This window comes from Lytechinus pictus, chromosome 1, assembly GCF_037042905.1.
Source record: "Lytechinus pictus isolate F3 Inbred chromosome 1, Lp3.0, whole genome shotgun sequence".
In the NCBI taxonomy this organism is placed as follows: domain Eukaryota; kingdom Metazoa; phylum Echinodermata; class Echinoidea; order Temnopleuroida; family Toxopneustidae; genus Lytechinus; species Lytechinus pictus.
Window position 1 is genome coordinate 22,421,840 of NC_087245.1, and position 72,089 is coordinate 22,493,928.

The 72,089-nt window shown below is 35.4% G+C and overlaps 1 protein-coding gene across 1 annotated transcript; it reads left to right on the plus strand.

The window, feature by feature from the left end:
• The first annotated feature begins 28,272 nt into the window (after positions 1-28,272).
• LOC129259426 (exocyst complex component 3-like) lies at positions 28,273-59,262 on the plus strand. The gene is made up of 24 exons (XM_054897721.2): positions 28,273-28,480; positions 31,815-31,984; positions 32,408-32,498; positions 39,244-39,350; positions 39,517-39,598; positions 40,414-40,452; positions 40,878-40,987; positions 42,949-43,062; positions 43,514-43,619; positions 45,234-45,317; positions 45,982-46,055; positions 46,552-46,647; positions 47,131-47,197; positions 47,847-47,939; positions 48,309-48,402; positions 49,347-49,417; positions 50,195-50,248; positions 50,575-50,666; positions 53,748-53,819; positions 54,219-54,377; positions 54,874-54,991; positions 55,390-55,473; positions 56,003-56,095; positions 57,191-59,262. The coding sequence occupies exons 1-24, from the start codon at positions 28,403-28,405 to the stop codon at positions 57,269-57,271; spliced, it is 2,229 nt and encodes a 742-aa protein (XP_054753696.2). The 5' UTR covers positions 28,273-28,402; the 3' UTR covers positions 57,272-59,262.
• The last annotated feature ends 12,827 nt before the right edge of the window (positions 59,263-72,089 follow it).

Below are 72,089 nucleotides of genomic sequence, written 5' to 3' on the forward strand. Positions count from 1 at the left end.
AAGTTTGTGGTGTGTCATAAAATATAAATTGTGTAAAATTGATACTGGTTGCGGTTCTATACAGAGATATTGATATAGTTCATCAGGGACATGTACAGTGGGGGTACATCCATGGTTCCAGGTTTACAGCACCAAAAAAGGTCCAGAGTCCTGCTTCATAAAGACTAGTTACAATAACTAATGCTCAATTTTAACCAATCAGATTTCAAGGATTTCAGTAGCTTTCGACTGTTATTGCAAATTTGTTATTTGTAATGTTTATGAAATGGGCTCCTGTATTACAAAATTTTATACACCATTACTTTAGCCAACTTTTCAATGTGCATGCTAATTCCCCAACCCCTCTTCGTTTAATATCATTTCATATAACCAAATCAATCATCTGAATCTTCATGTATCTATATCTTCCTACATGTATCTTTCCTAAATACATTAATGAAAATCTCTGTTGATCATCTATCTATCAAATACTTGAATTATATCCTAAATTTAGTTTCGGGAACTATTTTTGGAACTCACCCCTTGCTAAACTATACCATAAAGTTGGACCTATCATATCACCCAACAACCACCATGGACATCTAACCCCCTACAAATGAGAAGTCACTGTCCAAATTAAGACCAGTAAATTGTTTTGAAAGCAGAAGTAAACAATCTAAGTTAAATATAGTCCTTTGCTATAGCAATGACCTCCAGGGTGGACAGACGTGAAAGTCACAGGATGCAAGACGTGACTTTGATCTCTGATGATGTCTTGATTCTCCGATCCATAATTGGCAAAATCACCTAGGAATCTGATTGGGGGTAGCAAGTACATAAACTCGGAAGCCACAATTTCCCTGCCAAGATTCTTAATACGTGGGACTGATGTTGGTGATTTACCCCGAGGAAGTGTCCATTTAAGGTTGTATATTTGGCCAAAGAACATGCAGAAGATTAAAGAAAAGTTAATTTCTTGGAGGAAAGATATATTTTGGCAAATCTTGAATGGACAGGATAGAGAGTAGTCTTGGAAGAGTGTAAGATTTTCTAGGTTCATTGAGAATTGCTGATTGTAGTATGTCTTTAACCTGTTGGTGACAATTTGTACAGGGACCAATTGATTTCAGCAAATAAAAGATTGATAAAGATCTGAGTATAACAATCATTTTGCTTGATTTGTACAATTATGTAAATGCTAATGTAAATATTTTAGGGTGAATATGTTAATATAAAATGTAGAATTGAATATAAATATGCTGCTTTATTTCAAATAATCTAGATCCAATAATCTTTAACAAATATGTCCCATGCGGTGAAAATTTATGACAACATTGAGTTGATTATGGACTCTACATTCTAGATCAAGCTAAACATTATTAAAGCCTTTCTTGATTTTTCAATTTGCAAATATTAAGCAACCATTATGCAAAGTTCATGTACATAAAAAGAAATTACTATAGTGTATATTGATTTCAGTCAAATACATTTGTTATAAAGTGATTCCAACATGAATCAATTGTTTATTGAATAGATGGTGACTTGAAAATATTGGAAATACAAAAATAGTAGCTTGTTTTTCAAAAAGTATTATGCCATAAATCTTCATTTCTTTAACGGTGCATTAAATTAATGCAGTAGGATCAATGTATCAGATGACCGCAGGATGTTTGTCTCAATTTGACCTATGACACATTTCAATTGCTGACCAAAGCCTTAACTAACCACTATAGCATCCACACATCATACTGCAGAAACCAATTTCTGAAGTTCACATACACTTTTGTCCGACCACACTCATTACGCTGTGACGTGCCATTCCACCCCTCAGATCAAAATTGATATGACATTCAATAATTTTATGATGGCATTTACCCTCTGATTTCATGGAATATTAGTTTATCCCCCGGTCTCCCAAACTTGGACCCAAGAGGGATTTTGCAGCCAATATTTACATCTAGTCACGCCTACACATTAATTTGTGAAAATATTATGACGCAAAAGAAAAAATATATTGACGAGGTGCTTAAATGCAGTGTAGATAGTCTATTGCACTTTTTGAATTGTAAAAAAAAGTGTAGGATCATTTGGAAAATGAAAATTCAAATTTGGATTTCAAATCATTTGCTTTCGAAATTTCCAGAATTCCTCCTGTTTATTCCCTTCTATTTCTAAGAGAATGAATTTCTCTAAACTGCATTCACATGAACAATTTCACAGTCACACTATGAGTTCATGATATACTAGTAGTATAATTACAGAAAATCATAAAAAATAAATAAAAATTGTGATGATATAATATGGATTACATTGTCCAATATCAAGGCATTGTTTAAATCATTGTTTAAATGTTTACATTCACTTACTGAAATAATAGCATTATATCATTTACAAAGCCACTTTTAAATAAATCTTTTTAAAAATTACTTAAAAATTGATATGATGCTGTTTAAATTTTTTTTTTACACAATTCCCCCTTTTTAATAGCTCCCATGGGATTAGTCATTTAAAACTGCCTGAAGATTAACACCCCTATACCCTGAGCCATATTTGAAATAAGTGAAACTTTTTTGTCATTTTTTCTTTTTAAATGCAATTATATATTCATCATTGTTTAACAAATCAATATTTAATCTTAATCATTTCCATAAATCCTTTCAAATCTTACAACTCAAAAAGGACAAATATGAAGAAGGCAAATAATAAGGAATACATGGAGCATTAATTTAAAAAAAAATCAACAAACTGCTCTTCTAAAATATAATGAAAATTCAATGCATTTTTTAATAGAAGATGATAACATCCATTAAAATGAAATTCAGACTGTTCCATTGCTATCCACACACTCCACAATTACTTTTTTTCTAGCATTTTAATCTTTAATTTCATTTTTAATTTAGGAAATGTGCCATCTTCACAATTCTATTTTTCTGATAAGTTTGCAAAACAAAAACATCAAAGATTGAACAATAGACAGATAACTGCTATTTTTACATGTAGACTGCCCATATATGGCAAACTTCTTCATAACTCAGGAAAAGTGACCCAGCGGAACACAATTCTGTGTCTCGGTGTGAAAAATTTGTTTAAAAAGAAGTTGGGACTGCTAACAGTTTCCGACCATTAATTCTGTCCTGTCGGGATATAACCCTTGTCCCTGACGTCTAAACCAATCAAGATCACCCAGCTGCAATTTTTACATGGTCATGGTGAGATTGAATTGTGATGTCAAATGTGTTTGATGGCTATATTTGAAGCATTTTGACATTCCGAATCGCTTGGTAATGATTATGCACTTTTCCTGTCACCTGAGATCGGGCATGTAATTACAAAATAGCAATTTTTCTTTTAAATTATTACAACTTCAAAAAGACACCTCCCCTCTCACTCTATCTCTCTCTCTCTTTATCTCTCCTCCAGTAATGACATTTTTCAGAATTTCTGAATTTTACGCCCAGCTATAGATTGTGCCCTACAGGTACAAGGAAATGAGAGTTACAGTCAAAATATATATAATTTTTCATCTATGTTTACTGAACTTTAATAAGAAAATAATCCAATGAACTAGATAAAACCAATGACTACATTTACTACTTTGGACAGTTTTCAAATGTGTTTTGAAGTCTCATGCTAACCAAAGTAAGCATGACCTAAAATTTAAACTGGCAACTTACTTTTTTATGAAATAATTTTCCCTGATCATACAGAAGTTTTTGAAATTTGCCTTTTTCATATTCTCCAAGAATGGAATCTTGCATAGTAAACTAATTCTAATAAGGTTTAAATGGTTTGTTTCTAACTTCTTACTCTACATGTTAAATATAATTCTAAAATTCTCAATTAAATTCTTTCAACAATTATTGTTTAGAGTTTAGAGTGAATCTGAAAAGTTTATTATAAATTAATCTAAATCTTACCTACATGTACTGTGCTACCACCAGAAATCAGGTTCAATCTCCTTATGTTCTCTTCCCTTCATGTGACCTCACTGTGGCATGCTTGAGATTGGACCTTGATTTGCTATTCTGTCTCAACTCAAAACACACTTCCCCTTTCCCCTCAAAGAAAGTCATCCTCCTCTATATGCAAACGTTCCAATTTACTCTGCAAATGATCAGTGTGAGTCTACTCTTAATGGATTGAAAGGGCTTCACAGATTGGTTGCTACAACATCCTTCTTGCAAATAATCAACTCAAGGGTACCTCAAGTATTTAATCTAGTAAAACAAACTCAATACTTCAAAATGCAACAATGGTGCCTCTCCAGCTGGTAAAGAGTAGTGCACTCTACTTGTAAATGTAGGTTGAGGTTGGGCAACATAATAAGGATAGTTGGCTTCATATCTACCCAATCAAAAAATAGGTTTTTTTGCCAGGTAGTACTAATATCTCAAAAAGAAAGTAAATTGTAAAATTTGTTTGAATTTTCAATATTATTAGAACTTTTGCAGGTCACTTGTCACTGGGATATAGAAGGTAAAATTATGAGATCTTTTGATGCAAGGCAGAAAGAATGTACATCATTTGCTATAGAATATAAAAGATTAGTCTTGTTGCAGGCTCATGGCTTTATCCTGTTCAGGTAGAAATGAATGCACAGAATAAGGTCTTTTAATATTTTTAGGTATTTTTGATCAAGTAGGTGTTAAAACCCCTTACCAGTTAGAAGGTCACTCTACTTGTATGTTTTTGTTGATATCGTGCAGCACTTCAGAAATACAGTCAATTGATTCTGGCTATACTTGAAAATACAATTTGGTTAAAATTTTATTTATCTGAGGCAAACTGACTGTCATTTTATTTCATAAAATGACATATAAAATAGACAAGGCAAAAGCGATTTTGTGTCTCGCCCACTTATGAAAATAACCAGAAATATCGTGATTTGCAAGGGCACGCAACGGAATTGTAATGGAAACTTCATTGTAAAATGATTGGGATGAAATAACACTTGTCATAAGAGTCTTGCACATAAACTTCAATGTTGACCTCAAAATGAACTTTGACCATACCATGTGACCTCCCAACACAATAGTATGCAGGTCCCCTAAGTACCATCTACCATCCACGTTTGGTTGAAAAGTGATTTACGGTTGCAGAGTTATGTGTCATAAGAGAGTCTTGCACGGAAACTTTAACGTTGACCTGAAAATGACCTTTGACCTTATCATGTGACCTCCGACTGCAGCATAACATGCAGGTCTCCTACATGTAAGTACATGTACATCTAACATCAAATTTTGGTTGAAAAGTGACTTACAGTTGCGGAGTTAGGTGTCAGAGAGTCTTGCATGTAAACTCTAACATTGACCTGAAAATGACCTTTGACCTTACCATGTGACCTCCGACTGCAGCATAGCATGCAGGTCCCCCAAGTCCATCTACCATTCAAGTTTAATTGAAAAGTGACTTACGGTTGCGGAGTTAGGTGTCATAAGACAGTCTTGCATGTGAACTTTAACGTTGACCTGAAAATTACCTTTGACCTTTAATACCATGTGACCTCCGACTGCAGCATAACATGCAGGTCCCCCAAGTCCATCTACCATCCAAGTTTGGTTGAAAAGTGACTTACGGTGGTGGAGTTATGTGTCATAAGGTTTGTGACGGACGGACGACATTTGGAACCCTAAGTCTCGCCTTCACCTCTGGTGGGCGAGACAAAAATGGGACATGACACAATCAGCTCACTCACTGATTGCTTTTTCATTTTTTTTAATAAAGCAAAACATATTAGAGATTGACTTTGTCCTTTTTTCATTGGATATATATCTGATTCCATCATTTTGCTTGTTTTAATTCTTTTTATCAATTTGAGACAAGAGTATTACCTTTACGAAACTAGTGTTTTGATATACTATTATTTCTTACATGATCATTATTGATGGTGACATTTTGCTATCTACTTGAGATTACAAAAAGTTTTTCCAATGCTTACATGAGCTTATTTGATTTAATAGAATCTTAGGATAGCTTATAAAGTTAAAGGATTTGAATAATATGTAAATGCATGGAAACTGTTACAGTTCTCATATAATAATTCAAAGTTGGAAAATACAGAGAGTAGAAGATAGGTGATACTTTACTCTTCAGATAATTTGCAACTTCAAATTACCTTTAAATCCCATAAAAAAATACTACATAAAGATCAACCATTACACAATGAATTGATTCACAATATACAGCCTGATTTTGAATACAATGCTAATGGTACAATTACCAGACAATTGCATCCGCGACTGTCATTTATCGGCAAATTTGGTGGTAATTTAGAGCACAATGGTTCAATATTTTAAAGTACAGTCTACCTTTGCAATGCAAGAATTCACTCTCCAATAAAATCATTCTAGTTTTCATGTATAATTGGGTAGATTTTGTTTGGCAAGACCAAGTAGTTTGATTGTAATATCTAGTCACTCATCCTCAATTTCTTAATTTCCTTATACAGATATTATAATATTGTACTTACTGAAAGATGAACACTGTCTCTTTTCTAGAAAAAAAATTGTTAGATAGCTTGACAATGAATGATGGGATATATGATTAGATTTAAACTTTAAACTTAAATTTATACTTTTATAATTAAAAAAATTATTATTAAAAAAATACATAATCTCCAAATTCTTGTAAGCTCCTTTTCTCTCTCCCCCTCTCTCTAAAAAAGAGAAGAAAAAAAGTAAAAGTGAAATGTAACATTTCTCAAACCAAGTAAGCAATCTCCTTAAAATGTTTGATAAATCAACAGTCATTACAGCCCATAAAGATGATAACCCTAGGGATAATTCTTGAAAAGAGTATTGAGTTTTAAATGGATTAGGGTACTTGATTGCAGTAATTACGGGATAGGTAATCCCCTTAACTCGCTTCTGCTGATAGTAGAGTAAAAAAAGATTAAGGAATTTCATGGCATAGAAAAAAAGCCATACTGGTAGTACCGAGAGATATCCTTTAATTTGAAATTTCCAAATATTTCCTCCTATAGAAATTGTAATGACACTATTCGGACAAGTCCTCGCAAGCAATCCACTTAAATATGGGTCTCTGATTCACCTACCAACCCCCTTTACCCCTTTAATACATTCTCTCCATCCTTTGCTCTTTATTTCTCTTTCTCTATCTTACTAACTTCTCTCTATCTTACTAACTTATCTCTATCTTACTAACTTCTTTTTCAGTTTGTACATACATTACATACATAACAGTTGATTAGTTTCTCTGCTTTGCTCCCTAATTTTATTTACCGTATCAATTTTCATTGAGATTTTTTTAACATGGATTTCATTCTGCGTTGGATTATCATTTGATCGAATTGCATCACTTTCTTCTTCAAAAGTTTTAATGAAACTGATAAAAGTTGAAATTAGTCTTCAAGAGCCAAATCTCTCCCCCTGTTCCCCTCCCCTATCACCCCCTCCCTCATGTATAACTATTAATGCAAGCAATGAAATTATTTTTGGGGTGTTAAGATTAGGGTGAATCCTGGTAGCAAAAGGTTTCATATCATTGGGTACCTTCTCATATCCATCTAAAAGCATTCTTTCCATTCAAAATGAAACCAGTTTCATTCCAGAGATGGTGTCAAAATTGGTCCTTATCCACAGACAATAACAATGCAATTGATCACATTCCACCCTCTTTTCATTACTTACCTTGATTCTTGATTGATTCCTTTTTGTTAGAGATTGAAATAGAATCCATTGTAATTGTGTTAGAACACATTTCTCCTTTCTGATATATTTTCTTCTCACTGTGCCTCCTTTTCAACCATAACACCTATCTCTTGCTCTGCTTCACTCATCTTTGCTTCTCCTGAAAATAAAACAACAACAGATACAAAAACAACAAAAACTCACAGAATTAGCCAGCCCTGGAAAAACAAATCTTACACAATCAAACTAGTAAACCAATCAAACTCACTGCATGACAAAATATATCTAGCATGAAATCATAAATATAAGCGAACACACTATTTCTTCTTGTATTTTTCAGTTAACAATATGTTATTTTATTTGTTTACATCACAAGATAAGATACAATATTGACAGTGACCCTGAGAATAAACTGCAATAGTACCCAAATGGATGTTATTGATACGTGTTGATAACCATGCTAAGACCCTTCTGGCTCTCAAACTAAGATCCATCTATCCATCTATCAATCAAAACAATGATCATATGACAGTACAGGGACATCAAGTCAGGTGGCATTGAGGGACACTGAGTCATGTGACATTGATGACATGTCACCTGATCAGCAAACTCTGAAGATGCAGGGTGCAAAATAAAGTCGGGCAGATAATAAACAACAATGAAACTTTCATGTTGTAAACAAAGAGAGACAGGGGGAATGACTTCATTAAAAAGGATAAAGGTAGCAAAAAGAATGAAAAATAGATGAAAAGATAGAGAACAATACACAGGTTATTATGTTCACTGCCGATGCGGAGACAAAAAGATAGAAGGAAAGGAAATGGAATAAGAACAATTAAAACAATGCTGAATCTATTCTCATAGACAAGAAATTATATTGTGTTTCCTGTTCAATTAGATATGGGGAATGTGATAGCAGAATACACCAGACAAAATATATTAAGACTAATGAACATAGATGTCGAATGCAGACAGAATGAAAAGGTTGCATTGTGGATGTAATCGTGTAATCCCAAGGAATCGGTGCCCCATTATTCTCAAATCTCTCGAGCTCTGAGCATGAATATGACCAGCTATAAATGAAATGTATTTCCATGAGGGACTCCCCCCCCCCCCATCTGATTCATGAAAACTAAAACCTCATCATAATTACTAATCTAAAATGATTCATTTGAACAATTATGGAAAATCAGGTTGACCCAAAATCAAAATGATCCATCTCTAATTCAATCTAGACATCCGCTGGAAGAAACAGTGCATGGTTGTGTGCAGTTGAAAAAGCATGAACTGTATTGTCAATGTAACATGACCACAACAGCACTGTTCACATTATATCATTTCCTCTGAGGATAAAGAAATCCACAAACAGTGCCTTGTTGTATGAAATAGGAAGACATGGACAGTACTACCACCATAACTTGTACATTCCGATCACATGGAATGAATGAGCCTGTCACTTGCCCAGTTATCAGTTCAGCCACCAAATTCTTTCTTCTGAATACTCTCAATTGTTTGACAAAAATCATCTTTCATAATCAATGCAAAAGTACTGTATGCTATCATCAAGCAATATACATATTATGCCTATCTTTACCCCAGTGACAAGTGAATATCCTTATAAAACCCCTTTCATAAACCCAATAAAACATATCCTCCAATTAGCCGCCTAAGAGTAATGCGGATAATTCAATAAAAATTGCGTTCACAAACTCCATAAATTATGTTTACGAGCGCCCGTCCTGAAAAAGGCGGATAATCGTCATGACAACTGGACACGCCCCCTCCAATGCGGTTGTGTTGGAAAAGGGTGACCTTGTGACCGCACCATGGCAATTATCCGCATTATTTGGAAATACGTTCATAAACTCAAAATCTTGTCCCGATGCCGCTATTATGCGGATAATAGCAGCATCAGAATAATGCGGATAACTCTTGTCCTCCTCTGATTTTACGACCAAATTATGCTGCTATTAGCCGCATAATTGTGTTTTATTGGGTTTATGAAAGGGGTATAAGATGCCAACATTCTTTTGGTATGTTATTAATATCAAAATCATCATTTCATGAAGAAAAGTAGTTTAACTGGATACATTTTTTGTAAAAGTCTTTCTTTTATTCTCTTTTTCTTTTCATCTCATCTTTAATATACTCTTGTATATTGTCTATGTCTTTAAGTGTCTCAAATGTAGTCCACATCTTGATGAAAGCAACTGAACGGTGTCACTTTCAAAATGCCAAAGATGGCAGAAATCTTTAGTTTCATTATCCTTCAGAATATTTTTGTACAATCATACACTTATCTCCAAGGAAATAACATAGCTGGAAATCTATCATACCAAAAATGCTTGCAGCAATCTTGAAGTTTTCGTAAACAGTTTTGAAGAAAAAAAAAGCGATATTATATGACTTTCCGGTGTGAGTGTCCTGTGACAAGGTTTGAGAAACAGGTGCGTGATCATTCACAATAGGAAACCTTAGGCATCATGTGAAGTTGGAACTTGTGCATCATTTGAGAGTTTACCTATCATTTCTCGTCAAATCTTTTCAGGAAACTTGTTATGTCTGCTACAAGGGATTGTTCATCCAAGAAGTTTTCAATATGAAAAATATCAAGAAGATATATTTGAAAAAGTTGCAACCATTCACGATAGTGGACCCTAGGCATCATATGAAGTTGAAATCCAGCTAGTATAGTGATGAATGTCATCTGAGAGGGTACTTTTCCATACACAATTTTCATAATACTTGCATCTGAAATGTCAGCTGAATGAGATTGCTTATCAAAGATGATCTTGAAACATGCATTTAAACAAAATCAAGATCAATGAAAATCAAAATATGTCATTCACTATTTTATCAGGAAAACATTAGATCAAATATAAGTCACCCCCATGACACAAAATACACCAAAAACACTGCTGCTCAAAGGGGGGGGGGGGGGCCTTCATGCAGAGCTTGAGAAATTTATATATTCTTTGTTTTTAGATGCTATCAATATTACTTGATGATCTTGTGCAAGTATAAAAAGCATGATGTAACCATTCCTGCCTTCTATAAACAAATAGGCAAAATATAAAACAAACACTCAAAAATCATAAAACTTGATCAAAATGGAGAGTAATTCCCAAATATTGATGCTTATTTCATGCAATGGAATGCAGCTATACCAAGCAACAAGATTCAATTGAGAAACCCAAAATCTATGGAATTGCATACAATGAAAAACTATATAAAAAATATATGATATAGGTTTACATTTCTTTTCTACAAGAGAGCATACAGTGATGGTGTGAGAAATTGAATTTGTTTAATGTTAAAGTTATCTCTATGTTGCTCTTATAAAACAAACACATAACAAATAATCTTTCACTATTTCCCCCTTTTGAGGAGGATAATTGTTAAATTTGATATATCCAATAGTAAATTCCTTATTTAGTCACAAAAAAATTGAAGCCCTTTCTGAAGAAAATCATAAAATTTCAATTTGTGCTGGTGATGCATACTATACTCCTTTCACATGTCATTCAAACAGTTTTTCTAGGTTGAGTAGTTTTAAACTTCACTTGAAAAGTATTCTTCTGTATGCATGATCATATTAATGATTGACAATTCAAAGTGGATCCCTTTTATTTGTATCATTTTTATTGTAACCACTTCAAAATGGTACTTTCTAATAAATCATAGAAATATAATGATATTAATAACAATAAATGCAATTTATAAGGTGCCATATCCATCTTGTTGGAGACTCGAGGCGCATGAGTGAAAGGGGAGCAAACAAAATAACAAAGGAACACTGAAATATTATACTCAAATCATTGATGAAAAGAATTATAGGTAAGTATTTATTCCAATCTCAAATTTTGACAGACTGGCTATCATGGATCTCTCATGGGGGGAATTACGTAGCAAGTTCCCCCCCCCCCCATTTGTTTTTGGAAATACTTTAGCCGAAATGATAGATCGATCATGCCTTTTTGAGGGAACATACTGCGGCCTGTATTAAGAAGTTTGTCAAATTTGAAGAGTGGGGATAGCTTTTCAGAGGCATTGATGGCTTAATCCGATAACTTATATCACACGCAATTGGCACATCTGAGAAATTGTAGTTAATTATTTCTATATGGAAAGAAAAAATTCAAATTCAGTACGAGTGAAAAAGTGTAAAAGGCGATTGTCTAATGCCAAAGGCAATCAAGTAGGTTAATATGCGATCATCAACTGAACACATACCATTACAAATGGCAATCGATCACAAATCTTTGTGTACAGGGCCCAGATGTGACAACTTTTTAACTGTAAACGGAGATGGAACAGATAGATAGGCTTAGGGTATAGAAAAAAAGAAGGGGACAGGGGAGCTAAGAAGGAAGAAGTAGGTCACAATCTAATGAAGACAGGAAGGTGAGATATGAGCCGGTAACAAGATAAAGACTAATTCTTCTATTTCCTGTCAGCTCAGATAATGTGCTCATAATGCTACTCTGAAACATTTAATATAATGGCTTTCTGGAACAAGAATAGTGATTGGTTGTCAGTGAGTTTTGTGGGTTTCTTAAAGAGAGGGGTGGGGATTGGAGGCTGGAGGTTCGTTAAGGTTATAATGACACAATTATTTGATTTGATACTTCCTTAGCTTGTTTTTCTACCATGCACCTAGCTCAATTCTTATCTGTTTATCGTTTCTTTCTAGAGCGTCATCAAATCCCCTAACCCCCCCCCCCCCCCCTTCTCTGCATTTTGTTCTATTTCTAATCTGCTCTCTCCCTTCAAATTCTAGGCCCTGTAATTCGAAGTCAGGTTTAACTTAGACCACGGTCTAACTCTGTGCTAAAATTATAGGGATCAAAAAAATAAAAAATTCTGTTTATATTTTATATTTCTTATGTTTAATCTCTCGTTTCCTTTTGCTTTCATAATGAAGAAAAATACTTTAGTTATCATTCCCAGACAATTTTGGTTGTCAAATGAGTTTATAAATTGAACTTGTACTGTCAGGGACTTGTGCTCCAATTGACTTTCCATAGTTAAACCACAACTTTAAACCAGGGTTTAATTTAAACCCGAGTTCAGAATACAGGCCCTAGTCTCCCACTCTTTCTTCTTTTAGTCCAACTCTGTCTTTTCCTTTTCGTTTCAGCAGCACAAATACACCCAATCATATCTTCTTCCCAGGTTTTCATATGTCCCCAATTATCTACCCCCTTCTCTCTCTCTTTCTCTATCTCCTCATCTGTTCTTTTCTCCTTTATCTTTCTAATCGTGTCCACCTCTTCAAAATAAGAGCATGCCTATTTTTCTTTCTGGATCTCTCTATGTTTTCATATTTTCTCTTGTCATGGTCGATCTCATTGTTTTGATACACTGCGGAAATGTAAATTGTCCTGAAATCCGTGACCATGACCTACAATGTTATCTACCTTGAAGCAGACATCTAACCTTGAGTACATCAAAACTTTACTTCTTCTCATCTAAGCTTTGCGTCACCCACTCAGACAACATGTCCATCTCAGCCATCAATTCTAAATCTTGTTAGACAATCATTCGGTAAGAGACACCAGAAACCATATTCTGATCAGAGACATACTACTCCCACCTGAGATCTAAATAGCAAAACGCCAAAATGTCATTGAACAGACGAGCATTTATCAGATCGATCTTGAAATCTAAAGAAAGCCCACTTGTCAAGAAAGAAAATCATTCACATTTGATAAAGTATTGAAGTATTTCTTGTCAAATTGATCTGGGTTTTATTTATTTCAAGCATCTCGAGGACGCTGCAGTGTGGGGTTGTTTTTTCCTGTGTAGACGAATGAACACTTTGGTGAATCTTGGAGTTGATTTCCCCCCGAACGACACTTTGATATATGCAGCATGGAAACAACTCTACCATGAACAGATGCTTTTTACAAGGAAACCCTGGGTAAAATGGGATTTTAGAATAAAAGATTATTTGATTTCTCAACTTTTTGATGTCCCATCCCATTTTGTCTCCACTTTCTGTCAACCGTGACCATCTTCACCCGACCCCTCTCTCTCTATCCTGCTCTCTACCCCTTTCCTCTTGGGACCGTACGTCTACTGCATGTTCCTTTTTCCCCTGCCTTCACAATATCTGTCCATCCTTCTCCCTCCCATCATCCCCTTTCTCTCTCTCTCTCCATTTCTATTTCTCTAAATTAACAGAATGTATGTTTCTATCATGTATCAACCATAAACTGAGACTTACTAAAGTGTTTGTAATGATATGAGCTGACCCAACAATGGGAAATGATGCGCAATAGGATGCTTTTAATTGAAAAAGTGTTAATAAAAAATATCAAATATTTCCCCCAACTGCCCTTCCGCTCGCCTTTATAGTTCCATTAATTTCCTGGGATAAGCAAAATTTTGCCAGTGTGCAAAGTTTTAACTTATAACTCATTTTAACTTAATTTGATTTTCATTCTATTACTTTGTCTTCTAAAAACAAATTGCCTACCTACCCCCCCCCCCCCACCCCACCCCCAGGATACTACCCCTGCATGGAGCACAGTTCATGTCCCCATGCTTTTAACATTCTGCCTACATATTGTAGTCAGCTTATCATCATCATCATCATTCATGAATCATCAATCTCCACCAAAGATTATGATCAATTGATCTACTTTTCATCAGGGTATCCAATTATCTACAGTATGCCCCCTTGTTTTTTGTGTGTTCCTTTATCACTTTACATTTTGCCTTGTGTGGCTAGATTTCTGATCCAATTCTGCAAACTATCAAAGAATTAACATTTTTTCTTAGATTTATCTCTTTATCAATTTTTCCTTGCTATACTACTTTCCACTGGCGTAAATCGGTGATGTCACACTGTTAAAGTGGGGGATGACACAATAAATCATCCCCTCCTGAATAGGCTCACCATTTGAATTAACACCGGTGCTACTTTCCCTTTTTACCTTTTATTATAATTTGAAAATGTTTCTCAAACCTCATACCACACCCTCTCTCCAACTCGCCTATCTGCCCCCGCTTCTTTCTCTCACTCATTGTCTCTTTGCTTGCAAAAAAAAATGACAGGGGGCGACTATAATAATTGAGAATACACAGAATTGAGGGAGGGAACTGACCAAGCTAATTTTGTAGACATTCTTTTTTATATTCAAAATAAAATTAATGATCTGACGGACACTATGGGTAAAAGTTTTGCTTTATAAAAGTGTGTTTTGGAATTTTTGGATGGCAGAACACCCCTCTCTCCCCCTCTCTCTCTCTCTGGATCTCCATCATTGTCATTAGTTTATCTGTCATCCTCTATCCCATACAAATCAGTCTCACTCAACATCAACATCAAGTTCAACATCATCACACAGAGCTTCAACTGTATTTCATGTCTATAGATATTAGATTACTTTTTCATAGCCTGATCAGGCTTGAATGATCCCTCATTGAACATTTGAACATGAGGAGAAAACATAGAATGATGTAAATTCTGCCAAAGCCATGGATCAACACCACATTGTAATATTTATACTATACCCTTCAACAGGAGCGAATCCTGGGGCTGGATTTTTTAATAGGAGGCGTGCAGCCGCTTCACCTCCCCATCCCCTGGATCTGCCACTTCTTCAATAGTCTGAAAGGAGGAAGCCAGAAGTGATGTCGAGGGCCTACTTCTGTCTAAACTTATGTTGGCGTGCCAGACAAAATATAATTGCATCTCGACTGTTTGCGGAAAGAGTATGTGAGGTTCGTCTCCCCAAAATATACTCCATCAAATGATATGGTGTCCTTGAAAAAATCACCAAAAAGGAATCGAGACTCTGTGCAATGCTGCCCCAATCTTTTCATTCTTAATCTAGAATGTTTTTGCAGAACAAATGGTTGAGATTACCATCAGTAAATTCATCATTTTCACTATCGGTACTTTCATTGTTATCTTTTTATCAAAAGAACTGGTTGTGTACTACTGCAGGAGTGAAATGGTTCTAATTTAGATATCTATTTACATTCACACCCACGTTCCACTTGCCTTTCTTTCTTATTGATTTTTAAGGAATAGAACTTTTTTCATCTGTTTAAACTTCTATCCTTGATACTATAATTATTTCAGGCTTTTTTTTCTTTAGATTCTCTAACATACAGTCACCATCAATCTGTTATGAATGTATATGTTGTAAAACTTACATATATAACCACTGACTTACTTAGGTTGACATAGTGGAGACAATCTACTGAAATAAAACACCTTAAATTAAATTTAACAATTATAGTATGAATGTATCTCTCTAAAAAGCATAAAATCAAACTAAAAATATTTATGGAAACGGCTCAAACTCATTTTTGGTATATGAAAACTAAAATAGATTTTTTCAATATATGTTGTAATTTATGGATTACAATGAGTGTGGCATCTGGATCCCTGGTTTGCATGGTACCCATTTGGTGCCTACATAACTGTTTTGCGAAATAAAGCACAATGATATTATTACTTTCTTAATCTACAACAGATTTTGATTAAAATTTCAATGTTGTGATTGTTTGATTTTTTTCCTTTATATCCAAATTTGCTATCTTGGTGGGCTTAGCTTTCAATTCAGTGACATGGGAGAATATCTAATGGCATTCCAACATACATGTGCACAACATCAATTCTAACTTACACTTACACAGTCACAAGTCACATTATCCATTTAAACACCATTATGCAAAGAGACATACAGCAATTACAGTCTCTCACAAGATTCACATGAAATGACTGATAAAAACTCCTGAAATCACATGCAACTAAATTGCATATTTTGAAAAGGCAGCCATAAAAAAGGCACATAAAGAGCACCCCTCATAATAATAAGTCTAGCCTTCATAAAGTGAGATTCAATTGAAATCAAATAAAGAATGTCAGATACTGCAGAAATCAAACGTCATTTGATTTTCTTTACGATGTATTCAGTACCACACGCTAGCACACAACTGAAACAAAATTTAGCTTCTGGCTATCTGAGACCAATGCTGCAAAATTATCCCCTTGTTATGAAATAGTTATACAACTTCTGATGATAAAGAAGTTGTTCTCAGGCTATTGTTGGCAAATCAATGACAGAAATTGATCATTATGACTTTTATGGAGGTATTTTGTTGTAATATGAGGACTGCAGACAATCATAACATTAGATGAAGAGTATTTTGTCTATCCAGGAACGGGCTATTTTCTAGCACATTCATACAATGTAAATGCCACAAGAATAATCCACACAATATCATGAAACCTAAAATGTTGTTTTTAATACTCTATACACTTCTGTTAGCTTCTTATACAAAGAATTTGTCATTTATTTGTTGTTCACTTCAAATCGTACAAACCTTTCCTCTTTACATTTACATGTAGTTTTATTTTTGTCTTTGGCTTTGAACTCTAAGATAATAAGTCAATGTGTGCTAAAAACAATATTCTTTCAATTTCAATTAAGAATATGTTTTGAAATATTACTTATTTAATTCCCTTCTAACTAGCCTTGAAAGTCCTTTTTTCACACTTTATCCTGACGCATCTTCACATACCCATATTCATCTTCAACATAGTTTTAAAAGTAATTCAAGTTCTAGTGTGGTGATCTTTTTACATGTAAAGGCTAGTTACATTAATGAACAAAATATTAATTAAATAGATTTAGCAAACAATTGTACTTAAAGAATTAAATAGCAATACAAAGTCAAGACCAAATACATATACTTTAAAGAACACTTCTAGTAAAGGGCTGATGTTATGATGCAAATTACAAAATAGCATATACATATTAATCTACATATTAAGATAAAAACAAGTTACAATTCACATAATGTGAAACTGCATCAAGAATTTAACAAATTTGCTGGAAGGGATAACAAAACAACAGTTTTATAGCAAAATTACTGGTACTTTTTATAATGGAAATCAGAATATTTTGAAGTTTGTTAGAAAATGGAAAAATAGAAGTGGAAATGCTTGCAGGAAAGGCCCCTTTCCCTTAAAAAAACAACTTGGAGACAGTTCCTTGATTGGTATAAACTGTACAATGATCAATGTCCTTCTTTCTTTTATTACAGACAGATTTGATTCTTCACCTGAACATATATCAAAGGCTTATCAATGAAGTGTGTAATCCTCCAGGTGTGTGGTATGACTGCATAGATAGATGGCTTCAATTAGGAGTAATGCCACATAATTACTATTAGGCAAGATAGAACCTTGAGAGAAATCATAAATATGCGAGTAAACATCTTAAATATCCCTGGTGATAGATGTATTGGTTAAATAAACTTTTTATAGTGAAGTTATTATCCCCCTCCTTCTATTCATTTACTTCTCCCACTCCTCTTTCATCTTCCTCTCTTCTCATTCTTTCTTTTCCAATTTTCTTTTCTTTTTCCCTCTAGCTCCCCTCCCACTTCTTCTATACCATGTTTTTATTGTTCTTCACATGCTCTTTCTCCTTCTTCTCTTCTCATTTTATCTCTCTCTCTCTCTCTCTCTCTCCTCCTTCCTACTCGTCTTCTTCTTCTCCCCCTCCTCCTCCTTCAATATCAATGGGGTTTTTTCAGTAATAAAGAGTCTCCAAATTATCTTTGAATGAATGAGAGAGAGGATGCTATCAGGCAAGCATGAAAATGACCGAGGACACTATTCCATAATAGAAAATAATTGATGATCTGTTATTACACAGTAGCTATTGGTAAGACAGGCATGACCATTTCATCGAGCATTATTAAGCCTGTGAAAATGACATTCTTCATGTAATCAAGAATTATGTCTGAAATAAAAGAGAATTTGGGGGGAGGGGGTTGCATTGTTATTTTTTATAAACAGAACAATTATTACACAATAATATTTCATAATTTCTATCTTCCTGTTTTTCTTTCTTCTGTCTCCTCTTCATCCTTTATTTCTGTTGTGGCTACTTTGCTACTTTTTCCTTTCATTTCTTCAGAAACTCGCCTCTTCTCTCATTGCAACATTATCTCTTCCTTTGCCATCCTCCAAATCATGGTGACAAAATTACATTTTCACTTCAGTTGGCGGAATCAGCTAAAATTGATTTCCTATCAGTAGGTATCAAACTGTAAGTTGGCATTCCTTCACGCACGTCATGTTAAATCGTGTTAGATATCACGCTCTGCACTTAATCTCCATTTGATACCGTGAATGGGAAACCCTACTGTGCACCCCTGGGGCTTAATTTACCCAGAGGATCAAAATTTTACGGATGAACCCAGTTAGAGAGTGCAGTGATTTTCCCTAGCAAGTTGCATGGATTTAGGAAAGTGGGGAAACTGTTAAAAATGGTTCATTTCACAAAATGACCATGAAAATGATAATAAAATGTATTTAAATACAGTTGCAAACTCGCACATCATAGAATTGCAACAAATGTAGTAAATAAACATAATTCATCTAGACAGCTTAATTTTATACCAAGTGAAGTAGCATTATGCAGACAAAATGTTAGGTCCTATGATGCATTTAATTTCCTCAATTTTAACATTAATATTATTCTAAATTATAGTAGAAGGTATATTGTTTTTTAAAATATATGTAATACAAAACACTAAAATTCAATGTGTCATAAAAAGGTCACTGTCAATGTCATAGAATTGCACAGTTTAAGTAAGAAATGTAAAAATAAAATAAGTAAATAGAAAAGGTGAAGGCAAAAGAATTGAACATATTTATTTTCATTGAAAAGGATTTGTTTTCTTGGAAGCTATTTCAAGAATAACATATTTCACATTATATTCAAAGTCACAACTGAATTGAATATGAAATTTATATTGCAGTATACATGAACATGCATAAGGAACAGGGAAAATGCAAATTTTTCCATTTCTTTGTAAATGACCCATCACCATAATTGTCATCATTATCATCATCACCATCGATATTATCATCATTAAATTTGGCATAAAATGACTATTTTCTATCTACAATAATTAGAAACACTCACTCAACTGTTTAAGACAGGCTGCAAAACAATTCCCTAATTTTGCACCCCCCCCCCTTCTTCCCCATGAACTAGTTCAATATCTACTGTAGATTCCCATGCTTTCCTAGACAATTGAGTTAGATCCAGTGCCAGTGCCACTGCCTGGCTTCCTAATCCTTTCCCTACTGCAGCTGCACTGGATCTGTAACTAGTCCAATTCACTTCTTTTTTTTTGCATTATCCTGGTTTAAGTCACCAGTCCATTCACTGCCATTTATTTTGTCAGCGCTGGTGACTTCTTTCCACTACCATTGACTTTGTACATGAGTCCACAAACACCGACACGCAGCCATGCATGCCCATGCCCATGGGCATGGCATGAGAAGAGAGACGACTAATTAAGTAATTTCACGATAAGGGCAAGGCCATTTTTTTGCTTTACTCAATGAAAACACTCATTAAAAACTAACAAGATATGAGAACCTCTCTACTCTAAATTTTATCAGTCTGTCTATCTAGAAGTAAAATTATTATTATAACTGTTTAAGAATCTACATGGATCTAGGCCTACTTACATGAAACTAAATAGGTGGTGCAAATGAGTTTTACCCAGGAAACTTGTTCAGTCTTTCTTTAAGTTCATCAAGGAAATGGATGATCTGCCAGGTGCGATGTTGTTCTATACTCGGGCTGGCCTGTGTACATTAAAGTAGACGCCATCGTTTTATGATCAAATGGTAATCTGTTGATGAGCCAAACCAGCTGGTCAGATATTTGTCAGATAATATGAAAATATGAGCACATGATCCGATAATGCGATCGATATAGGTCTGGAGGATGATACTTGATAGCGCGCGCGCGCTTCGAATTCGCTCGCGCTCGCTGAGCTTCCGATACGTCGTCTCTGATCCGCGTACATGTGGTACTGGTAGTGGTGGAAGAATCGTAGAAGAACGCGTCATCAGTCCCCACCATAGACGGTCCCCACATAATTATCAAGATGCGTATGTAACTACAAAATTACTGTGCCGCGCGAAGCGCGAGCAGAAATTTTTAATATGCGTTCTGACCTGATCGAAAAGGGACCATTTGCAGTTAGCCATTAAAAACGATACATATTTCAACAATTAAATAGTGTGAGCGCAAAGCGCGAGCTGAAAATTTTTGACATTCCGACCTAAAAAAATTGACATTCCTGGCACTTTTTGTAATCAGGAACGGTAGGTCCTATAGGTATATAACCAAATAATTGATTCAATTTCAAATTCAAATTCAATTCGGTTTTATTAAAATATACTCATCGAAAAGTCCGTAGACTAACAATGAGTTCACAAACAAAGTTATAATAAGCATAAAATATAAACCAATAAAATAAATATAAAACATGTTCCAAAATGCAACAACTTTATAACAAAGTGAATAAAAAGTACAGGTGTGTATAATGTAACAGACTGAATTAAAAATGACCGAGGACATAAAAAACCTATTTGGCATATATATTGCAAAGTCAAAATAGATAATGCATAATTATTTTTAAAAAGCATGCACATGTACATGTAAAGTAGTACATAGGCTTATAAGAGAGTGAGGGAGAGAGAGAGGGGGGAGGTCAGTAGATCAGGCAAGCAGGTGAGGAGCATGAAGGGAAAGAAAAAGTATGAGAAAATAGAGGGAGGCAGAGCAAGGATAAAAGAAAGAAGAAATGACGAAGGGAAGGGAGGAAAGAAATAGGTCGATATAAAAGTACATGTTGTTTAAAATGTTTTAAGAATTAAATAACTATCCGTTACAAGTAAAAGACTCAATGATATAACACTTTACAAATCGATGATCACTTCAGCTTGATCAAATTAATGATCCCTTAAAGGGGAATCCAGCCTTGGCCATAACATTTTGTGTTGGGAAAGAGAAAAATAAATTAAACAGAATGGTGAAAGTTTGAAAGAAATCGGACAATCAATAAGAAAGATATAGCTGCTTTAAAATTGAGATCACTAATACTATGTAGATTTCAAATTGGCAACTGGGTAAGTAAATTATGACAAGGGGCAAGGACAACTTTCCCATAGGCCATGTACTTTATTATCAGGAATTTGTGGTTTTCTCGTAAGTACTCATTCCCCTGGGGAAGTAATCTAAATATAACCCAGGTAGTATATTGTGTTATGTCCTCATGAAAGAAAAATATAATTTGAAATAAAACTTTTGGGGAAAATGACATTTTAGCCATAATATGTATTGGAGTACATGGAAGAGTAGTCCTTGCCTTACATCACTATGACATCCCATATGCGGCCAATTTGAAGTCTCCATGAGTATAGTGATTACCAATATTTACAACTTTTAAAAATTAATAACTTTCTTGTTGTTTGTCCAATATTGTTCAAACTTTCACCTCTCAACTTGTCTGATTTTTCTTTTCCTTATAAAAACAAGTTTTTATTTGGGTTGGATTCCCCTTTAAGCCTGAAAAATGTACTTCAAGAAATGGAGGTGATGGAGGTGAAAAAATATGAGGTGTTATTGAGGAAGTTGAAAAGGGATAGAGAGGGAGGGACGGGGAAGTAGAAAAAAAAAACAGACACAGAAGGAGAAAGAGATAGAAGTAGAACAAAAAAGAAGAAGTACAAGTAAACAAACATTGCAAATATCAGTCACATTATTGAACAAACCCGGGACAAACCATAGATCATTGTGTGAACGTGTAAATTGCAAACTATACAAAGCTGTCAAAAAGTAGAACGTGATGCAATTAAGAAAAGGGGAAAAAAAGAAAAGACAAGAGAGAGAGAGAAGAGACATAATACATCACACAACAGGATTAAGAATATTGCACATCAGCAACATGAATATGAGTAATGCAAACATACAATGTATAATGAGATATTTCTGTAAATTACATCACAACCAGTTGAGGGAATATTGCACAACAGGTAAAAAAATTGATCTGTAATCCAATCATAAAAATACACTGTAGGTATACTGTGCATGTGAGAGATAGTTGTTTGAATATTACATTTAAATCACATTTGAGCAAACATTAAAAATCATTAAAAATCATCCCTAGAGTATGAGCAAACTGACAAGCACATAGAAAATGGGGCTACGTGGAATAATATGAAGATTTGTGTATATACATTTAAAGCTGTCTAAGAATGAATATAGCAGATATGAGTGTGATGCAATCAGGAAAAGAAAAGTATTCAAAAAGGGAACGAAAGCAGGAGAGGTCAAAGAGACAAAGAAAGAAAGAAAGAAAGAAAGAAAGAAAGAAAAAAGAAAGAAAAAAAGAAAGAAAGAAAGGGGAACAACTAAAGCGAGAGGGGGGGGGAGAGAAAGAAAACATCACATCAAAGTAAGGAATATGCACATCAGGTACATGAAAAAAAATGTAGATGCATACAGAGATAGTCTGAAATACAGTGCATTCAATTTACATGCAATAAGTTAGCAGGAATAGCAAATGACACATAGCTACTGACTGTTTAAAATTAGAATGAAATAATGGATGAGGGATGCGAGCGCGAAGCGCGATCGAAAAAAAGAGATTTCTGACATGAAAACGGGACACTCTATTCATGTTTTGTAAGTCATGAAAAGGGATTGGTAATTTGGTATCTTTCTACATTAATAATGCAAGAGCGAAGCGCGAGCAGAATTTTTTTTGCTGATCTCAAACTGGATATTTTATTTTAGCACGTTTTAAATAAAGAGTTAGAGTTAGACAGAATCTGGGTATTCTGAATACATTTTATTTTTATCACGAAAATCAATAATGCTAGCGCGTATCGCGAGCTGAAAATATTTGATATTCCGATATGAAAAGTATACTATTCAAATTCAATTCAATTCAATTCTTTTATTTCATTTCCATTCAAAACATAATACAAAGTAATATAAAGTAATACAAATCAAGTACAATTTTACAGAAGGGCATTCTTACTTCGTAAAAAACCCCAGAAAAAACAGTATAATATAGAGCATAAATGGAAATGAGGGGGATCCACTAAAAAGCAAAGCTTGTAAAGTGTGGATCCCCCTTGGAAATGAAGAAAGTATAGTAGACTTATTCTTATACGCGTACATATATGTATTACAGGAAAGAAAAAGAGAACAAAAGAAATCATACGGATGCAAATATGATTACTGAACAAATGCAAAGCTTTTCACACAAATCACTGTATAGGGGAATTATGAAGTGGATAACACTTAATAAATGATGCGAGCTGATATTTTTATTATTATTTTGACCTAGGACCAGGACATTCGAGGCCTTTTGTCATTTTGTCATCATATGAAAATGATGACTATCTTCCTATTCCTCTTCCTAAGCACGATAAAATTTGTCGATATTTGATGCTTTCTGAAAGAGGGACAATTTAGTTATTAGCAATTCATTAAAAAATTATCATATCTATCAATCTAAAAAGCCTAATTAGTGCGTGAAATTTGTTGACATTGAGGCTTGAAAACTGAATATTTTAGGTACTTTTTTAATCATGAATAGGATAGGAATCATGGGTTTTGATATAATTTTAACAATTAATGTGAGCGCAAATCGCGAGCCGAAATCTTTGATAAATAACTGTCATAAAAAGGGGGTTTTAAGTAGTTTGTTATAGAATTAATATAGAGGTACATATAACCCATCAATCAAAATGCGAGCACACAGCGCTACGCTCATAGTGCTACGTTTTGACCAAAGTTTTTGACAATCAGACATCCGTAAAATGATATTTTGAGAACTTATGGAAGACACGACAATAGGTAGTCCTACTTGGCAAATCAAATCACGCGAGCGCACAGCGCAAGCTGAGAATGTTGATATTCACACTATAAAACGGACATTTTAAAAAGCACGTAAAAAAATCAATTTGTAAATCAAACAAAATAATGAAAGCTAGATGTCCGAGCTGAAATATGTTTTGCATATTGGCTTCAAAACTTGATATTTTAAGCTACATATTGAGCAAGATATATATCTCATCAAACAGGCAATGCGAGCGCGAAGCGCGAGCGAAAATTTAATGCAGTGACATGAAAGATATTTTTAAACATTATCCAAGTCTTCCCATCACCTTATTTTATTCACTCGTATTCCTCCTTTCTTTCCCCTTCTTTTTTTTCTTTCTTCCCCCCTTTTTGTCATTGTTTTTGCTCCGCCCATGGGGGGGGGGGGGGGGGGGGGGGTGGCCCCTCAGGTCCCCTTGGATCCGCCTATGCTGTATCACATAATTTCATACCGATATATGAACGACTTTACAGATAATATTTAATATTAGGAAGTGATTATTTTTATATTATGACAAAGGAGTAGATAAATTATCGTTTATAGGCAGATATTTTGAAAACGATATACAATTTTTTTGGCGAAGACTAGGCCTAAACCGCATATCATGGACTATTTTCGACTGAATTTCAATAACTGTTGAAAATAGACATTGGTAATCTTAAAACTAAATCATTGCGGTGTTTATTTTTGGAAATATCCTTTATTTTATCTTACTTCTGTTGTTCTGTACTGCCTGATATTTTTTCTGTTCCCATGATTAATTGGGCATCAATAAGTGTAAAGAAACATTTCGCCTTTATGATGGCGCTATATCGATATGATATAGCTTGCGGGATTAAATTAGCTTCATAAATAAGAGAAATATCTCTTGTCAATGATTAAAGCATGATACAAATGATTTTATCAAAACATGGGTGGTGGGCTATATGGAACGACTTGAGGAAGTATAAGGGGGCTGAACATGTATCGTATAAAATCTGAATTTGAAAATTGGTGGGCGGGGACGGAGGGGGGGGGGGGGGGTGGGGGAGAGGTGTTAATCCCCCGGCTCCAACCCCCGCTTTCGTGGCCCCTGCATAACTCGCCTATCCATTGATTATTAACAATTTTTAGTTGTCCCTAAATATCATAAGGTTTTTTTCTATTTTATTTTATTCTATTACTCTGTAAAATTTGTTATTAGAGATCAAGATATACTTCTGCTGCTACTGGCTTCTCCCGTGGCTACTATTACAACTACAGTAGTCTTACTACTACTACTACTATACCTACTACTACTACTACTACTACTACTACTACTACTACTACTACTACTACTACTACTACTACTACTACTACTACTACTACTACTACTACTACTTCTACCAATACTATACTACCACTACTACCACCACTACTAGCACTATACCACCACCACCACCACCACCACTACTACTACTACCACCACCACCACCACCACCACCACCACCACCACCACCACCACCACCACCACCACCACCACCACTACTACTACTACTACTACTACTACTACTACTACTACTACTACTACTACTACTACTACTACTACTACTACTACTACTACTACTACTACTATACTACTACTACTACTTCTACTACTACTACTATACTACTACTACTAATACTACTACTTCTTCTACTACTACTACTACTACTACTACTACTACTACTACTACTACTACTACTACTACTACTACTACTACTACTACTACTACTACTACTACTACTACTACCAGTGGCGGACCGTGACCCGGAGGAGACAAGGCATTGGGGGGGGGGGGCACTGAATTGTTTGTGAACAATGCTGTGCCCCTCCAATGCTTTGTCTCCTCCGGGTCACGGTCCGCCACTGACTACTACTACTGCTGTTGCTACTATTACTCCTTCTAATACTCCTCCCACTGTACTTCTAATATAAGGAAAGTGAGGTAAGGTGAGACATTGGTTTTTTTTTATATTTGGCACATAGGTGATAGGCCTGCAGTTATGGCTTATATTCATAGTTTCAAATTCCGAAATCAACTTCAAATTCAAATTTCAAATTCATTTATTTTTACATTTGTAAAGAAAAATAATTTAGGCCCACACTCATCGAGAATCAAATCATATATACAGAAATGGCATTTTTTGTTTACAAGGTATTATGTGCTTGTCCTCTATGTCTGTGGTCTCATCTCGATTTCAATTATCACAATTGTTTTCTCTTTTATTATTTTTGTTCACCGAAACGATATGCTTAAAGGGAAATCCAGCTTTGGCCATAAAATGTTGTGTTGGAAAGGAAAAAAATAAATTAAACAGAATGGCGAAAGTTTGAAAGAAATCGGACAAGCAATAAGAAAATTATAGCTGCTTTAAAATTGAGATCACTAATAGTATGTAGATTTCAAATTGGCAACTGGGTAAGTAAATTATGACAAGGGGCAAGGACAACTTTCCCATAAGCCATGTACTTTATTATCAGGGATTTGTGGTTTTCTTCTACGTACCCATTCCCCTGGGGCAGTAATCTAATTATAATCCAGGTAGTATATTGTTTTATGTCCTCATGAAAGAAAAATATAATTTGAAATAAAACTTTTGGGGAAAATGACATTTTAGCCATAATATGTATTGGAGTACATGGAAGAGTAGTCCTTGCCTTACATCACTATGACATCCCATATGCGGCCAATTTGAAGTCTCCATGGGTATAGTGATTACCAATATTTACAACTTTTAAAAATTCATAACTTTCTTGTTGTTTGTCCAATATTGTTCAAACTTTCACCTATCAACTTGTCTGATTTTTCTTTTTCTTATAAAAACAAGTTTTTATTTGGGTTGGATTCCCCTTTAACTTCAGGATCATTTTGAATGGTATAATTGAATTATCAAAGATAAAATGTAAGAAGAAAAAAAAAAAAAAAAAAAAGAGACATTAAACCTTTGACCAGTAAGTTTTGAAAATATGAAAATTCTCAATTATTTCACCACCAGGGTATCTTAGTTTGCTTCAGAAGTGATTTTTGTTGTTTAATGATCAATTAATATTAAAAGATTCTTTACTAAAAACCAATGAAATATTATGAAACGCACAGAGTCAACCCTAAAAAACGAATTAGAAAGTAAAAAAGGGGCCTAAGCTTTCGATCCTAGCAGAATCTTCGTCGGAGGCAAAATGACAAACATATAAAGTGGAACAACCATAATATAGACCACAAACAAGCTACAGCAACACTAGAAACAAGGAGACAAAAGGGGCATTAGTGAGTAGAGAAGACCAATCAGGTTAGTGAAGGGGATGAAAGAAAAGGAGTAGGCAGACACAAAGGGAAGTTAGTGTAAGTAAGGCCAGTAAAAGACCTCAAGCCAAGAGGGATTAAGATAATGATAAAATGATAATAATAAAAAACAAATGGCAAAACCCTCATTTGACTTTATAAATTGACAGTTTGAGAGAGAGAGAGAGGGGCCTTAGGACACGCCTGAGTGTTTTCTGTAACGATTTTTTATTTTCAAAATAAAGTCACTTTGAAGCATGATAATTACCCTTTATTTTGATACTTATTCGTCACTGTGTTTGAAGAGCATAAGTGAATATTGTAAATGACTGTAAAAAATATATATATGAAGCAACCGATTGTTGTATTTGTCCAGTTTCTCGCCCCCAAAATATGATCGACCTCTACCCCAGTCATCGGGTAATTGATGACTACTAGTATATTATTAGGTAATTTGATTGTACATGAAATGCAATAAAATTCAGCTTTTCTTTTTTCCTTTTGGTAAAATTTTCTTTCAGCTACACGAACTAAAAGAAAATCAACATATCAGCGAAAATACAAAACATACAAAAATGCTCATGTACTAATTTTTTTACCCCTATTCCCCATTTTTTTTTCTCGAACTAGGCTGTTTTTACGATACCATATCGGGGTGTGTACTATTTTAATTTTGGGGTCGAGTAAATTTACCCTAATAAAAAGGGTATTTCTGGCGGTCATTCTTCTCAGTTTTTATCATTTTTATCTATATTCATCATGCTTGGTGAGGACTTTGGAAAGGCTGAAATAGATGCCATTGAATCGGCTTCTAAACGTGTTGAAAACATGTTAAAGGTGAGACACGAAAACTTTGTATCAGCCATAATCGGCACACAGGTATCACAGGCGCACGCGATTCTTGTGTGCACTGGTCGCATAGTCTTCTGACACATTTTCGTGATAGCATAGTGCTAAATGCACATGAGCTTAGTCGCTGGATATTTTGCATTGGTTGTGCCACGTTGTAAACAAGGGTAGCAGTTATGGCGTTGGTCTGAAAAGTAGGATTATCCTTTATAATATATACAATTTTACGATGATTTCTCCACATATGGCAATTAAAAAACTGGGATTTTCCAGGCCAGGGCACCCACGGCTACATCTCAGCTGCCGACTACAGAATAATTGAAGGCACGGCGCATTATTTCAACAAATAACGTTAATTTATGAAAAATTAATACGAGGACTTACAGAATGAAGTCCTCCTACGAAACTTACAAAACGATGTGAAGTCAATTCCTCATAATTTGATGAATATCCCTCAAAATGTGTCATTTAACTCAAGCGTTGATTTTTCTTCTCGTTGACAAAATACGAAAGCCACCTTTCTAGCTCTCAAATTTTTCGTCTAATGAGCGAGAGAGGGCGCGCGATTTATCTTCATATCAAAGACACTACAATTGAAAGACTAGACACAGAAATTATCTTACACGTAAATCGATGCAAAGCATTACGCGAAGTCGGCAAAGTTTCCAATCTTTTTACTGTAAAGACTTTGGTGGAACGTTAATTGACAAACGAACGGTAGCACTTGCGGGGCTTTGTTCAAGGTACATAGAATTTTCTACATTTTTTGTTTAATTTGTCATCGTTTTGAATATTTTCCAAAAAGTATTATCGTCAGCAAAAATAATAAAAAAGTATGTTTTTTAAGTTATTGCATTTATTGGGGTCTCTATTTTATCAAACAATTATTGGAATTGCGCATACAATAAATCATGAATCTAGTTTAAAAAATACCACCAAGCTGAATTAAGGTTGCGAACTGTATTAGCGCCACCAACGACCTTCCTTTTATTTCCGTGGAAGAGACGTGCGAAGCCACTTTCCAGGCGGAGGTAAGCGATTTTGCTCTTTTTTTTTTTAAAATTAAAAAATATGTTAAAAATTGATAAAGGAACGCTTTCTACCAGAAAAAGCCCTGGTGAGTAGCGGAATGGTTTCGGCTAATATCATTCACGTTATGAAGCGATGTTAACGACAACTCTAAAATCCACTACAAAAACACGTTGGTTGTGCGAGGTTCGTAAAGCATATATACTAACCTCGCAATAGTGTGAGTGGGCCAGGGCTCTTTTTTAATTTCAAAATCCAGGCCTGAGCCAAGGTAGCCTGGGGTAGTCTTGGGTAGCCAGGAGGCTTCTTGAGAGTAAAAATCATTTACTAACGTATGCTTACTCTCAATGAAGCCAGGGACTCCTTCCTATTCATCTGCGTGTACCGCCAAAAAATCTGAAACTTTCGCCCCCAAGATTTCTACTTTCCTTCTAAAACATCTAGCCATAAATCATGTACATGGGATAAAACTTCATTTCCGACATTTCTACGCTCTCGGTTTTATTTTTAAACAAGAATTCATGAAAAAATGAATAAAATATTGTGAAAAGACGGAAGAGACTTGCCCGATGTTTACACCGCCATCTTGTTTCTTATTGTACTTCCCCAACGTTACGCGACGCTAGCGTCCGTAACTTTGGAGACAGTGTTTCATCTTTGTTTTTCCCTCAGTGTTGCCATCCAGCACGAATCACAGATCAGTGAGTCTGACTTAGCCAGGCGGCTTCTTGAGAGTAAAAATCATTTACTAACGTAGGCTTACTCTCAATGAAGCCAGGGAGTCCTTCCTATTCACCTACACGAAGGACCCCAAAACCTGAAACTTTCACCCCCGAGATTTCTACTTTCCTTCTAAAAGATCTAGCTCTAAATCATGTACATGGGATAAAACTTCATTTCCGACATTTCTACGCTCTCGTTGTTATTTTTAAACAAGAATTCATAAAAAAAATGAGAAAAATATCGTGAAAAGACGGAAGAGACTTGCCCGATGTTTACGCCGCCATCTTGTTTCTTATTGTACTTCCCCAACGTTACGGACGCGAGCGTCGCGTAACGTTGCAATTGACAAATCAGGGGGAAATTGAATCAATACGAAATTTGCAAAAGGCCAGTTGACTTACATAAGATAATCCGTCGGTCATGAGAGCCAATCGGACTAATGTGTAAAAGTCAGGACAGCTTAAATTTGACCGAACTCGCGATCGTTACTTCGGGTCATCGCAGTTCTAGTTTCCAACAATCCCAATTCCTAGACTCTTAGCAGGTCTCTTGATTGCTAATAACCTCTGTGAAATTACATGTTTCAAAGTGAAAACACGCAGTTTACGTCTGGTCGGTTAGTCTACTAACTATTGCTCAGCTATACAGTCGACCTCCCAGACATAACGGCGTCTATTACATAAAACTCCCAGGCATGCAGCCAAGTGAAAGGCTTGAATTCCTTCTCTGTTCTGAGATTAGCCTTGATTTCCCCATTATTTGTCAATGAAAGGTCGCTTTAAAGGGGAGGTTCACCCAACAAAAAGTTTATTGTGAATATAACAGAAAGAAGTAATGAAAAATATTGGTGAAGGTTTGGGGAAAATCAATCAAAGATTTAAAAATTTATTAGAATTTTTTATTTGTGATATCATATGTGAGCAGATTCCCATGTATCGTGAATTGAAAAATGTCATTTTCTCAGAAAAATGAAATGGGTTTTAATGTACATACATGTACCTTCAGTCTATCAGCAGACAAATTATTTCACACCTGCTCCGGACTGAAGAAAGTTTTTAGTCATTATGAACCATTGAATAATTGAATTTAATGCATTTTATATTACATAACATATGGGACAGCTCCTTGTACATGTATTTGAATAACTTAATCTTAAATGGATTTTCCTCAAACCTTTACCAATGTTTTAAAATATTTTTTCTTGTACTTTTGCAACAATCTTATTTCTCTTTATGTTGTCTGTAAGCATCTACATGTACTGTTGAAAGGAGGAGGCGCGGTAACTCAGTTGGTAGAGTGGGGGATTCGTATTCCGGTGACTCGGGTTCGATTTCCACTTGGTGCGCTAGTGCCCTTTGGTAAAGCATTAATCCTCAGTACCAAGTCCTTTGGAGAGGACCTTAAGCCGTCAGTCCTCTGGTTGCTTGCTTACAAGCATTCATGCTTTCTTAGCAATCAGGTAAAAAATCACCACCAAACCAAACCAACCTATAACCTTGAACTTGTTTTTGTTCATCTCGAAGTCACCCATGAATAAAGTAATTACTCAAGTAATCATGTCTGTTTACAGAGGCCAGATCAACTGGAGAGGGTGGAGCAGTTCAAGAGAAGGGAAGCGAGGAAGAAGGCATCGGTAGAAGCCCGTCTAAAGACTGCAATGCAATCTCAGCTTGATGGGGTTAGGACAGGATTGACGCAGCTGAGTAGCGCCCTCAATGGTGTCAAGGAGATCAGGACATGGTAAGATTAAAACATCTTCTAATGTATAGGCCCTACTCAAGTCAATATACCAAAGGGGGTGGAATGATTCTACTGGCTCTAAAGATAAATGTCAGTTGTGGTAAAAATTTAAAAAATGATTTTGTACCAAATCCAATAAAATGACCACCCGAGTGTCAGTATAAATTAATAAAAAGATAGGTGCCAAAGAATTCTGGAAGGGATTGTGTAATTGCTGAGAAATTATCCCCCAGATTTCATGATTTCACAAAGTTCAGTTTTGACCAGATCTAGATTTAGGATGATATGGAGACAATTGATCTTGTGTTTACAGACTTTCTCATGCTGTCAGTGTTTAATGCAACTAGTTTCATTTATCTTTAACTGTACCTCTGTATTCTCTTCTACATGTATGTATATTTTTATTTTGTCATATGTACACAGGGTCCTTGAAGTTGATGCAAAGTATAGAGAGTGTGCTGAGTTGACATCGACATTAGGTGAGGTCAAGGAAGTAGCAAGCCAGCACAGTCAGGTAAATAATTTACCCTCATTGAACCACAATATCAATGAAAAGCATTTATGGAGTTAAGATAAGCTTTCGCTATTTCATAATGGTCAGATTTCATACGTATTTCCTGCTGTGGAGACGTCCATAATGCTTGCTTTTTGCTGCCAGATGCTTGGGATTACTACATGTACTCGCTCAGCAAATGTGAAATGTCTCGTACTTAACCCACCCACCCCTATAATACTAATAATTGGAGGCATCCATGTTATACGACACACATACAAAGAATGAAATAACAGTTAGACGAAGAAAAGGATTAATTCGCTGGGATAAGATAATCATTAGATTAGATTATCTTGGGTTCAATACTTTCACACAGAAAGAAAGAGACATTTCTTTGAATCATGAAACTGCTTTTGTTGGAAAAAATTACAACCCTTTTCATATTTTTGTTGATCCCTTTACAATCTAATATCAACTTGTGCTGCAAAAGTCTGTGTGCTCTTAAAGTTAATTTATAATGTAGAAAACTGTTTATTCATGTTTGCACTAGATGGTAAAGTGCATTACATTAATGTACAGTACAAGTCAGCAATCTCTGAGTACACGCCAACACACGGCGAGCCATCCAACCCGGATGCGTGTAACACGCACGTGTACACTCTCACAGGCGCCAATATTTCTCCTTGTGTGTCATTTTGTTCTCGTGTCAATAGCGTGTTACGCTTCAATAATTTGATGATGATGATGGAGATGACAGTGATGGTGATGATAACCCTATAAACAATGATAATGATGCTCAAGGATGGTGTGACAATAATGATAGTGTGATGATAAGGACGATAATGTTAATGCTTTGCTGATGATAAAGTGATGGTTATAATAATGGTGGTTACTTATATAGCACACAGGTCCATTTTCTGAAAATGTGAATGAAAAGTATCTTTTATTTTAGGTTCAAATTAACTGTAAGAATACTAAAAACAATTTTGAATGATTAAAAGCCTTTATTTTGTGTAAAATCCAAATTAGTTTCAATCGTAGCCAATCGTATGATTGCTATGATGTACGTCATTACGACTAGATATTAAATCCGCTTTTATTCTAATAAGGGTAATAGCTTACTTGTAGTCACAGATTTGAACATACATGTAGGTATTCGTTTGATGATTTAGAACATTACACAATAAGATATTCCATGTCTCAATGTTAGCAACAAATTCTACTTCGTTTTATTCCAAATCGGGTCGCAGACCAATCGTAAGGTGTGCAATGGCCCTTAGGTAACTGATGACAGCATCGTAATAAATTCAATTCAATTAAAAAAAATAAGTGGTAAATGATTTCTCATCAAGACAAACTCAAACCAAGACTTAAAGTGGATCCATTTACGGCCTTTCCACCTATGAATTGTCATCCAGACGCTGGATATAAATGACGGAGCTGCAACTCTCTTCAGTTTGTGCAATGTTCGACCCCTATACTGAGAACAAACGGCCAATAAATCAGGTGATTGTACGCCTCCATATCCATGGAGAAATTTGCCCCCTTCATCGTAAAGTTGCTGACATCATAATGTGACCCCTGCCATGGACATACCTTTTCCATGCTGGTCTAAGTCTATCCTGAACTAGCATTCACCTTTCTCTCTGAGATCTGCTATTTTGTTTGATACTTACTTTCCTTAGCATAATGTTCTGATCCACACACAATATACACATTATAATATGATAAGAGACATTATCTCCATCTCTCAATTATAGATATCGATTAAGCTATTATCCCTTCACACCCCAACCCTGCATATTTCCTTCTAATTTAATACTCAATTCTGAACTTGAGAGTTGATATCTAATCTTCTAAAATAATTGCCAAAATCCCCCACGGGGGGGGGGGGGGGGGGGGGGGGGCACTTCCAGTCTTACATTGACGAGTGGATACCAGGCGTGACCAAAGAAATGCGTTACAAGGATTTTTTTCAACATTGGGCACGTTACGCACTTAACGTAATAAGGGTGTCAAAAACACTAAAATACCGAAAAAGGGTATATATTTTGCTAGGAAAGCTACAGTCAAATTTGGGTAGAAACAAGACTAAAATTCTTTATAAAGGTTGTACTTTTTGACACATGCGTTTAGAGTCCGACTTGAGCGAGGTCATAGTCGCTTCTGGTATCCACTCGTCAATGGAAGTGCCTGCCCCCGGGCGAAAATCTCTATTGTCTGTCTGTAAAGGTGAAATGGGGACTGTAGGGAGGGGAAGGAATTGGCTATATTAACTCCTTGTTCTAAATTACATTAAAAATTGCTCTCGAAGAGGAATCAGGCGTGTACCCAGTTTTTTTTTTGGAGGGGGTCGTCTGAAAAAAAAAAAATTAGGGAGGGAGCGTAGTGACCGCGGGTAGGGGAAGCTAGTGTTTTTGCTTTTCATATAAAGTGGAATCATGTTTGGTGCAGACTCCATACCAGAGGGTGTTTTCTCTTCTATATATAGATATATATTCTCATGGGCGGATCCAAGATTATCCAAGGGGGGGGGGGGGCACATTTTGCCGAAGAAAATTTGACATTAAAAAAAAAAGGTCCTTGGTTGTGTATCAACAACACCTTCCCATTAAAATATTTCCTGTGACTTTCAGGGGGGGAGGGCACACTTGTGTAAGAATGGCATATTTATTGTACATTAAAAAATTTGATTATGGCTCTCAAAGGGGGGGGGGGGGGCTGGGCGCATGGCTCAGATGTGCCCCCTGGATCCGCCACTGAACAAAGAACACTTTCTTTTGAGGTTGCCCAAAAATAGGGGCTGGCTTGCCCCCCCCCTTGGACCCACCCCTGATTCTGCCAAAGAAAACTTTGTTTCTTTTCATGTCTTATATTTAAAAAAGTCATTATCTTATCGTCACCATCATCTTCATCCTCCTCGCCATCATCGTCATTACCATCACCATCATCCAATGGCTGACCAAGGGACATGTATGTCGGTTTGGAAGGGGGGGGGGTATTCATAGAGTGTATTATTCACTTAAGCCATGACACAATAAAACATCCTTCTGTAACTGCGGTCTATTCCCATTGTTAGCTGCTTATTGTAAACGTGGGAGATGGTGTTGTCACAAGCAATTCATTTTTTATTTTAGCACAAAAGCCAAATTCTAAAAAAAAAATATTTTACATAAAAAAATTTCAACAGGAAAAATTGATAAATGGTGTAATCCTGGAAGTTTTGTTTAAATATAGAAGGAAATAAAAATGTACAAGGTACATGTAATGATAAATGACTAATTTTGCCCTTGTGATGGCAGTATTACTGAATGAGTTGTTTAATAAATCCTATGTATTTGATTACTTTAAATAGGAAGGGCTATAAAATATTCAGCTCTTGCAGGTCCTTTTGTTGTAGGTTCCAGGTTCTATTAACAGGTGGAATAAACACTTAGCATTCCAAGACCCGCCTGAGGTCTATTGAGTGTACAGTGCACCAAATTGCTGTGCACAGAGAGTAGGATCACTATCATTTTGTTACTCTTTGAGAGAGGTTGTGTTCTGAGGAGCAAGGAAGAAATGACCTTCAGTTTTTATTAATTTTGGAGGAGTTTTCCTCCCCACAATGTTGGTGAGTCTACATGTACATGTATTTGATATTTTATCAGTATATTTCAGCTAAAAAAGGAGGAAATATTAGATTTTTCAATTCTTCAATGAAAATCTATCATTGTATTACAGATAGTTACATGACACAAAGTACAATTGGCATACAACTGGCTTAAAAAACTGACATATGACAGATGTAATCGCCTGAGTTACATACAAATGTATTACAAAACTAAGTATTCCCACAAAGTAATAGTCGGCAAACTCGATCAAAATTATTGTTTCATCTCGCATGGGTAATTTCCAAGCAAATTATATCTATTTTGTAAAAGTTGTATCGTAATTCACATATAAAATGATTCAATTATTATCTAATGTCTCTATCATTTCCTGAAATAATTCAATTGTATTGGAATACGCAGTGTGTATTTCACTTTATTAATATTGCTACACAAGACGATGTACAGCACTTTAAAGTTGGCAGATGACGGTTAAAATCACCTGGGCAACATAAAGTGGCAGTACATGTACAAAACTAAGTATTCACACAAAGTATTGATCAGCAAACTTAATAAAACATATTGTGTCATCTGGTATGGACTATTTCTAAGAAGATTTTTTATCAAGAACAAAATTTTACATGAAAATGTTAAGGTAATTTATTTATATACATAATTGATTACTTATGACCTAGAAAGGGCTGGCTTAATTACTTCCTCATAGAATTTGAATTGTATGGGCCTATTTATATTTCACTTTAATAAATGTTGTTGCACATGAAAAAGTACAACAGTCTAATAATTGGCATATGATGATTACATGAAAAATCAAGTTACGTAAAATGGCATTACAAAAGTATTCACACAAAGTAATGATCAGCAAACTTTATAAAAATATATTGTCATTTGATATGCTATTTCCAAGCAGATTATATTTTTTTTATCAAGAACAACAATTTAGATAAAAACTTGTAAGGTAATTTATGAAAATAAATGGGTTAACTATGACCTAAAAATTGTATATTGTGATTAGAGTTTCTCTATCCAATGAAAGTCACACTCGGCGTCACATTGTATGTCTTTTAAGGTTCTGGTTTTGTGCATCAATCCTTTTCACGCACCTCTTCCAGACTTGTTCCTCGCATTCCCCACCTGTCGGGCACAGAGAAAATGTTGCACGCCGAATGGCCCCCATCCTTTCTGGGTCCATAGAAAGATTCCTTACGCCCATCACATTTTTGTTGATGTGTTCTTCTTTCATGAACAGCAGGCTCACAAGTCTCCTAGAGACATTTCTGTGGCAAGGAGCAAATGGAAGCATAGAATCCATCACCTTCCTTGTTACTTGCATTGTTCTCTTGTCGTCAACTGTGACAAGCTCCCGCCGCCTTGTGATCTCATCCCTAATACGGACCTGGTTTGATCTGGAATTAGTCTGGCTGTGTAGACTCTTCAAGTGATTCAATTCCATCTCCAAGTGGTTGATCTGTAGGGTTTTCCTTCTGTCATTCTCCTGTAACTCCACAATCTTGTCCCACAAAATACCCCCAGCCAGGTCTTCAGCAATGCGCGATTGGACTGCAGGGGGTATGGGTGCTTCCTGTTCAGGTGGTGGTGGTGGCGGCCGTTGAGGTGCTGGTGGTGGTGGCGGTCCTTGAGGTGGTGGTCCTCGAGATGGCGGTCGTCTGGGTGGTGGTGTTGGTGATCGAGGAGCTGGTCGGAGTAATGGCCCTCTGTGTGGTGATGGTTGTCGCCGAGGTGGTGGTAGTGGTCGTTGGGCTGGTGGTGGTGATCGAGGAACGGTTGCTGATGCTGCTGGTTCTCAAGCTGGTGGGGGTGATGGAGGTGGTGTTCCTGATGCAACCAGTTCTCGAGGTGCTGATGGGGGTGGTGGAGGTTGACGAGGAGCAGTTGCAGTTGGTTTTGGCAGTACTGGTACTGTTGGTTGATCTGAAAGTGATGCCAAAGTCTGAGGTGCTGGCATTGGTCCCATTTCCTCTCTACTTTCCCTCATCTCTTCCAATCTCTGTAAGCCCAATGTTACGTGGTCTTCGATTGGTGTTGTTTTGGTGTTGTACATCATAGCACTTTCTTTGGAACTGACAGAAGGACGTGGGGCCTGTCCGGCGATCATGGTTGCTTTCTGTGCAAGGAGACAATGAGAGAAGTAGAGTAATCAATTAAAGATGTTATATGAATTTTCAAACACAGGTATGTTATTACCACAATTAACCTCCCTTTAATCGATATAAATATCTAAATTAAGTGTATTTATATATCACTTTATTTGCAAATCTGCACATTAAACGAATACAATATACGCCCAGGACACTTCCCTTTGAGAGAAAATGCAGGGCAATAACATTCAATACAGAAGAAAAAAAAATCTTACAATACAACACAATAATCAACATATCACATATATCTAGAAACACCAGTAGGTGCCTCTGGTGGACCGGAACAGGCACGACGCAAGCTGAGACCGGTCAAACGCCAGCCAAAGAGCCGCTGATGTCCTTGAAAAAGCGTCATGTATGGCGCCGTCCCTCATAGCACCGAGGCATGCAGCCTCGACAGTCGTTGCAGTAGCAGACCATGTATAAAAAACAAATGAAGGCCAAATGTAAATAATGACTTATTTAAATGAGTGGGGTATACCAGGAAATGCACCGATGTGAGCAGAGGGAAGGAAAATGGAATCCGTCTATGCACTCGAAACACGGAGAGGGAGTTTGTTTTCCACATATTCAGATATTTTGAGTAGTAAATGACAAAAGATGACACAATGGCCAATTTTCATATATTCTCTGAGAATCCTTTGTGCGGTGTGGCACTTTTACACTTAACACTCGGCTAGAGCGAGCGGACATACAAGCTCCGATCACTTGTCACTTTTACACTTGTCACTCAATAAACAATGCACACACCCCGCGTGTCAAAGATCAGAATACAGGAAAACATGACAGAGTGCGTTCTGGTGTGATGTTCGAGTGTCAATACGCTGCGACGGCCGGAAATGGCTCGCCGCGTGTTGGCGTGTACTCAGAGATTGCTGACTGGTACTGTATGTGGTATACTGCACTCCTAATTGTTAATGAATCCCTATTACCATATTTTCTATATAATAACTAACTGAGAATCTTTCTATTTGAATTAACTTCTTTTTTTTCTATTAGCTTGCAGCTGCTGTTGAGAATTTAAAGCACATTTTCACTGTCCCAGAAAATGTCAAGAAAACAGAGATGTACATTCAAGAAGAGAGGCTGTTGCATGCTCATAAGGGGTAAGACCTTTCTATCTGAAGACTTTTCCTTTCGTTTGTTGTTTACAATTAGAATGTTGAGTTTCGATGAATTTGAAAATGAAGTTTGATGAAGAGAGAAGTAGATCATCAGATAAGTTCCATTTTCTAGTACTGCAAGATACTTAAAATTGTATGTATTTTTTAGGTTGATGGAGCTAGAGAGTTCACGTGATGACCTTCTGTATGAATTACACAAACAACCATCAGACAATCCGACTGATAACCATGTAAGTTTATATCAAGATGTTATACATGTAAATCCATCTTTCAGGAATTTCTTGCAGATGTCAACTGGTAGAATTTATTAGCCTTTAATGATTAAAAAAATGTGTTTTTGGATCATTGGTTTAAAATCATGGTTTATGCAGATTTCATGTATTTCTCTTAAATCATGCAATAAAATCTTATCCACAGGATGTTAGATTCATGCTTGAGTTGAGTCCACTCTTTTTTATTTGAATAAAGAGTAAACTCATTAGTTCAAAATTGTTGGGTCACTAATTCTCATACCATAGTTCATACCATAACAGCAAGTTTGAATTCAATGCCCTGCGATAATAGTGACTGTTCATTATAGAACATATCCACCCTGAATCAAGTGTGATTAATGCATGATATCTACGTCTACCATGGTTTCAAGCCACATATCATAAACCACTTTTGTTAATGCAGGCAATTTTATCTTGTTGGAGGCCTTGAGCAATGGTAATTAAAAAAAAAATGTGAAGCATTTGCTGCAGCACTTTTGTCATAGTTTTGACAGTAAATTGTGATATTTTTGTGGTATTGTAAAAAAATATCATAAAAATTCACATTATGCTGAATATTTCCAAACTCATGTCCTATTGATGATGTACATTTAAATTTTCATTTCTCTTTATCCTTATTTACAATGAAAAAGTGTACTAATTGCAATGTAATTGTTGATTGATTCTTTTTATAGATGTGAACATTTTATATCCCATTCCTTCCCTTGTCATGACTTTAGAAAAATTGTTCTTTTCTGTTATTTCCTAATTTTATTTTCTTTGTTTAATTACAGTTACTGCAAAGATATTTCTCAGAAGTAGAGAAGCTATCAGTAAGTGCAAGAGATTTTATAGAATTCATTATAAACTGTTTTGATAGTACTAGAATGTTTTATACTTGCCATTGTTTTCTTCCCAAACGTGATAAAATTTTGTAAAAGATTTATGGTGAACCATTGAAATATGTGCAAATGCATTTTTGGAATACTATGATTGTTATTACATTGTTTGGTGTAATCATTACAGATTTGAGATTTTTTTTAATTTTCTGTAAACAAAAAGTACAACCAAAATACAATAAAAGAAGCAATACATAGTCAAATATCACAAGTACAATGTTAATCACGATAATACATGACATTTAAAGATATGATAAACAGGAAATGAGGTGAACTCAAGTGACTTTGGCTAATGATAAGAATGGATTTGATGTAATTGTAATACCTAGATGAACAATTCTTTCTTTCTCTTCCCATAGGATATGTTGTTTAAGCAGATTAGATTGGTCCTGCAGCGTGTTTTACTCATTGCCAGTAGACAGCCTCAGCTGGTGGTCACATGTGTACGTATCATAGAAAGAGAAGAGAGGTGAGTGACCTTGTAAATTCATACCTCTCATTGGGATGTAGGCTTGCTAAGTCTTGACACATTGGTTCACATCCTCAGAGGTTTCAATAGACCAGTTCGAAGTTACTTCATGGACAATTTTGGTCAAATGACCTTTCATTTCTTTCATTGTGATAGGCAGATTTCAAAAGAAGATATTTCGTAAGCATGCCTTACATAGCAGGATGAAGAAATTGAATAGACCAGGTGACTAGAATAGCACACAATGAACGCTCTCTGAAGGTATTTGTTGCATTTCTACTTTGAATGCATATTTTCAGTATGTTGTACAATGTACTTGGCAAACTGTGAAATACCAGTCGTTCGTGGACGCATTGTTGTTTTTTGTGGATGTAAATGAAAGACACAATTCAAAAGAATATATGAATAATCAATCAATCAAAGTTGGTGCTTATCTCATTGAATTTTAAACCACCATGCTACTGAGTACCAATGACCTTCCTCTGATCATGGGCAGAATCTTCTGATCATGCGCAGAATCTTCTGATCATGCGCAGAGTGGAACTACGAAGTGGCTTATTGTACTGTGGTACAAAACAATGGACTATGCCTATTTCTTGTACTATTGCGCTTCAATTAGACCCCCTTTGCCAAAAGAACGAATTTATAATTGGACTTTCCTTAGCGTACATAATGAAATAAGTGTCATTATGTACATGATTTTGTACCATGGTACAATGACTCTTGATAATATGGGCGAGTAGTGTTACGATACTGCAACAAATAACAATGAAAATTTAGTTCTAAATTTGATTCCTTTTTTTATTATAGGAAATAGATCAATCATACACTTAACAAAACAAAATCAAACATCTTACATGTCTTGAAGAGTTAGATGTGCAATCCAAAGTTATGATAGTTCTGTATTCAATCCAGATAAAATCCAAGTTGGCTGGCCAAGATTCCTTAAATTAAAGTTCACAATGCTGTCGATGATGAAATTGATGTTGAAACATGATGAATAATAAAAGTCACTATACCGAGTTGAAATGTCCGTTAAGACAAAGTTGGTGATGATAAACAGTCGATTTCAGTAATCGATGGGTCGAAAAGCATTCATTAAAACAGGTTGATGATCTTGATGAGAACTGAGAATTCCTCTCTCAAAATAACTGCAAACAGTTCATTAATGCTGTGCAAATAATTCCATAGAAGATAAATGTATTCCAGTCGGAAATAAACTAATAAAAATAATAATAATAAAAAATACAAAAAAATTACTCTATCTCATTAAATATGTGTACCTTGCTAAGCTTAATTGAGGCATTCTGGAATATTCTTATTATGCAATGAACTTCCTGAGAGAAAAAAAATAACTAAATGACTGAATATACATGTAATGTCTTACAACTCTTCTTTATAATAGTAGGTTTGAGACGGCCCTTGATCCTCCTCCCAAATCTCATTTTATGTCAAAGCCCATTCCAAATTGATGTACATCTATGAACTAGCTATTTCATGCCTAGTCATGTTTAACTGCTTGAACTCTTATGCATTGCTGGTCTTTGAACTTGGCACCTTTGCCTTTATAATCTGAACCCATTCATGTGTACAAATTTTTAAAGAGAGTTATATCGAGTGGTTTTAATTGTATTACTAAAAGCTGGCCCCACAAAATACATGTTAATGTAAATTTTGATAATTGTGAAAATGACTCGAGTATGCATATGTTACGTGTATTTGCTGTAGTAAAGAAATCTATATAATCTGATCAGAATGTATCTGAGCTTTTTGTAAACAGAGAGGAATATAAATGACATAACTGTGGAAGTGAAAAAGATCAGTTCAAATATAGATATATTTTTCTCTCTAATAGCTACGTTCTATTTTTGTATTGTTCTTCAGAACCATATTAAGGCATTTTAGTCTCTCTCACTCTTGTTAGAAATCTTTGTATAATTTTTTCTCTATGATATTAACAGGATTGATAAGAAGATGTCAGATAGAGAGAAAATGGCCGGTTTCAAGGCACCAGGAAGGCCTAAGAACTGGAGAAAGAGATGCATTGATGAACTTCAGAAGGTAGTTAATATCAAGTAAGTTGAAGACTATGCTTTCATTTGAAATTTGACACCCACTATATCAGCTGGTAAATTCATGAATTGCTGGTGAGATCAACTTTAAAAACACAAAATGATAATAGCGTGTTTTGGCATGCACTTCAAATACTCCTTACAGCAAAGCATAGCTATCTATAACATGCTATGTAGTCAAGAATATACTATGCTCTAATATTGCACAGACAAATCATGATGACCAAAATTTAATGTACCACTAAAATAGACATGTAGTTAATGATTAACTGTATTTTATGTCTTTTATAAAGCATCATTGTATAATATTAATTCAATTCTATTCAAATCAGGGTGTTCAATAATAAATAATTTTTGAAATTTTTAGAATAAGAATAGTCCTGAAAAGAAAGCTTACAAAGCTTAGCATGGATGTCATCTTTCATAAATGATGTCGAATATTTCTGTCTCTCAGAATTGAAGCGAGCCAGCTTGAAGATCGTACAATGGAACGGATGTGGTTAGTGCGCCATCTAGAGTTGATCAGGCAATATATGGTGGAGGATCTTCGTATTGTCAAAGTAAGTGTTCGAAGATAACAATTTCTGTGTCATTTTCAAACACCATGAAGATGATTTCAGTTTTGTTTGATATGTTGTAAATGTAGACTGCTTTCAGGGACACAGTTGAAATTGTACTTTTTCAAGACATTGGGCCGTATGCATAAAAACAAGCAATTGCTTGTGCTAGCCTTTTGCTTGAATCGGTATGCACACAAACAAGCAATTGCTTATAAGCAAAAGCTTTTGCTTACAAGCACAAACAATTGCTTACTACTCGTAAGCAAATGCTTACCAAACAAGCAATTGCTTAAAACCGTATGCATAAAACAAACCTTTTACTTGTCTTGATAAGCAATTGCTTGCGTTTTTTCAAGCACCTCCGGACCAGCTTGAGCTCTTGCTTACTCATGGCATTCTCGTTTAAGGATTAAATTTTCATACCGTTTCAAGCTCCATATTCCAGAGGTTATGTTGTGATTTCATATCTAATCAAATTCCTGTTATTTTAGACTTTTTACGGCAATTTTTGTCCATCGATCTACACAGAAACCCCCCTGATGCTCTGCGCTGTTTTCCCCCTATTTGCGTAATAAAAAATACTGCTACCAGGCCGGGCACGAAGCGTTGTTGTCCTACAGTGCGATGTTCGCACAACCGTAACGATCCTTTGTCCAACACATAAGCAATTGCTTAGGCAGTGCAAGCAAAAGGTTTCAGCACAAGCAAAAGCTTGTGCATTCGAATTTAAGCAATTGCTTGAACTTGCCCTTTTGCTTGACCAGCTCTTGCTTTTGCTTAAAGCATTTGCTTATAAGCAATTGCTTGTCTTTATGCATACGGCCCAGTGTGTGTGCAGGCACAAGATCACGAAGATGAATATTTACCTCAAACTTGTTTATTTTTCTGTTTAACATCCTCCTTTATTTTGTGAAGGGTAATTATTTTCACATGACTCCATTTTCAGTTAATCCAGACTGGTGATGTGAAATGTGAAAGAATGTTTTTTATGTATTTCAGGGCCAAAGTAAGTCACTGCAACCATTTGATTCTCCAGATATTTATAAAAGTAACATAAAATGACCTTTGAATATGCTACTAGTGAAGGGGGGGGGGGGGGGAGAAGCCATATATGTAGGATAGAATGGATATTTGTTTAAGAGATATGTTGGCAAATAAAACACTTTTTCATCACTAAAACTCATCATTCATCACTGTATCTATCAGAGTCTGCCAGTCAAACTGAAAGGCCCGTATTCTGAAGTCGGGTTTAACTTAAACTCGGGTTTAAAGTTGTGGTTTAAGTATGGATAGCCAATTGTTACATAAATCACTAACAGTAGAGATATAATATTTCACCTCATTTGGCTCTCAAATCATTCATAATTGTGTAGGAAGTATAAAAAGATGATTGTCTTCACCATCGATGAATCGGGAAAGAGCGCAGTAAATATAAGAAACATACAACTTAAACTTTTTTTGACACTTTTGGCTTCCCATAATTTTAGCACAGAGTTAGACCATGGTCTAAGATAAACCTGACTTCAGAATACGGGCCAAATTGTTAATTTTATATACATTATGCAATCATCTTTTCCATGAACTAACAGGACACTTTATTTTTCATATTTATAGCACCTGTGTGTACCACTATTCCCACCTGATTACAAGATATTTGAATTCTTCATTAAGACCTACATACAGCATGTCTCTCAACATGTAAGTACTCAAAACAGATTTTGTTTTAACTTGGTAGTGTATATTAGCAAATAGATATTAATTACATTTCAATACAAAACCTTTTGAGTACTTATATATAGATGGGTTTGTACAATTTGGATCTTAATGATATTCTATGTGTAATGGTTATGGTTTGAATATATATAGAAAAGAATAAGTTATATATTTCTTCGCTCCATATGTAGACATATTTGTAATATTCTAATGGCCAGTGGCATTGAAAATAATTTAGATCGGAAAATCATTGAAATAGTGAGTCCCTTTACAATTGTCGTCTTCACCAAATTGTCAGCTTTTATAGGGTTGTAGTTCAAAAGAAAACTTCCTCACGCATACATGATATTATGTACTGTTTAGCATGATAGACAATCGAGGGTTCAAATTTAAGCAAAGAAACAGGAAATTTTGCCCCTCTCCCAATTTTAAAGCAATTTTTGGAATGCGAGACAAATTTTTGAAGCTTTTAAATCATGTATACAAACTATAGTTTTATCCCTATTCCTGATTTAGCTCACTTCTAGGAATACAATACAAAATTTTAAGCTTTAAAATCATTTAAGCAAACTATAGTTTATATCTCTGCTGACATTAGCTAGCTTTTATATTCAGAGATAATACATTGATATTTTCTTGTTATCTTCAGCTTCAAGACCTAATAGGTTCTGGACTGGAACACAATGAGATCATTCAGATGCTCACATGGATTACAGAATTCAAGTAAGTCAACATCACATCAAGTTTTATAACAATATATGTCCTGTATACCATGTTACATATGTACTGTGAATTGACTGGTTTGACTCAATTTGAAACCTAAAACGACTTGAATTGACCCCAAATTAAGTGACTTGTTACGATCCTACAATATCAAGAAGATATTAGTAGTATTATCAAATGAAGTATATATTGTAATGTTATATAATTTGTGTTTTGCAGAGGTCTGATGCTCCTAGGTAATCTTGATATTGATATCAAGAAGATAACATTATACTATGAACTATGAATTGTTATGTTATATGAATGCTCTTCCTAATCCTAGTACTGATATAAAGGAGATATTATCATACTCTGAAATATAATGTTATATGATGTATATGATTTGTGTTTTACAGAGGTCCATTGCTGCTAGGTCATATCGATCTTAGTATTGATATTTAGAAAATATTATACTATGTAGTATGAATTGTAATGTTATATGATTTGTGTTTTACAGAGGTCCAATGCTGCTAGGTCATCCTGATCTTGGTATTGATATCAAGAAAGAACCTGATGCACTCTCGGATCAGATGGTAGAAGACCTTCAACAAGAGTAAGTCAAGTTTACCATCTCATCACAGCATTTCTGTCACATTCATCTCCTCATGCAATAGCCCTTCCCAGTATGACTTCACAATTGTGCAAGTGTTGCACCAGTTAGTTGAATAATTTCAAAGTTATGTCTCTTGTTCATCAGTGTTAGGTTTATCCTCTTATTGGAAGATGGAAAATAAACATTGATTGATTATCTATGAAAAAAATGTGTACATATGATATCCTGAAAGATAAGAGCAGTGATTACAAGTTATGGAAATAAAAAATTGGACATGCAATATATTCTGTGCCATCTAGTGTATTTGAATTCTAAACATCCTGTATTTATCTGTCACATCAAATTAAGTGGCACCTAAGTCGCATTTTAAGAAATATTTACTTCATGACGTAAAATAAATGATCATATATTTATATGTATAGAATTGTTGGTGATACATTTAAAATAATATTTTCAAAATTTGTTTTGTTTTTTTCTTTACAGGTACATGAAGACTCTACACACTAATATTCAAAAGTGGATGTCAAATGCTATGGAAACAGACACCAAGGTATGATATTTGTGTAATGTGGTTGGGGGGGGGGGTGAGTTATGTTTTCATTCAATGAACTCAAATAAAAATAGGCAGAATTGATTGAGAGAAATGAAAGATCAAAAATTCATCACAGAACAAAATGACACAAACCTGGAATCTGGAATTGAATTTCAGACAGATGAAATCATTCTTGTCATTATTTCCATTTTTGAATCATTTCAGTTATAACAAACATTGTCAGAGGGCTTGATGACAACATCCATCGTTTGTATTATGTATCAATATTGACAGTTCTTTTACTATGTCTTTGTTTATTCCATGCAATGAAGATAGTGTGGGTGGTTAGAGCAGAGAGCTTAATTGACACTTACAATTACTTGTGCCCTGATAGAAATCTAGCTCGCAGAGCATGCCCCTGTAATTCAGCAAACCGACTTGACTTTTGAAAACTAATATTTTTTTTATGCTGATATTGATAGAAGTGTGTAAAATATTAATTTATATAGTCTTGTGGCTTTATCAAGATTCAACATAGGTCTGGGTTTGATTCAGTACATGATCCCCGTTGACAGCTAATAGTTTATGTACTAGACCCTGTAAATGTGTCTAAATGGACCGATGTTGGAGTAAGAGGTTGCTGTTGAATATCTGTTTTTCTTTATAGGATTGGAATGGTGATATGGAACCTGATGCCGATGGAGAGGGTTATTTCAGGACACAGCTAGCAGTTATCATTTTCCAAATGATTGAACAAAATGTGAGTTCCATCTCGATGTGATAAAACATTATAAAATTGATAGGAAATAAAAAATGCTGTGAAATTCTACAGTCCTCATTTTGAAATATTGCAGTGTTGGGTTTATATTTGACAGTTTCATTGCCTTATGATTTTGGATTTTCTTGATAAAATGCCAGACATTGTGTGTGACGCTATGGACTTAAAGATGGTTTACTGTTGGGTTATGAAAAACATGCAAGCCGTAAGCATTGCTATTTACCACACATATGTAGATAAAAAGTAAAAAATTTCCATTCCTATAAATTGATAATACAAGTTTCCTTAGAATGATGATTTGACTATTGTATGCTCTTGCTTTTATCTTTTTCCTCCCTGACATACATGTAGCTTCAAGTATCCAATCAGATTAGCAAGGATCTAACAACCAAAGTGGTTCTCCTGTGTGTGGAAGAGCTTCAGCTATTCATCGATACATACAGAGGTCAGTTTGAAGACAAATATTCAATTCAAACTTCTGAGTAGCATTGTTACAAAGGGTGAAATGTGATACAAATTTGTACCTGAATTCCCGGTTTGCATGTAATAGATAACATATCACTGATTTTTTTTTCAGGGGCTCATTGTGGAAGGAGTTGGGTGTAGTCGCAACTCACAAAATCAAACACAAGTTTCAGACTTGCACTGCAAATCAAACTGAATTCGATTTTCCTGATCTTACCCTCCCAAATGCTTTTTCTTCTCCTTTTTTCTATCTAACTTCTCTAACCCTGTACTATTTCCTTTATTTCTCCTTTCCAAATTTTTTTCTTGATACTGACAATATACAATTATGCATGAATGTAATTTTAATAGTTTTAATTGTATCAGAAGATCAATGGTATACAGTATATTATCTACTTTGCACACTTGAACATTGTATTGTAAAATGTATTCAATGAAATGTATACTTGTATTTTTAACTTTGTAATTCTTATGCAATTCAGTTTGTTAACTGCAATATGTGGAGAATTTTACAAATTATCTATCTATCTATCTGATAATTTGTCCCTTGTTTAATGACTTGATTGTGTGTAGGGGGGGGGGGGGTTGCCGGATGGAAAGTTATGTTTCAGGAAAGAATGGTAATACTATTGATCTATATACACACTGATACTTCAGTTTGAAATTTTAGCCTTTTGTTTTATGTAGTCAATTAGCAAATAAGGAGATGAAAGGAAAGTTGGTGCCTGAGTGAATGTTAACTTATTAGCCGACTGCATCACCATGTATGGTATAAGTGAGCATTCAGTTTTGGTGGAAGGTGATCAATCAAGTCAAGTTTACCATGGAACAACCGACTCTGAGAGACAGAGGCTTTTGATCGTGTAAAGAGTCAGTGTTGTTTCCATGTGTCTCATGCTTCCCCTTTTGTTCTCCCTCAATCAGATGCCATCAGAGACTATAAGACCAGTCACATGGCCGATAGGAGCCAACCAAGATTCTTCTTCCAATACATGGTAAGCCGGTATGGTGGTTCAGTGGTAGGGTGCCCATCTCATGAATGGGAGGTTGTGGGTTCAATTCCTTATTCAAGCCATACAATGCCTTAAAAAAGGTGACCTAGGCATTCATCATTTGTATTAAAGATGAACAGCATGTGAAGAAAATTCCAGGGCCCCGTCTTACAAAGAGTTACGATGATCCGATCAATCACAACTATCAACGGCCAGCAACGTTAACATCGAAAATGCATGTTTGTTCAAAATATTTTCTAACTATGATGTATTTTCATGCATTCATTGTTTTCTTGAAAATTTACTATGCTCCTCTCTGTTTACAAAGGACATTGTTCAAATTTCATGGAGAAAAAAGGTTATGGTATGGATGGATTTCCATAGAGTTACGATCGATTGGATCAATCGTCACTCTTTGTAAGACGGGGCCCAGGTATACTAATGAACTCAAATACTTTTACAGCCACAAAACTTATGAATATTTTGTGAATCACACATTTGACTTACTTTATAGTCACAGCCCATTTTATCTGTTAAGTCGATGTAGTTATGTCTTAGTAGTACGGCCACTGAATGCAACAGTTCACTTAATTTGACTTTTCGATTCAAAGAAAAATGCCACAAAAATGCAATTTTTGTAGAGTTTTGAATAATTCTGTGCAAAGCTGTGTGTGGAAATGTTCATTCTAGCTTAATACAAAGTAGTTAAAATATTGGACCAACTCTCCCATTCCTTAATATTCCGTAAAGTTCCATTCATATTCATCCTTCTCTATCCAGGTTGCCATTGTAAACAACTTCCATTCCTTCATTGAATTCACCAAACAGCTTGAGGTACGTAGAACTATTTTACCAAACAATGGTTCAGATGAAATGGAATATATTCAATACATGATTAAAATTGATGAGGAATTGTGTATTTTTGTTATGTTAGAATGATAATATTAATTCGATAATTTATGATTAAAGGAATGATGATGACAAGCGATTGAAAGTGCATGAACAGATTCAAAGTTTGTATTGCACACATTAAATATTGAATTAAACATTGAATAAGTCATACGTAACTTTATAAACAGCTTCCTGAAACAGACCCCTGCTCTGAGATGTCAAATAGTATCAATGACTGTTTTTGTCATTAATTTTTGTTTTCTCATCAGAGAAGGCATCTGAAGCTACCGGTAGGAGAGACGGGATCAACCTCAGTGTTCCAGAGTTTGATTGGTGCATTCAATAAACTAGCAGGAGAGAGGTAATAGATAAACAATTCTGATTGGTTGATATTGTGTTTATTGAACAACATGTGCATGCAACTGTGTTTCTGATGGGCTATTTCAAGTTTGTGTGATTAATTCCTACTTTCTAGTTATGAAGACCAGGGGTGGTATTCTGAAAACGTTCTTATCTTTGTTCTTATCTTTTATCTTATCTCATTGAGATAAGAAGACGCTAAAATCATTGCAAATTGGTATTCTGAAAATCTTCTTAACGCGTTCTTATCTTTGTAAGGACTGCCTCCTTCTTATCTTCAACACGCCCATTTTTAGGATATTACCAATCAAAATGCGCTTTATATTGGCAGTTTAACCAATAGAAGCGTTCCTTATGTCAAGAGAATATCATGGGCGCTGCGCGTACACTGTTTCTGGCGCATTGCGCGAAATAGGCAATTTATACGCAATGACTGATTATTAATTCGAGACACGTGCATAAAATAAAAAAAGAAAGTAAAGAAAAAAGTAAATAAAGCAGGTGGGTGTTTCATAAAGCTGTTCGTAAGATACGAATGACTTTACGAACGACTGGTGATCCTTTCTTGTGCTCTGTGGTATCCCTATGTAATTGAGTTATGACCTAAGAAGTAAGAACATGTTTCAGTCGTGCGTAAAGTCGTTCGTAACTTTACGAACAGCTTTATGAAACACCTACCAGGTAAGAATAAAGAATGAAATATGAAGAAAAGAAAAGAAAGTAAGTAGGTAAGTAAGAAGACAGAAAAGTGTCAGAATGAAGCAGAAATTTAAAAAAAAGATGAAAGGAACAAAGCAGAAAATAATGAAAGAAATAAAGAGTAAACAAAAGTAAGCAAGCAAAAAAGCAACAACTTAAAAATACAAAATAAAGAAAGAAAAACGAATGAATAAAAGAAGGAAAAAGAAATAGAACGATTATCAATGATAAAGCGAGGAAGAAAAAATAAAGAAAGGAAAGAACCTTAAAGGAAAAAAAGTAAAAGGACAAAATAAAAAGATTAAGAAAGGATAAATGAAGTAATAAAGAACCGAAAAAGAAAAAATTGTTAGAAAAAACGAATGAAAGACAGTAAGAAAGAAAGAGAAAAAGAAGGAATAAAAATGTAAAAAGTGAAGGAAAAGAGAAAAAAGGAAAATGAAACAAAGAAATAAAGATTAGAGAGAAAAAAATAAAGGAAAATTAAAGCAAAAATAAAGACTACAGAAAGATAAAAGGAAAGAAAGGTAAATTCAAAGAAAGAAAAGGAACGAAAAGGAAAAATAAAAAGTCAGGAAAAGTGAAGAATAAATAAAAACAAAAACGAAAAATATTAATGGAAAGAATAAAGAAAAAGATTTTTAAATATTAATAGAAGAAAGACACAGAAAAGAAAGTAAAGAAAGAGAGCAAATAAAGAACGAACAAAAAAAGAATGAGCAAAATAAAGAATAAAATAAAAGAAAGAAAGTAAATAAGACACAAGAGTGTCAGGAAGCAGAAATAAACAAAATGAAAGAAAGAACAAACGAACGAACGAAAACAGAAAAAAGAACCCAAAAATAAAAAGAAAAAATAAAAGAAAGAAAATTAAGGGAAAATACAAATGAAGGGAAGGAAGAAAGTAAGAAAAAGGGGGAAAGGGAAAAGCATATATAAAGACGAAAGAAAACAAATAAGGAAGAAATAAAAAGATAAAAAAAAAGTGAAGGTAGAAAGAAAGAAAAAAGGAAGGGATGAGAGAAAAGGGCAAAGAAAAAAAGCACAAAGGGAAAATAAAAAAGGAAGAAAGATGAAGAATAAATGAAACAAAGCAAAAGAAAATTAAAAGATTCACAAAGAATAAAACAAAAGATATAAATGAAGAATGAAAGAAAGGAAGAAAGACAGACAAATAGAAAGGAAGAAAAAGAGAAAATAAATAAAGAAAGAAAGAAAAAGGGATAGAAAAAAGAGACGGGCAAAATAAAGGGTGAATGAAAGAAAGGGTGGGAGGAATACTTGTGGGTACTTGTTACTACTAGTGACCATCGAGTTTGAGCAAGAAAGAAAGTGGACATCGTGAGATGTGATACCCCTCTAGCTATCTTAAATATTATCATAAATATCGTGAAAGATAAGAAAGAGAAAAGATAAGAACGTTTTCAGAATACCACTTATCTTCATTTTGTTATCTTTTTAGCGCGCTTTTGTATTATATGCGCGAGTAATACATTTACGCGCTCAGCATAGGATGTTTAGCAAGATAAGAAAAAGATAAGAACATTTTCAGAATACCAATTTGAGATCGTGACGTAGATAAGAACAAAATTAAGATAAGAACGTTTTCAGAATACCGCCCCTGGTCATTAGATTGATTTGTGAAAGAAATTGTATCAATGTGGTCAATTTTAGTTTTAAAAAAGGAGGAAAGATTCATTGACAGTGCAGTATTGTGTATTGGCATCAGAATATAGTAATTCATTTTATTAAAAAAAAGTTATCTAGCATTCTAAAAAAATCAATCATTTACAGAGAATAAATGTGATTTAAAAGTTACAATATATACAAAGGGATAGCGAAGATTATGAACTATACTATTGAATGAACTGTATACAAAGGATTAGGTAAAATATAAAATTAAATTTTAAATACTAGTTGTATGATTTGTGTTTAAAGATAAAAACCAGTTGTTGTATCGATCTCAAAATGAGTTCAAACAGAATCCAATTAAATTACCACCAAAGTGTTTGTACAGTATGTATATATGTGCCAAATGGCTCTGGAAGAAAATGCGTTATTGCTGAGAAATGAACAATATAAGCACGGAATTTCATCAAATGCTGGCTATTTTTTAAAGCAATATTAATACACTGTCTCACATGCTTTCCTGAGTGAGTGATCATCAGAATTATCAGTTTTAAGCTAAGATTTCATGATTTCACAAAGTTTACATTAATGTTCCAGGTCTATATATATGATAATATGGTGACAATTAACCTTGGTTTAAAAAATACTTTCTCATGAAATGATTGTTTGCTGCAACTACTCTCTTTTATCTTTAACTATGTTTCAGAGGCAAAGTATGATGCTGACTATAATTCCTTTTTTTTCCTTTTTACAGTCTTGGAGATCTTTTATGGGAGATGTTTTTAGATCTTGAACCTCATCTCAATCAGATCATTACAAGACCATGGTAAGTTTAGCTCTCACACTTTTGATGAGATAATAGAGGTACTTTAGTGGTGGTACTATCATTAAGTTATGACTGTTAAGTAAGACCACACTTTTCTGATGTGCCATGTAGATTTAGATATGCCAACTCATTCACCACATACAAATTTCTCCAGTAAAAAAATTATCACTTCCAAATAATACTAAAAAATAATTTTGTTAAAATGACGAGAAAGAGGTATTGTGAGTAAACAATAAATTTCAATAAGTTTCTAGTGTAATATTGTTTTATTCATGAATGATAATAATTAAAGATAAATTATAGCATTACACTGAAATTTTGACGAAAATTTCTATTTTTTTTAATAAGTATTTTTGTTTAACCCACTGGGATGGTCTTTGTTTTCTCTATGCTATACAGGTTTCAGCACCCTGGTTCCCCTGCCCTTGATACTGTGTGTATCACCATAGAAGATTACTACAATGATTTCATCCATCTTAGACCTAACTACCTTGAATCACTGGTGAAGGAACTAGAGAAGAGAACTGTTACTGCTTACGTCAAGGGGATGCTGGAGAGGTAAAGCCTCAATCAGATATTGTGCACCAAACCCCAGCAAATTGTTTTTATTGTGTTGAGAGATGAATTCCCCCACTTACACTGGACAAAGCTTCAAGCTTCAAGAATCACAAACAAATTGCCCGCAGTTTCGCAGAAAAATATATGATTTGATTTTTTCCATTATAATGTTGTGATTTGTGTTACATGTATATGATCATAAGGATTTCATTTTGAAGCAAGAAGTCACGTTGAATGACTCAGGAGTTTCTCAGTGCAAATTATTTTGTTTGTACTGTGAATTTTATTGGTATTCACTTTTTTGGCATCTTTCGTTTTAAAGATCAATAATGAATCCTGAATTTAATTGTAAACTTGGTATTGATTACTTAGACTTCTTGAAATAGATATTTGAATTATATATTGATCTATCAATTTATAATTTTCAATTGATATTTGCAATCGAGTACAAATAGATTTTGTAAAACACCCCTTCTTCCTGCTAATATCATTTCAGACGGATGACATTTAAGCTGTATGAGGAGCGTAAGGAGGCTGCTGAGAAGATTACCAGAGAGAGTGATACACTGGAGAGGCTCTTTGCACGTCTTAAACGGTCTGAGGATAGAGATACGGTAGGTTACCGGGAACCTGTTTCATAGAGCTCTTTGTAAAGTTATGCAGGAATTTATAAACGACTGGAGTATGAATTGCTTAATTGTGAGCCCAATTTTTGTTAGTTTTTGAAAGATGTGATTGTTCCTAATAATCTCTTCTGAAATGTGGCAAAGTACATCAACATAGTTGCTAGCTATGAAGCGTCATTGTTATAAGGTTTTTCTCATGCATTATGTCCTCCCCCTCATCCACAAAACATCCTCAAAATCCAGAATGCTTTTAGAAATAAACTTGTATAAAAATATGCTTCTTCTTGTCGGACAGCTTTTCTTTCCTTCTTTGTTCTACTTCTTGATTGTAAAGATAACTATATTTCACATTATGTTTGTGTGCAATGATATTCATATTTTTATAGGCCCCTTCCCAATGTGAGGTGATTCCCCTGATGACAGAGGTCATTCGTATGGAAGATACATCCATGCTATCTCTTGAGATATCGGTGAGTTCATTTTGATCCTGAAAGGTCAGGGCAGGATATCCCCAACAATTTGCATGGTTTTTGCCAGAATGCACAAATTATTTCACAAAATAAAATGACTTTCTTTGCTTTGAAGTGTGGCTAAACTTTTTACAACGTACGGATAAAGCATTGCTGCACTACATGTCTTTTAAAGGGGTAATTAGTTAAACCCAGATGTAAGTCCAGTCTGAAAATTTTTCGTCCACATTGTTATGGATGCTTGATTTCAACTTCCTTGTATAATATTTATGACAGAGGTGAAATTACCAATAAACTGAAATCATTTCATGCACTCAATCTAATTTTCCTCTTATTTCATTGTCAATTTCATTTAAAAATTATGTGACACTCTTCTCTGCAGGGTTAAAATGAGTACTTAGCAGTGAGTCTGTGAGAGTGTACAGTCTAAGTTAACCTACGGTTAACCTCATCAATTCTGTTTGAACGCCAACCATGTATGACATGTTTTCTCCTTATAAATGTTATTTTTGCGCTTTATTTTTTCCAGACTTTGGTTCATCGTTATGCAGACATCAGAACTGATCATCTTGTCAACCTTCTTGTCTCAAGAGGTGACTTCACTGTAGCAACTGCAAGACAGGTCAGTTTGTCTGCAATCTGGGTCCCGTCTTACGAAGCGTTACGATTGATCCGATCAACCTCAATTCTATGGAAATCCATCATTGTCATCATATTTTCTACAAGAAACTTGAACAATGTCCTTTGTAAACAAAGAGAAGCACACTGAGTTTTTAAGAAAATAATGTATGAATACAAATATTTAGAAAATACTCAAACAAACATGTGTAATAGATGTTGACGTTGCTGGCTTTCCATAGTTGTGGTTGATTGGATCAATCGTAACTTCTTGTAAGACAGGACTCTGAGCACATCTGTATCTCATCGAATTTCATAAACCAATGTTTTTAGTATTGGTTTCCAATTATATTTTTGTTACATAGCGTGTTATTTTTCTTACTTTTACTCTTCATTACCATATACTGTATTATGATTGTTATATGTACATGACACTCTCAAAAAGCAGTTTTTATGTACTTGTGAATCACCCTATCCTTAAAGGAAACAAGTAAATAAATGATGAATATTTCTTTCTATATTATAAAAGGATTTTGGCGAGATGGTTCTCTAAAGCATTCTGTCATTTCAAACACATATTTTTTAAAATATGCTTTCAGGAAATACATATGTTTATAATTTAACATAATATTAGGTATGCTGATATATTTCAACAGTATTAAGTGTAACAACAAGATATTTTCATTAACCATATATTAATTGTTGACTTTGATGGATTTCTAAAAGAGCCAATTTCTTGTTCAAATGTCAATTTATTGTCATATGCATTTTTTATCACAGCCTTTGAGGGGATAAGTTATTTTATATAATTTCTACCCATTTTCTTAAATTTATAGGTTATTACTAAATAGGTTCATTATTGCGGACTGAAATAATCGCTAGAGGGTATTCATTTGTCTCGCAATCTACTATGGTCAACAAGGAAATTCGTTGAATACCCTCTAGCGATTATAGGTTATTGTATTGACTTTTGTGCTAATTCGCTTCGTTTATGGACAAAAACGCTGTAAATGCTCTGTTCAGTCATAATGAATTGGCAATTTGAAGGTGTTTCATAGTGTTTTAAAAATATTTATTCTGTTTCCATTACTTTCCTCAGGTTGTGGTAGATACGCTAGGCGAAGATGACCAGAGGCAGATGTCTACCAGAAGTATCTTCTCAGATATACCAGCTAAATAAGAAGATTATGGGGGAAATTATGAAATGAGAGAGAGTGAGGGTGGGGGGGGGGGGGAGAGAGAGAATGTGGAGAAGGGGGGGATAATGAGAGAGACAGAGACAGATGTCTACCAGAACTTTCTCCTCTGATATACCTGCAAAATAGGAGAATTGAAAGAAAAGGCTCTCTACATGGGATGGGGAAATGCTGAACAGAGAAAGAGATGGGGAGAGGGAGAGAGATAATGAAGAGATGGAGACATAATGGATTGAATTCATGAAAGGAAATGATGAGAGAGAGAGAGAGAATGGGTATGAATGGATTTTAAAGAATAATAGATTGAGAAACAATGGATTTTCAGAAAGAAAGAAAAAGGAGAAATAGTGTGAAGTTGTATGAAAACTGACCAGTTTGGATAAATAAATGCATACTCAGATAAATGTATATTGATATATATGACATTTTTTGTAGACGCAACTCCATGTGCAATATATTTCTAAAAGTGCATGCTACAGTAATTATTTTTTCTGTAAAATAAGCCATATTAATCATGAGTATATGTTTCTATCATTCATCAAGTCCATTGAATGCTTGACTGCATAACTTGGATTCGCATCATTCTTTTCCATGAGATGTGTGACAAGTGCATTCACTAATACTCTGAGTTCGGGTGGACTTGCAGCATGGTTTCTTTGGATGTCTGCAATTGTTCTTGCACCCTTTATACCCCTTTTGTCTTGGAGATTATGCCTCTGATATAAAAATAAGGCTTTTGTGCCTTTCCTTAACTTGTATTTTCATTTAGTTCTGTACTTGCACTTTCTCTTATACTTACTATCATTTTCCTCTTTAACTGCATATGAGCGGTTTGGTTCCAACCTCGGGTGAGCAACTTGATCTTCATCTGTACCTCCTGCAGCAGCCTCCAGACTTGTCTTATATTCCTTGTACTTGCCAAGGAACTTGAATCTTGTACTTATTCTAGTTAAGACTTGTGAAATAATATCCACATCACCAAGGTCAAAGGCATCGTCATCTATTCTACGATCTTGAAATCTGTTTCAAAACTCCTCCAGACCCCTGAGCCGAAGTCTTTCAACAACAGCACCACCGACGAGCCATGCTGATCACATGATGATTAATTTAAGATAAATGCCAGTTGTGGTAACAATCTCAAAATGAGTTCGAACAGAATCCAATCAAATGACAATCCAAGTTTTTGTATACAATAAAAATATGTGCCAAATGGCTCTTGGAAAAACTGTAATTGCTGAGAAATTAGCAAAATAAGCATGGAATTACATAAAATGTCGGGTATTTTTCCAACCAATATTAATACTCTGTCCCACATTTGCAATTTTGTGTTAGTGATCATCAGAGTTATTGGTTTTCAGCCAAGATTTCATGATTTGACAAAGATAAGTTTATTTCAATATACCAGATCTAGATCTGAGATAACATGGTGGCAGTTAACCTTGATTACAAAGACTTTCTCATGAAATAATTATTTGCTGCAACTACTTTCTTTTACCTTTGATACTTGAATCGTACTCCCGCCTTGTATGTTCAATCTTGAATTTGCTGCACCCCAAAAGCTATATCATCAGCTGTCCAGAGTGGAAGTAACAGTGGTTGTGTGTGTATATGATGTGCAAGTAAAGAAGCAAGACATTTGTAAAGGTGAAGACCCGGCTATAAGCCAAGAATTGTTTCAAATCTGTCTATATATTGAAGATTTTTTTGTTCAAGTTCACAGGGAAATCATTCAAATACATTTTGATCCCAGTTGACTGCTTTCTGAACTGGTGGTACGTTGTAATTTGCAATTATAAAAAGTGAAGGTGAACCTTATAGATTAAAATCAAATGTAAATCTGTACAAGGTATCATCAATTTATGGTCGACTGAAAGTAAATTTATTTAATGAGATATAAATGACACAAAATTATAATTGTATACTGCAAATGATTATGTTCAATGGCTTGCATGCTAATAAATGATTAGAATATTTACATTACGAGTGTGCTGTGTTTTGTATTACTAAATGTATGAATGTGAAGTGAACTATTTATTGAAACGTGTCCATGTTATTTTCATTTATCAGTGATTTCATCTATTGAGTCATACAGAGAACGTTGTATAAATAGATATAGAATGACAGGTAATATGATAACTAGCACGCCAGGCATCTCTAAATGAATCACAGTTTCTATTACCCCCACCCCCTTGCAATGAAGCAAGTTTGTCAGTTAAAGATCAATGCATCAGCCTCATGAATCCCTGGAACTTTTCTTTTTGACAAAAAGAAGGAGACGGGGGAGGGGACAGGGATTGCTTACGAGTGTGTTTGTGAGAGAGAGAGAAAAAAAAAAAATTACTTCGCTTTTGTAGTGTGTGGGGGTGTGTTCGTACTAGACGTTGGAAAGAGAGAGGGAGTAGGTGGATTACAATTTTTAAATAATTTATTGTTAAAGGAGAATGAAACTCTTGGAGCAAGTTAGCTTTTGTGAAAGCAGAAAAATCAAAGAATAAGATCAACAAAACTTTGAGTAAAATAGGACTAGCAATAAAAGAGTTATGAGCATTTGAATGTCGAGATCACTAATGCTATGGAGATCCTCCCATTGGCAATGCGACCAAGATCTGTGATGTCACACACGTACAACTCTCCCATTCGGACACTGAAAATATACCCCAAAACATCTCTTTTTGCTCATTCTAATCATATGACAAACGATTCATCAATGATATAATGTTGTGAAACCTCTGTACTTGTCATCTCATAAAGAAAACACCTAACCTTGTGATAGACTCTATAAAAGTGAGAATATAAGTGAAATAAGTACTAAAGTAATGAGGGAGTTGTACGTGTGTGATATCACAGATCTTGGTCGCATTGCCGATGGGAGGATCTACATGGCACTAGTGATCTCAATATTCAAATGTTCATAACTTTCTTATTATTCATTCAATCTTCCTCAAACTTTCAACAATATGTTTCTTTGATTTTTCTCTTTGATATGTTGTCAGCTAGTTTCAAGGGTTTCATTCTCCTTTAAAATGGGGTAAAATTTCCTACAAAAATCTCCAAGACTTAATCGCAAGCATTCTTGCCGATAGAATTTTAGCACAAACACTTCACAGCTGGGATCCTTGTCCATTGAATCAAATCCAATAGACGTTTTTGTTTATATAACGCCTTTTCCTTTCGTTTACAAAGTACTGCACACACACACACACACACACTACTCCATATTTGGGCCACTAAAACAATGAATAATTGAACCATTGGGATGTAGTGAAGAACATTCTAAATATTCAAGAAAGGGGAAAGGGAAGTAATACAAATCGATTGATATGCTGTAGTCAAACATATTCACCGTCACGGGTGACTTGACAATCCCAAAACGATTTATTTCTGTCATTTCCGTGTATTATATGGTATTTAATCTCATAAGCCATTTCCTTTATTCCCGGTGGGTGTTTCATTAAAGCTGTTCGTAAAATAAGAGCGATTTTAGGAACGACTGGTGATCCTTCTTGTGGTAAATGGTATATTCATTGGCGATGGTTAAGCGCGTAAGAAAGGATCAGCGGTCGATCTACGGTCCTAACTCCTAGCTCCTAACTTACGAACAGTACAGCTTCATGAAACGGCCCCCTGGATAGATACACACTTCTTATTCGAGCCCGTGGAATAATAGACCAAACTTTGCTTGATATTCTAATGAAATTCTGTTTATCAAAATAAAAGTAACATTTTGATAAACAAAAGGATGTTATTGAATTTTCCGCGGTTGTTTTTCTTCTTAAAATCGATACTCATCAAGCCAAATAGTAACCATGTACGAGCTATTCAAGAAAGAATTTTAATAGTAAATGTCACATAGATAATAATAATGCTTTAAATTATGGATCGCTTGAATGAGTGTCCTGATCGCCTAATCCAATTCTTGGACATTCCCCGCCTATTGCACAATTTTCAGGTTCTTCCCACTCCGCGGTGACGATATTCGAAATACAATATTTATTCCAAAGAATATCATGTTGTCTGCAGAAAACTTAAGTTTGTTTGAATAGAATGAAATAAAAAAGCTCAACAGTAAAGAATATTTCTTTATTATTTGACTTTGGCGGCGCTACAAAGAAGACCACCCTATGGAGTTCTTAGATAGTGTTTCATTTCAAGTGACATAATCTTATTTATCGTTTTTTGTCTCACCTGCATAGCAGAGTGAGACTATAGGCGCCGCTTTTCCGACGGCGACGGCGGCGGCGGCGTCAACACCAAATCTTAACCTGAGGTTAAGTTTTTGAAATGACAGCATAACTTAGAAAATATATGGACCTAGTTCATGAAACTTGGCCATAAGGTTAATCAAGTATTACTGAACATCCTGCCTGAGTTTCATGTCACATGACCAAGGTCAAAGGTCATTTAGGGTCAATGAACTTAGACCATGTTGGGGGAATCAACATCAAAATCTTAACCTAAGGTTAAGTTTTTGAAATGTCATCATAACTTAGAAAATATATGGACCTAGTTCATGAAACTTATACATATTAAGGTTAATCAAGTATCACTGAACATCCTGCATGAGTTTCACATCACATGACCAAGGTCAAAGGTCATTTAGGGTCAATGAACTTTGGCCGAATTGGGGGTATCTGTTGAATTACCATCATAACTTTGAAAGTTTATGGATCTGATTCATGAAACTTGGACATAATAGTAATATAGTAATCAAGTATTACTGAACATCCTGTGCAAGTTTCAGGTCACATGATCAAGGTCAAAGGTCATTTAGGGTCAATGAACTTTGGCCAAATTGGGGTATTTGTTGAATTACAGCCATAAATTTGAAAGTGTGTTGGTCTAGTTCATAAAACTTGGACATAATAGTAATCAAGTATCACTGAACATCCTGTGCGAGTTTCAGGTCACATGATCAAGGTCAAAGGTCATGTAAGGTCAAAGAACTTTGGCCACGTTGGGGGTATTTGTTGAATTGCCATCATATCTCTATAAGTGTATTGGTCTAGTTCATAAAACGTGGAAATAAGAGTAACCAAGTATCACTGAACATCTTGTGCGAGTTATAGTAGTTTTCAAAATCAGCACTGCTGCTATATTGAATCGCGTGATGCAGGTGAGACGGCCAGAGGCATTCCACTTGTTTTTAATTTGATTATGTGAATTGTCAACCGGATTCGCTGCTGATCTTTTTCATTTGTCATTTGTATCATACAAATTGTATGTATTCTTTTATTGCCTTTATTCTAATAAATTATATTTGAATAAATTAACGAGTAAACATTGCGAAGGGAGATGAATATAAATAAACTTAGTAATGAGAAAAGGGAATAAGTAATGGCCGGGAATTTCTGTAAAATAGAAAACAACTATTAGACATAGTGGTATAATTATGTGAACACACGCTTCTAAAATTATTTTTCATTAACGTGTGCATCTTTTGTAGTTGAAAATGGTAACTTCTGTGAGTAGTAAAACACAAAAATCTAATGAAACGTGAGTGAATCACTACCGCAATTGTTATCATACTATTTATATTCAAACAAAATTAAATTTCATATATTTGATATACGATTTTAATGAAATGTTTAAGTAGTGTTTTTCTTTTTCGCTTGTAAGAGAAACAGGATAGTAATGTCAACGTTGTCTTTCATGCAAATATTCAGATGTGCCATGCTGCCATTTACTAATTAGTCTATCATCTATGAATATTCATGATTCATTACAACAGCATCGACATGCCGTGTTTGGGACGTTAGTCATAAAATCACACAACCCATAATTAGATCTTATCATACACATTGTATGACTATAATGCAGTCTTAGCTTTACATTAATGTCTGCTCATATTGATTATTTGGAGAAATATTCTAATATCGAGTGTCAGTTAAAAAAATGGGGGCGGGGTGGTCGGAACACAGAAAGTTGATCAATTTTGTTTGGAAGAACCACTCTCTAAAAGGATGAAATTGTCTTCCTCAAATGACAAAAAACCCACAAAGGCCATCAAAACGAGCACAGTAATTGTCTCTCTCAAAAATCGGTATAGTACGGGGGGGGGGGGGCACTGTGGTGATAGTGAGATCATGGGGCCTGTTGCATTAAACTTTTTACCTGAGAAAACTCAGGTATTTTTTACCTGAGTTTTTGCCCTGTGTTAAAGTCAATGGCAGAAATCAGACTAACCTTAGGATTCAGTTTTTACCGGAGTTTTCTCAGGTAAAACGTTTTAATGCAACAGGCTGCATAATTTGATATCCTGACTATTACCGAAATATGATATTGGGCACAGAAGAAAGGAATATGTCAACATTTTTTTTCTTCTATTCCTTTTCAAATTCTTGGTCATGCATATACATGTATTTCTTTGAATGTATCAATGTTAGTTTAATTGAATTGAAGGTTTTATTATCATTTCATCGCAGCCAGTGGTTGAATTGATAAAGATTTACAGAGTAAAAACATAATATATAAACATAAACAGTGAAATATGTAATGAAAATAACTACAACAACATTATGGAAGTATACAGATATTTTGACGGAACTGTCCAATAACAAATTAATATTCTAGTAAACTATGAAAACATAAAATTAATGTTTAAACCAGATTCATTAAATCCGTCTGCTTTTGAGAAAACACGGTATAGCTGAAGTGTGTATAGGCTACCGATGAGTATATCATGCACCGGGGGGGGGGGGGGAGGGGGAGTAGATTACTGTAATAGGGACAATTAATTACTTCTATTAGATGGTGATGTACACTGCAAAACCTCCAATGTAACACCAAATAGGTGTTTATACAACACAAATTAATATTAAAACAGCATCGGTTTGATTCCAAACTGGTGTTGTTTCAATACTTCTCTGGTGTGGACATATAGATTTCGGGCTGGTGTTAAATCAACACCGGTGTTTTTGCAGTGCATCTGTATCTACCATAGATAGAATTGCTCTTGTTCGGTTGGTGAATCAAATAATTTAAGTTAACTATAATACTGAATATACCTTTAAGACTATTTTTTCCAAACACCCGCCTGATCTTAGATTTTTTTCTCCAGATTTCACCGAATGATGAAACAGACGAGAGAAAATAATGACGTATCCTACTACTGTTTCCGACTCTATTTTTCATATCACATGTCAATACAGCAGCACTTTGAACCCGACTTTCAAGTCGATACGAAATGAAAAGAAATCCCTATTATTAGTCATCGGTTAGATGGCATTGGAACTTTACTTTAGGTTAGGTTATTATTGTGACTAAAGAGTTTGAACCCAACCCTGAATCACTCACAATACGTCATTACATGTCACAAGACTGATTGCCGGTGACATGAGTAAGATTCAGCAGTCTTTGAAAGAAAAATAGCGTAACGTATATAGCTTTGTAACCGGCGAGGGGAATGAGGGCATCAGTTTTCAAGTAATCAGAATTTAACAGATGACATAGGCGGATCCAGCTTTTGGCGAAAGGGGGGGGGGGCACACTGCCGAGCGGCGTACATATTTTTGCACTTCACCGGCGCCATAAAAGAAAATGTTGAAAAAGGGGTACAGTCTGACCCTGTCAAATGCTCTTTTCAAAATGTAGGATTTCTAGTCATGCCATTTTGCATGACCACACGCAGATAATATTTCCGGGGGGGGGGGGGTAAGACTCGAACTTATTTTAAAAAAATAAAATAAAAACGATAGAGTAAACGGACCGAGCTGCTCCGTGGGGCGATTATTTTTTAAACAAGTGTAATAAAAGTATTTGGTGCACATCTCACATTTGCACATTTTTCATAGTTTTCATGAAATGTTAAGGAAAAAAAGTGTTTTCACAACAGCTGATCGGGAATTTGCCCCCCCCCATCCCCTTGCTGCGTACGATCATTCCCTGAAGTCCACTCAAACATATCTCATTATAACAGAAAATATACATCAATTTTAACATTGAAAAACTTATTAAAGAAAGAAACAAGCAAAAAGTAACAAAAATTATGCAATTTATGTGCGATTTCAAAATCTCGTGAACTAACCCTTTTATTGCGATGAGGCCAATACTTTTGTATATTAATTGAGATACAAGTTTTTTTTAACCATATATATATACACAGGGGCGTCGATCCTTTTTTCAGATTGGGGAGGGGGGCAAAATCATGAATCAACTTTCCAAAGGCGCTCGATCACACAAAACAAACAAACTCACACACACAAACACGCACACACACATATGCATATATATATATATATATTTATTTATATGACTCATGAGATAGAGACACATATCTCACCAACAAATTAATGCGAGCGCGAGCTGAAATTTTTTAGTATACTGACCTGAAAACAGGAAAAAGGTGCCTGTTTATAGGACTGTTTGTAGTAACTCATGAGGAGGATACATATCTCACTACACAGATAATGCGAGTGCCGAGGGCGAGCTGAAATTTCTTTATATTCTGACCAGAAAGCTTTATATTCTTAGCATTTTTGGTACCAATGATTAAGATGGGTATCTAAAAAAAAACAATAGATGCGAGCGCGAAGCGCGAGCTTAAAATTTTGATAATTCAATCTAAAAAAAAAGACAGTTTAATGGACGTTTTTAATAAAGAACAAGATTATATCCAACAAAAGATTATTGCAAATCGAAGCGGGAGTTCTTTTGAGGTTTAGAACTGAAAACGGGACATTCTATTCACCTATTTAATCATGAAAAGTAAGGGGTTTTGCTACAGAAATGATGCGAGCGCGAAGCGCGAGCTGAAAATTTTTATATTCCAATCTGAAAAGCAGACAATTTGAGTATGATTTTAAATAAAGAACGAGTTGTGTAGCTCAATCTCGCTTGCTGATTTCTGTGTAACATTACCATCTTATTTTATGTTTGCACATGCGGAATCATGGGGGGGGGGCAAAACGATATGTTTGCCCCCCCCCCCCAAATATTTTCATTGGTGGGGCGATCGCCCCCCCTGCCCCCCAGGATCGACGCCTCTGTATATACAATGATACTACATCATGAATCATTTGGAATACATCACCAATCCAGGTTTATATATTATCATTCAATTTTCATGTACATGATGTATATAGGCCTATATACATAATTTGGTATTTATATATATATATATATTGTGATGCTTTTCACTAAATATAATGCAATTTGTAATGATGAGTAATTTTTATCTAATCACTTTGATGAAACTGGATATAATGCTTAAGACCTGAATTCAGAAAGAGATCCTTCAAGACAGAGCTTTGGAAATAGTTCTCCAGTTTTACAGGTATCGTTATCTTTGTTTTTAACTTCTTTCTGAGTGATCAGATGAATAATATTTAACTTAATTGAAGATGTAAATAAATCAAATTTTGTGGCGTAAACATTTAAACGTTAAAACAAAGGTATTGACAAACTGTATTTATACATTGAATATTATATTTAGTGGTTTAAGGTCTAACGAATATACGTCTGGTTGCGTAATTATACACTCCCGGTATTAGCTACGGGTTTTAGCAAAGTTTTGGACTAAAATATCTAATCATCTTCATAAAAGACTATAGTAGCTGTCTTACACTAAAGGCCATAGAGGTGACACAATGTGGAATGTGTAAAGAAGAAAAGTGACTGACCTTTTTTTATTAAAGCATTGGAAAATAAGATCAAAATTAAAGGATTTGCTCTACACTTTTGTATGATTCTGGGATTTTTTAAATAACGAATTAAAGATTTCATGAAATCTGTGGGCAACTGCCCCGCCCAAGTCCACTCTGTACATGCTGTAAGGGCATGCGATAAACTTTGTTATGACCATTCAACAATAAAATGTATAACCAGGTGCCGCTGATCATTCTTGACCGGCGCCGATCTAGATTTGGTTGGCAATAGGCCCTTCTTCATTATTCTACCGGCGCCTATTTATTGGAACCAGGGGACGCTGATTATTCTTGACCGGCGCCGATTTAAATTTAGGTGGCGCCGGTTAAGACAAAGGCAGCGCCGATTTGTCTTGACCGGCGCCGATTTAGAACAAGTAGTGCTGATTATTTTTTACCGACGTCACGTAAGATTCAGGCAGCGGCAATTCATAATCAACTGGCGCCGATTTAGAACCAGGAGGCGCCGATTTTTAACTAGGTGGTGCTGATTATTCTTGTCCGGCGCCGATTTAGATTTAGGTGGAGCTGATTATTCTTGATCGGCGCCGGTTAAGACTCAGGCAGCGCCGATTTATAACCAGATGGCGCTGATTATTCTTGGCCATTCCCGATTTAGATGGCGCTGATTATCCTTGATCGGCGCCGGTTAAGAACTCAGGCAGCGCCGAGTTTTTCTTTACCGGAGCCGATTTATAACCAGATGGCGCTGATTATTCTTGTCCGGCGCCGATTTAGATTTAGGTGGCGCTGATTATTCTTGATTGGCGCCAGTTATATGCAGGCAGCGCACTGCTGATTATTTTCAACCGGCGAAGTTGTTGGGAAAAGGGTAGTTAAAAGAAAAGATAATGAAGATGATATGATTGTGCTTTGCTGGGGGAAAGTCTTTTCTTTACTGTTACTACTATTATATAATTTTTCTAAGCGGCGCCTTTTTCTTTTCTTTCCTTTATTTTTATTTTTTCAAGCGGCGCCTTTTCTTTCTTTTACTTTTCTTTTATTTTTTTTGCTCAAATATTAGGGGGGGGGCGCGCCCCCTGTGTCCCCCTGGATCCGCCACTGGATGAGAAAAGGGAGACAAACAAACATGAATAGTTTGAGGTAATGTGACGGACCTAGATACACGTCACGATATTTAAGGGGGGTGTTATAGTTAGATAACCCCACACTTGTATTCCGTGACGCCATGCACGTTCATTATTGTGTACATCTATCTATACAAGTGGACATGCTTAACTATACGAAGATGATGAAAATGGACATGTTTAACTATGAACGCCCCTATTTTTTATTATGGAAAACCAATTAAATCACCAGTAAACTACCCCATAGCTCCCATAGCTCCATCAAAATACCATGGCGTTGCCCCTTATAGATCACCCGTGTCAATTTTCTCGATGAAATAATGGAGGTTCATGTAATTGTTATCAGCAACGAAACCAGCTTTAAAAAAAATCTTACCCTATCCGGATAACACCCAGCTATTTCATTGCCAATCTTGTTTCTTTCGAGAGCGATTTTCTCACACTTCTCTGTTTATTTGTAGGAGACGGTCCAGTGTATGTCTTTTCGGTATTTTCCGTGCCAATAGTTTACTTTCTTCCCAGCATCATCATCTCCCTATACCCTCATGCCCAGAATTTCTTTACATCATTTCGCATCAATAATAATTTCGTATCTACGCTCGCAAATTACGGTCGAAATCGATCTCCAATTGCTTTCAATTTCGTTCAATGCCTGGATGCAACCATGATCAACTTATTCACGGGCACCATGGACGTTTCGGAGCTGCTTCATGCAGCGAAGCATTAATAGTTTCTTCTTATCATCGTAATATGCATCTCTATCGTTCTCTATCTTTCTAAAAAAGGGTAAAATTTTAGCTCTTCATATTTTCTCTCCCCCTCTCTCTTTTATTTTCTCTCAGCAGTTTTGAATTTTCGACTTCTTCAACATCGACGATACCAGATCCTCGATCCTATGTTGTCTCTTTCTCTCCCATCTGTTTGTATGTATGTCCACCCTCCCTTTGCTCTCTCCTGGGCTCTCTCATTGTTTCTACCTTCCTTCTCATTTTGTCTTAGAGAAGTAGGGCTTATAATAATGATTTCTAGCTTCGGGACGGTGATCTCTTAAGAATTAACTTAGCCATCTCCTCCCCAATTTACCAAAATAATGACAGTGCCTAATGTACAAATCAGATCGTAGAAATGCCCCTGTCTCTCTCCCTCTCCACTCTCTGACCGTACCCAGGCGCAGGACCCCACCCTATCCGGTTATTCCATAATCTTCGAGCAGCCTAGCTATATCATGAGTCAACTACACGATCACACAAAGGATTGCATATCGAGCTACGTCTCATTTCTCCCTCTCGACCAAGCTGTGCCGCCCGGTGGACGCTTCATCGCCTAGCCCTTCTTCATTCAGCGACGGAAATCACGGGAATTTATCGTCGCTCCGTGCACCCTTCCGTACACCGACTTGAAGATGGTTCCGCCAACGGCACACGACGCCGCGCTTAGTCCACCGCACGGGAAATCTCATTAGAAAGCCGAGATGAAAAATGCAAATGTTCGTCGCTGCGCGCCCGATGAGGTGTCTCCGCACTGCGATATTTACGTTGTCGCCTCGCGTCGATCGTTCGCTAACATGCCCGCGGGGAGTATTGTATGCTTAGCCCTCGCATGCGCATTACCATTAGATATGAAGTGACGAATTAACATTTACCATGAAGCAGTTTGCCCAACTTAGCATCTCGAAATATGTCGTTTTTTTTCGTTAATTTGAATATTGCATTATTACGGATAATACATCTGTATGTTTTCGACATTCGCTATAAAGAAAGGCTTTCCTACCATCGACACACCCATATCCTCCAATTCCTCCTTCCACTATATCGTTCTCTCTGTGGTCAGCTTTTTGCACACTACGCCTGTACTATAGTATAAATTCATACATGACAAGGCTCTGAACAAAATGTGTTTAATTCAAGTAATTTGATGATTATCAACTCTTAAATAATCAGAAAAGGTCTATTAATAAACATCTACGGTAGATCTAAGAACGGCACACTGAGACAACGACAAATTTATGCAAACAATTACAGCCCGGGTTGCATATTATGTAGCCTCTCCGGTGTTTGAGGATTCCTTTTGCCGAGCTAGCAATCTTGAAAATATGCTACTTGGAAGGTTTTAGGCAATATAATTGTTTTACAATAATCATATAACACATACGACCATAAGTTCTTAACGTTAAGCCACATCAGCATTTTCTGAAATGTCACTGAACACGCAAAGCAGGTTAGAACATAAAAATTTGCTTGATCTCGTCATTAGGGACAACGGATCTAAAAAAAAAAATAGAAACCATAAAACAAGCATTAGCATTAGCTGGTATATCCTCGAACTGTATAAAATTAAAATTATTCATACTCGCAATACCAAGAGTTAGTGACATCAGTCAGGGAAAGCGCAATGCCCTGCATCAGTCATAGAACAATGGACAGAAAGTGTTTTTTTCCGACTCATGCCGTGAAAATCAACAACATGGAATGTGGTAGCGTTTCTAACTTGCATACAACAATAAAGATGGAATCCAGTAGCGTTTCCGCATGCAAATTTGATAATATTCAATCTTTAATTTTTTTGTTCAACATTTTGTTTTCGTTGTCGTCCGATCCGTTGTCAGAATTTAGTTAGTCTTATTTTGAAAAGTCCATGAATAAACTGAAATTTCTTATTAAGAAACGATGTTTCACAATGTAGGGTTTTATTTTTTGCCAAGCCTTTTTACTAATCAAAATTCACTTTCCTAGACTTGCAAATTCTATTCAGAAATTAAAACGTCTATCTCCTTCGGCATTTTGAATATTATTTGATTTAATGATCCGGCTTGTAAACACAGGTCCGGTCACGACTCTCTGGATTCGATAACATTTTCTTCAAGTTGGTCATGAAGTGTAGACCAGGGAGACCACAGCGACGGAAATGCACTCTACCTCCTTTCCAAACCCGTCGGTAGAAGATCACCTAGCAACAATGACGTCATCAAGGCGGAAAAGTGAGAAGACTGGTTTGTGTGGTGATGTGAAGATAGTTCATGATGGAGTGAATGATATAAGGAGTCGAGCTTGGGCGAATAGTGGGTTGATTTGAGCTATTTACTCGTCGAAACCTATGAGAGTGGAAATATCAAAGATCAATTTGTAGATCATTCACTAGCTCATTCAAAAGAAGAATATCACAGTAATTTATGAAACGGGAGCAGGGACTGAAAGAGATCGAGAAAAAAAAAGAATGTGAACGGTTTATGACACTCAAAATATGGCACAGTGTTCTTAAGTATCGTGGGTTTTTTTTCTCTTCCAGATCCAACCATCATTTTTGTTTCCATCATAATGGTCAACTTCCTAGTAACTCATTAAACTTCTTAGCGCCGATTTCATCATTAATCATAATTATCAGTATGCTCCGCCTCTGCCGTCGCTGTCCTCACCGTTATCATAACCTTCATTTCCATAACTGGAGAAACGGAAACATCGTCAACATCATATTCATCATCAATGTCATTAAACATTACTATGACAACCATCACTCACCTCATCAACGTGACTTCTAGATCACGTGGTACCAACAACATTTTTTTTTACAATCATCGAATATCAGATATAGACAAAGCATTCGTCACGATATCTTGGAACAAAGGCTACGGTTTCATATTCTACAATGAATATCTAATCAGAAATAGTTGTACATATTCCTGCCGCTCCTCACCCAGGTGAAGTGAGAGGGCAATCTTGTTGGAAGGGAGGGGGCGGTCACTTGAACGCTGATAGTCGAATATCGGTGTACGTATTAATATTAGGATGAGTGATTTCCATGTACAGCAGCAATGGTAACATTTTGGACTCCAAAAACATCATCGCTGATCATGATGATAGCAACTTCTACCATCGTCACGATCAACGTCAGCATTAGACAGGCCTACCATCCATTCGCCACCGCTATTGCCATCATCATTGTCGTCGTGATGGTCATCATCAATGTTTATCATCATCGCGAGCTCACTGGCCCATTCATCACTTGTTACTATCATCATGATAACTACGTCCAACGTCATAATCAACGTCATCATCGTCATCACCACCGCGTTCATC

Bases quoted from the DNA above. Each gene is read 5' to 3' on its own strand.
- LOC129259426 (XM_054897721.2), top strand. From the start codon at position 28,403: ATGCTTGGTGAGGACTTTGGAAAGGCTGAAATAGATGCCATTGAATCG. The intron at 46,648-47,130 runs GTAAGTCAAGTT...TTTTCTTTACAG, and splicing joins GTAGAAGACCTTCAACAAGA to GTACATGAAGACTCTACACA. The intron at 54,992-55,389 runs GTAGGTTACCGG...ATATTTTTATAG, and splicing joins GGTCTGAGGATAGAGATACG to GCCCCTTCCCAATGTGAGGT.